The 72,089-nt window shown below is 27.6% G+C and overlaps 10 protein-coding genes and 1 pseudogene across 13 annotated transcripts in view; 8 read left to right on the top strand and 3 right to left on the bottom strand.

The window, feature by feature from the left end:
- LOC128962407 (uncharacterized) overlaps positions 1-17,139 on the top strand; it is a 25,015-nt gene extending 7,876 nt beyond the window's left edge. The window contains exons 5-21 of the mRNA XM_054308783.1: positions 485-645; positions 2,358-2,558; positions 3,103-3,204; positions 4,176-4,314; positions 5,538-5,822; positions 5,903-6,405; positions 8,262-8,807; positions 9,672-12,054; positions 12,174-12,386; positions 13,131-13,489; positions 13,601-13,705; positions 13,770-13,917; positions 14,104-14,682; positions 15,953-16,251; positions 16,318-16,521; positions 16,654-16,755; positions 17,056-17,139. Of these exons, the coding sequence (XP_054164758.1) occupies positions 485-645; positions 2,358-2,558; positions 3,103-3,204; positions 4,176-4,314; positions 5,538-5,822; positions 5,903-6,405; positions 8,262-8,807; positions 9,672-12,054; positions 12,174-12,386; positions 13,131-13,489; positions 13,601-13,705; positions 13,770-13,917; positions 14,104-14,682; positions 15,953-16,251; positions 16,318-16,521; positions 16,654-16,755; positions 17,056-17,139 (6,413 nt within the window). The remainder of the gene's footprint in view (positions 1-484; positions 646-2,357; positions 2,559-3,102; positions 3,205-4,175; positions 4,315-5,537; positions 5,823-5,902; positions 6,406-8,261; positions 8,808-9,671; positions 12,055-12,173; positions 12,387-13,130; positions 13,490-13,600; positions 13,706-13,769; positions 13,918-14,103; positions 14,683-15,952; positions 16,252-16,317; positions 16,522-16,653; positions 16,756-17,055) is intronic.
- A 1,588-nt stretch (positions 17,140-18,727) lies between these two features.
- Positions 18,728-21,380, top strand: LOC128962396 (probable ATP-dependent RNA helicase DDX31). The gene is made up of 2 exons (XM_054308771.1): positions 18,728-19,398; positions 19,472-21,380. The coding sequence occupies exons 1-2, from the start codon at positions 18,857-18,859 to the stop codon at positions 21,378-21,380; spliced, it is 2,451 nt and encodes an 816-aa protein (XP_054164746.1). The 5' UTR covers positions 18,728-18,856.
- Positions 21,381-22,646: 1,266 nt separating this feature from the next.
- LOC128962385 (endonuclease G, mitochondrial-like) lies at positions 22,647-23,630 on the top strand (annotated as a pseudogene).
- Positions 23,631-26,112: 2,482 nt separating this feature from the next.
- LOC128961819 (COP9 signalosome complex subunit 7b-like) lies at positions 26,113-27,418 on the bottom strand. Its single transcript, XM_054308105.1, has one exon. It carries the CDS (start codon positions 27,209-27,211, stop codon positions 26,162-26,164), a length of 1,050 nt encoding a protein of 349 aa, XP_054164080.1. The 5' UTR covers positions 27,212-27,418; the 3' UTR covers positions 26,113-26,161.
- A 2,107-nt stretch (positions 27,419-29,525) lies between these two features.
- Positions 29,526-32,851, top strand: LOC128961787 (cholinephosphotransferase 1-like). Of its 2 annotated transcripts, none has more exons than XM_054308069.1 (7): positions 29,526-30,074; positions 30,170-30,317; positions 30,426-30,652; positions 30,824-30,958; positions 31,796-31,954; positions 32,070-32,195; positions 32,338-32,851. In XM_054308069.1, the coding sequence occupies exons 1-7, from the start codon at positions 29,826-29,828 to the stop codon at positions 32,566-32,568; spliced, it is 1,275 nt and encodes a 424-aa protein (XP_054164044.1). In that variant the 5' UTR covers positions 29,526-29,825; the 3' UTR covers positions 32,569-32,851. The 2 variants fall into 2 exon arrangements, with proteins under 2 accessions (XP_054164044.1, XP_054164037.1); XM_054308062.1 differs by lacking the exon at positions 30,824-30,958 and adding an exon at positions 31,459-31,593 and having other exon boundaries at positions 32,338-32,848.
- Positions 32,852-40,740: 7,889 nt separating this feature from the next.
- On the top strand, positions 40,741-43,812 carry LOC128962374 (serine palmitoyltransferase 3-like). The gene is made up of 9 exons (XM_054308750.1): positions 40,741-40,788; positions 40,852-40,998; positions 41,400-41,702; positions 41,791-41,945; positions 42,070-42,215; positions 42,290-42,508; positions 42,767-43,219; positions 43,350-43,485; positions 43,575-43,812. The coding sequence occupies exons 1-9, from the start codon at positions 40,741-40,743 to the stop codon at positions 43,810-43,812; spliced, it is 1,845 nt and encodes a 614-aa protein (XP_054164725.1).
- A 1,026-nt stretch (positions 43,813-44,838) lies between these two features.
- Positions 44,839-50,219, bottom strand: LOC128961837 (rab3 GTPase-activating protein non-catalytic subunit-like). Of its 2 annotated transcripts, none has more exons than XM_054308130.1 (6): positions 49,935-50,219; positions 48,965-49,854; positions 45,631-48,877; positions 45,350-45,519; positions 45,115-45,267; positions 44,839-45,020 (listed from the first exon to the last, which is right to left on the bottom strand). In XM_054308130.1, the coding sequence occupies exons 1-6, from the start codon at positions 50,032-50,034 to the stop codon at positions 44,865-44,867; spliced, it is 4,716 nt and encodes a 1,571-aa protein (XP_054164105.1). In that variant the 5' UTR covers positions 50,035-50,219; the 3' UTR covers positions 44,839-44,864. The 2 variants fall into 2 exon arrangements, with proteins under 2 accessions (XP_054164105.1, XP_054164113.1); XM_054308138.1 differs by having other exon boundaries at positions 44,839-45,017.
- Positions 50,220-51,704: 1,485 nt separating this feature from the next.
- LOC128961221 (putative uncharacterized protein DDB_G0277255) lies at positions 51,705-54,091 on the top strand. The gene is made up of 2 exons (XM_054307438.1): positions 51,705-53,479; positions 53,572-54,091. Exons 1-2 carry the CDS (start codon positions 51,839-51,841, stop codon positions 53,935-53,937), a joined length of 2,007 nt encoding a protein of 668 aa, XP_054163413.1. The 5' UTR covers positions 51,705-51,838; the 3' UTR covers positions 53,938-54,091.
- A 3,080-nt stretch (positions 54,092-57,171) lies between these two features.
- On the top strand, positions 57,172-61,278 carry LOC128961252 (myosin-G heavy chain-like). 2 transcript variants are annotated; one of them, XM_054307481.1, is made up of 8 exons: positions 57,172-57,225; positions 57,282-57,631; positions 57,726-57,961; positions 59,740-59,811; positions 59,880-60,161; positions 60,250-60,478; positions 60,674-60,860; positions 60,994-61,278. In XM_054307481.1, the coding sequence occupies exons 2-8, from the start codon at positions 57,529-57,531 to the stop codon at positions 61,211-61,213; spliced, it is 1,329 nt and encodes a 442-aa protein (XP_054163456.1). In that variant the 5' UTR covers positions 57,172-57,225; positions 57,282-57,528; the 3' UTR covers positions 61,214-61,278. The 2 variants fall into 2 exon arrangements, with proteins under 2 accessions (XP_054163456.1, XP_054163448.1); XM_054307473.1 differs by having other exon boundaries at positions 57,173-57,631.
- Positions 61,279-64,715: 3,437 nt separating this feature from the next.
- Positions 64,716-66,091, bottom strand: LOC128961350 (uncharacterized). The gene is made up of 2 exons (XM_054307584.1): positions 65,585-66,091; positions 64,716-65,498 (listed from the first exon to the last, which is right to left on the bottom strand). Exons 1-2 carry the CDS (start codon positions 65,846-65,848, stop codon positions 65,184-65,186), a joined length of 579 nt encoding a protein of 192 aa, XP_054163559.1. The 5' UTR covers positions 65,849-66,091; the 3' UTR covers positions 64,716-65,183.
- A 662-nt stretch (positions 66,092-66,753) lies between these two features.
- Positions 66,754-68,221, top strand: LOC128961271 (uncharacterized). The gene is made up of 2 exons (XM_054307492.1): positions 66,754-67,487; positions 67,591-68,221. The coding sequence occupies exons 1-2, from the start codon at positions 66,882-66,884 to the stop codon at positions 68,026-68,028; spliced, it is 1,044 nt and encodes a 347-aa protein (XP_054163467.1). The 5' UTR covers positions 66,754-66,881; the 3' UTR covers positions 68,029-68,221.
- Positions 68,222-72,089: the final 3,868 nt, after the last annotated feature.

Genomic DNA, 72,089 nt, shown 5'->3' with positions numbered 1-72,089 from the left:
CTGTATATATATATATATATATATATATATATATAGTATATATAGTATATATAGTATATATAGTATATATGTATATAATATGTATATATATATCTAATGTAAGAATAATATTCTGGCGATTCCTATGCCAACAGACATGCAGTTTGTTTTTTGTGTGTAAACACACACACGATATATATATATATATACAGTATTTGTTTGGTTTGCTATGAAATAGTCTACAATAGTCTATAACCTATTGTTTAGATACTTTCTATGACACTATGATATGATGATAGCTAGACATACCTTAAAGTATACAACAATAACAACATAAATATGAAAAAAATGTTTTTGTTATTTTAGTATTTTGTAAATACAATATATCAGTTTTTTCCCGATATTTTTTTGCAACAACAAAAAATAGTAGTATATATTTGTAGACTGATTTGTTTGCTTACCACTCTCTCTCATACATACCGGTTCTCTCTATACATACATACAGGTTCACTAATGCATAGGAGTAACATAAAAGAGCTGATAAGACAGGGCAATCTGTCGACACTGGAGGAAGTGGTACTCCAAGGGTTCGGCGACCGGCTATTGGGCGAGACGTCTACAGCACCGTTAGTTCAAGAGTTTCTCGATAAGCTACCGGATTTTATTGTATGTAGTTTTTTTAATATTTATTTTTGTTGTATATATACTGTATATAACTTATATTTATATACAGTAACAAACATAAAATTGTTATACATCTACCCACCCTTACATAAACATACTATACTACACACACACACACACACACACATACACACACACATACACACACACACACACACACACACACACATACATACACATACATACACATACATACACATACATACACATACATACACATACACATACATATACATACATACATACACATACATACACATACATACACATACATACACATACATACACATACATACACATACATACACACACATACATACAAATACACACACATACTCACACACATACACACACACATACACACACATACATACACACACATACACTGTTATATAGTATATACCTGTATATAAACTTAAATGTCATATACTTAACGTACTGTACAAAAAAATGTTTAGTAATTAATGTATTAGGCATTTAGTACAATGTCACCTGAATGTATGGGTAGATAAAAAATAATTAAAATACACCTGCACCTAAATATTATATTATATTATGTTGTAATAATACGATAATTACAATAATAGTAATGTACTAAATAATAATTTATAATTTAAATAAATAAGCATAGTAGCTAAAAATTTAATTTTTTTTAAAATTTGTATGTTATGTTTAATTTAGTTTAGAAAATAATAATCAATAGTAATATATTGTAGATATTGTATGTTATTCTAAGAAACTAATGTTTTATTATTTTTTTCACTATTATTATTATTATTATTTCGAGGAAATTAATATATATATAATTTATATATATATATATTTTTTTTTACTAAAAATGTATATCAAATATAGACTTTTTGCATTTCATATACAGAGTATATTCAACATTATAATCAAATATACAATTATTATTATTATCGATAAGTTTTTTATTTTTGTCTGATACTCGATATTCATGTCATTAGTATTTATATTGTATTGTAATAATAATAATAATAATAATAATAATAATAATAATAATAATAATAATAATAATGAACACTATAAGAGATCAATAGAAAGTATATGTATTACTAATGATAAATATTCAACATATGTAGTCATATACAATACATACGGTACATAAAGTATATGTAGTTATTATTAATATTATTATTATTATTATTATACATTTTACTTATCATTTAAACAAAAATTATAAATACCATAATATATTTTAGAAAGTAATAAATCAATACAATTCATATTAAAATTGTATTTATATATAACATGATAGTATACTTTATTTATATAAATATATTTTCTCAGAAACTCATTTAGACATACATTGACACACACACTGTATATATATATATATATATATATATACAGTATATATATATATATACTTCTATATATATATATACATACCTTACTGTATATATAATAGATAGATACCCATACAGATACACGAGTGTGAAAGTTATACACAAAAAAAACAAATATGAAACTAATCAATCAAATGTCAAACTTGATTACATGCTATACTTAGTCTATGAAATTAATGTCTATTATCTATTATCACCCTTTTTTTCTATCAATGTTTTTAATCATCAATTACTATACTCTCTCTCTCTCTCTCTCTCTCTCTCTCTCTCTCTCTCTCTCTCTCTTTCTCTCTCTCTCTCTCTCTCTAATTGTTGGCTAAATAGGATCAAATCAATGAGTTACATCATGCGGCCATGAAGGGCAATCTTAGAGAGTTTCAGGGACTATTGGATAGGAAATCCATGATCACTGCCAGGGATCAGATCGGTGCCACACCGTTGCACAAGACTGTCCTCTACGGTCACTACGAGTTGGCCGAGTATATTGCAACCAACTTTCCCGTAACATTGGACGCCAGAGATAACGTTAGTGAATAATAATAATTAGATCAATAATTTTATAGATATAAAATCAAGAATATTCTGTGTATTTATAAATATACAGTATATTGGGAATAATTCTATATATTTAGTCAAATATAATGTCAATATAGATATAATAATTTTTTATTGAAATTAATTTAATAATAAGTTTTAAAAAATATATAAATATAATAAAAATTGATATCTATTATAAATTATTATTATTAGATGACATAATAAAATATGTCACAAATATATTCAATAGTATATATTTTTTGAAACTAAAATTTAAAAAAAACAAAATTATTATGTATTAACTGTCAATATATCTAAATATAGTATATATATATTGATTATGTTTACTATTTATTATGACATTTATTTTTATCAAAATAATAATAATAATGTCATGCAATTTTTGGGGGGATGATTGATGTGTGATATATATATATATATAAATATATTATAATATAATTTTTTTAAATATACACAAAAAATGTCTAATAATATACTATATTTTGTATGTGTGTTTGTTGTCAAACCATAGGATGGTCGGACAGCCCTACATTATGCCAGTGCTCTGGACGATGACCGACAGTTTTACAATATGCTGGTCAAAGCCGGAGCTTCTACACTATTACCTGATCTGGTAAGTCATACAGTTTTTTATGTGTGTTAAAAATATAAACTATAAAAAAATAAAATACAATTTTTTTTAAAAAAAAACATTGACATGTTTTTTGATAATAATTTATTAAATAGTTTTAATAAAACTACTGTATAATAAAAATTCTAGTTCAATAGTTAGTTAAAAAAAATGTTTAATATTTAAATAAAATATTAATATATAGTACAGTATTATTATTAATAGTTTAAATTTTTTTTATATTATTATATTACTAAATAGTTTTCTATTTTATTAGTAAATATTATCATTTTATAAACACTATAGAGGGGGGGGCGGGGGTTAAATCAATTTATATATATATACTGTATATATAAATAATATAATCATAATAGTAAAGTATAGTGAATTGGCTATTATAGCGATCCTCTACTCCCACCCAACCCTCCCCTATTAAATTACAGCCCATTTGTGTGTAAATTGTTGTAATAAATAAATACAATATTTAACAACAAAATTGCTTATATTATTATTTGCCACACAATTTGTTGCCTTTTTTACGTATTATTTGCTATTTTGTTTTTTGATGCTATTTAAGCCCCAGAATAAAATATGTCAATAATTTTTTTTATTGATTTGTATAAAAAAAAATCTTAATGTAATTTTTTTTTCTCTCTCTCTATCTCATCCCATCCCATCATATATTTAATGGCCTATATATTTGGCAATATTATGACACACACACAACAACAACAACACAACTGTTTCTAAAATAAACCCACAAAAAAATCTCTCAACAAATTGTAATGACATCTCTCTCTCTCTCTCTCTCTCTCTCTCTCTCTCTGTATCTATCTATCTATCTCTCCCTCCCATTATCTCTTTCAACCTCTTTTTTATGGATCCTATGGATGTGTTGGTGATGATACTCATGGATCAACTTATCTCTCTCTCTCTCTCTCTCTCTCTCTCTCTCTAAATGATGGGATCAATAGAAAGGCAAAAATGCAGATTTCTATCTTAGATTTCCTGAACAAATCAATTTACAGCAAATCATCAAACGATCGCAGCGTCTGAACGCCAACTATACCATCAATACTGCAAACCGTATTAAATCAAAGTCTCCGTCAAGAAGTAAGTGATTTGATTGTTGATAACAGACAACAATAATAAGCACTCTATTGTTAGCCATTACTTTCAATCACAATATATATATGATATATAATATATATATATATATATATTCAAAATATATAGATATAATATAAATACTTCACACACACACACATTATATGTGCTGTCCATATATAAAATTTATATACATATATATATACATGTATATATAGCTTATACTTTATTATGTAATATACTGTATATTTATATAAATTGTCACAAAAATAGCCTAGGATCATTATCATACAGTGCATTATTATAATTGAATTTTTTTCCACTGAGATTTCACATCAATTTCAAACATAATAATAACAATAAGCACCAAAAATATGTCTGATATTATAATATATAAAATTTACAGTACTTTTTTTGTATGATTATATTTTATAAATTTTCAGGTACTTTATATTTACTGTAAAATACATGTAAAGTAAATTTTTTGTATACTAATTTACAACAATATATATATATATATATATATATATATATATATATATATATATATATATATATATATATATATATATATATAATATATGAAAGTTTATTAATATTAATAATTAATATATAATGTAAATACTAAATATTAAACTAAATATTAGTAAACAATATTTTTTTTAATGCAACAAATAACAACAAAACATAAGCCTGGTACTTTTGTTTTTGCATATCTATGATATATATATATATATTATAGTATATATTATATGTATATATATATATTAGTATCATATGTTTATAAATTAATTACAAATTTATCGCACATTTTTGTTTTTATCTAAACATTTATCTGATTTTTAAAATATAATAGATTATACACTTTATAGCAGTATATACAGTATATACAAATTTATATATATATATATATCATATGTGGTTATATAACACAATATATATAGGATGGACACACACACACCAATATTTCTTAATAATAATAATAATATTATAAAACTATGTGTATAGAGTAGACATTGTTGGCCATCATTTATCATCTAATTTGTCATTAATTACGATATACACAATACACAATATACAGTATATACCACTATATATGTTATATATATAAATCATATAAACTTTTTTTATCATATGATTTGTATTCAATATCCGTTTTTTTGTATTTATTAGTACTGTATATATATATATATATTAATTTTTGTTTTGGTTTATCTTATATATCTCAGGAAAAGAGAGAAGTCTATCGCCGTCCTATAGATTAAAACGACCGTCGGATGCGGCGGCAAACGGGATCGGCATCACTAACGGTAGGTCAGCAGCAGCAGCAGGAGGTGGTGCTGGCGGCGCCGGCAGTAGTAGTAGTAATGGCGATAATACTAGTGAGGAAACACTGTCGGAAAAGTCTAGTACAGCAACAACCGGTGCTGATACTGGCGATACAATCGGCGGCGGCGGCGGCCAGAAAGGCTACGGCCGAAAAACTGGCGGCGTTTCGTCACCATCTGCGCCGCGTATGTGTTGTTGTTGAGGACATGTGTTTGACCACATAAATAAAACTAACTGTTCAAATCCCAATCAATCAATCCAATAGGACTGGACGTATCATCAGCTAATCTGAAACGTTGGATACAGGAAAACAATATCGAAATGCTTGAGGGAGTAGTACTCGAAGGTTATGGTAATCGTCTGAAAGAAAAAGCCGAATACTTTACCGATGATGACTCCGGCGACTCAATGATGTATATAACCGAAATGGTACCGAAAATGATGAATCAGATTCGGGTGGTTCATGCAGCCGTATCGTGCGGTGATCTGTCGGGATTTAGGGACACACTAGATGGTGGTGACAACCGGGACAACAACTATGTACTGGCCAAAGATCATCTGGGTATGGCACCCATACATAAGGCTACCATTATGGGCCATATGGATGTGGTTGACTATATATTGGATAAGTTTCCCGAAACGGTTAACTGTAGGGATAAAGAGGGCCGTACGGCACTGCACTATGCGGCCGCTACGACCAATCGAAACGGTAGTAAAATCTATAAAGTATTGGTCAAAGCCGGCGCCGACCCGAGGATTAGGGATTCCGTAAGTTTTTTGTTTGTTTGTTTTGTTTAAAACTTTTAAATATAATTTTTTTTTTAATTTTATTATAATTTCTTTAAATAAATCATATATATATATATATACAAACATATATACACACATATACATACATATATATATACACACATATACATACATATATATATATATACACACATATTTTCAAATGATTCATGTTTTGTGATAAAAAATTTTAAATGCATTTAAAAAACATATAAAATATTAAAATAGAGTATAAAATCCGTATATTTGGTAAAAACTAAACTATATATATATATATATATATTTAAATATATTTTATAATTTATTTTATATCATAAAATCATATCATATACAGTATATGATAGTAATATTTTTTTTAACTGTATTTATGTCTCTATACTATACTGTAATACATCGTAAATAAAAATAAATGTGTAAATACTGACAACATTTATAATAATAATTTTTATTTATTTATATATATATATATATATATATATATATATATAGATATAAATATAAAATTTTTATAATAATTTCTATAATAAATAAATATATAAAATATAAACGTCAAAATTTACACATATATATTTGACGTTTATATTGCCATATATATTATAAATATAAATAAATATATTTATATTTATAGTAGGTCATAACATTTAAATTTTAGTTAAAATCATATATTTTTTTAACAAAAACAACAACAAAAATTGTTTAAATTTCAAACATAATATTTTATAATATATTAAAAACAATATATTAAATATATTTTTAGAAAACAAATTTATGTCTAGTAATTGGTGTCAACTATTTTTTAATATCATATAATATATTATAATATACGATATTATAAATTATGATTTCATATATTTAATATTTGTAATATAAATATATATATATATATGGCATAACTTTTATAAATAATGGTGAGAGCAAAATAATAATAATAAGTCATAATAATAATCATAATAATATTTTACTAATAAAATTATTGTAAAAAACAATAAAATTTAATGAATGTATGTTTTTTGTTTTTCCCCTCAATTATAACTACACAATACTGTACAATACAATAATAATCTAATAACTTAAATGTTATGAAACAAATTGTTTATTATATTTAGAAATTTTCTAATATTTACTTTATTATACAATTTTATAATACAGTATATATATATATAATTAATTACCAGTAATTAAAAAATTTTCAAAAGATCCAAAACTATTTTTAGACTTTTTTCTATTTTATAGATATTATATTTAATATTATTAATATATTTTCTTTCATCCAATTTACTAATAATAATAATAATAATAATAATAGTTTCGCAATGTTTCGCAATCTTATCATTGGATTATTAATATCATATATATATAAACAACTTATATTTCAGAAATATTTTTCATCACTTATCTATATATAGTATATCCCTTCAAGTATTTTATTATATACAATACAATAAAATAATGATCATCACATACAAAATATGACTGTCCATTATATTATATAATAAATATTACACACACAAAACATTTAGCGCATATTGATTGCACAATACTATTGTATTATATAAATTATATACATATTCATAAATATATATATATATATTAGTAGTAGTAATAGTAGTGGTAAACACAATATATAAATCTTAATTATCGTGAATCCACACCAATAACAAAAAAAAATCACATCAACAATAAAAATAAAATCAATAAAAAAAATTAGTAGTCTATACCTAGAATATTCTATATATTTATTTCCCATCCCATCCCGGCCAACCCCACCCTCCCATTAAATTGCATAATACTATTTGCATATATTTTAATTATTATTATTATTATCGCCCAATTAGTCTGGCAAAACTGCTGAATACTATAGAGTACATCTGCTATCGTTGCCCAACGAATTATCCCGTATTAATAGCCGCAAAAAACTTAACCCACTGGCCAAATATACGGCCGACACATCATCGGCGGCCAACAACACTGGCTATCAGATGGCAACAGGAGCTATCGGACGCCGCCGACCAGTATTGTTGGCCAATACACAGGAACGTATTGCCGGCGCACTGAATGCTGGCGACATCAAACAACTACAGGAGCTGGTACTCGATGGCTACGGCGATTCGCTAATAGGTAGGACCTCCTGGGGCGAGGAGGCGCGTAAATTCCTGAAAGGATTGCCTCATCTGATGGATCAGATTAAGACATTGCACGCATCGGTTGGCAACAATGACATTGGTAATATTGATCGTATATTATCGGATGACTCGACATTGATTAGGGCCAAGGATGAGAATGGACTACTGGCCATACATATAGCTACTGCACATAACCGGCCAGAGGTTGTCGACTATCTTATTACTAATTATCCCCAATGTATTCAACTTAAGGACAGTGTAAGTGTGTCTATATATGTATGTATGTATTTATGTGTGTATGTATGTGTGTGTGTATGTGTGTGTGTGTGTATATATGTATATATATATATATATATATATATATGTGTGTGTGTGTGTGTGTATGCGTGTGTGTGTGTGTGTATGCGTGTGTGTGTGTGTGTGTGTGTGTGTGTGTGTGACCAACAAAACACAAATACACACACAACTTATTGAGATAGGCTATCATATCGGGTATACTACTAATAATACATTTAATTTTTATTTTTAGTGACAAAACAAAGTTAACACATCATTAAATGCCCGACAATTTACAGTTAATGATTGTGTGTAGTAGTAGTAGTAGTAGTAATAATTGGATTCAGTAGTGTATGTTTAATCTAATATACCGTATATTATGTTTATTTATTATTTATTATACAATTGTCGCACTAAATGTAATTAAGTGGTATGTGTTTGTTTGTGTGGCTAATCTCTTATATAAAATTTATATAATAAAAGCTTTATATATATATATATAGTATTAAAGCAGTATTTATATCATTATTAAGATAAGTAATGAATGAATGAATAAATGAATGAATGAATGATTTTCACTGAATCCCAAAAATTTATAATAAATGAATGAATTATAAATAAAATACACAATAATTTTGATAATACAATAAAATATAAAACAGTGTATAATGTTTACCTTAAATAATATACCCGTATTTTAATATACTATTTATATATATTATAGTAATAAATAGGATACTAATTGATAGTATATTACATAATAACTCTCTCTCTCTCTCTCTCTCTCTCTCTCTCTCTCTCTCTCTCTCTCTCTCTCTCTCTGAACTCTCCCATTTGAACTAACAGGTCGGACGGACAGCCTTACACATATCGGCCCAGAATAAGTCGATAGACATCTATAGAAAACTGGTCGACTCGGGCGGCGATCCCAAAGTAATGGACAAAAGTGGCAAAACGGCTGACCATTATTTTCGTCAGCAGACTATACAAAACTATGACTTTGTTTCGCCAATCAATGGCCGAAAAATGACTGAACAGGACATCAATATTATTAGTAATAATAATAATAATAATAATAGCAATGGATTTGTTGAACAACAAAATAGTATTAACCTAAGGAAGAATAGTAAGCCAAGAGCTGCTGTCCAAACAAAAGCCAATAACAACAACAATAAGACTAAGTCTTCAACAATCAGTGATCCAAACAACGATAACAAGACTACTACTGTAGATGCAGTGAATACCAATGATACAGACGATAATGACCTAATCGATGACAATAAAAGTGTTGTTAACACCACTAATAATAATAATAAATCAAAGAAAGTCGTTCCCAACAATCGACAATTGCCTCAATTACAACACCAACCATCACAACAACTACTACTGGAAGATCATCAGGGATTAGATGATAGCAATTCAGATAATACTACTAATAATATAAATACAGATATTAGTGAAACTACTAATACCATAACCACAGCAACAGCTAATAATAATAATAATACTTCCACTTCTGAGTTAAGTATAACCAGCAGTACATCCAATAGTAGTGATGTAATCACTGAAGTGTTTGTCGGCGGCAATCAATCCGTTGTCCAACAGGTCATCAATGATAGTACAACAGCAACAGCAACAACGACAACATCAGAGGCTACCGATGCGGACAACAGTAGCGAAGATAATGATGTCGTCAGCAATTCAGAGATGGATGGCGACGTCGTTACCGAACAAGTGGTAATCGATGGTCAAGTTATAGTCGACCAAGAAGTTGATGAGCAACCAGTGCCTATTGATAGTAGTAGTAGTGGTAGTGATAATAGTGAAGAAGTCAATAATGATTTAGTAATTCAATCATCAAATGACAATGAAATTCAAGAAGAAGAAGAAAATGAAGAAAAAGTTTCAACAATCAGTGATAATGAGATTTCACAGCCAGAAGAACAACAATCAGTAGTTATTAATGAAAACTCTGGAGAGTCGTCGTCGTCGTCGTCGACACTAATAGAGGGAGAGATCAAGACTGATGGGGGAGGAGAGGGGGAGACGACAGCAACAATTGATGAGACGACGACTATTATTGAGGCACAGAATGAAGAAGAAGAAGAAAAGGAGAATCAGATAATTACTGATAAAGAAAATAAAGATAAAGACAACAATACCGATGATAATGAAATACAAATGGATAGTCAGTCAGAGGTGGCAAATGAGGAGAAGGAGAAGGAGGAGGAGGACAGCAAGGATGAGGTTATAAATGATAGCCAACAACAACAAAGTGATGGTCAAAGTGTTGAACAACAACAACAACGAGAGGAAGAGGAGGACAATACTAATAGACAATCTATAGATAAGTCGGCGATGCTTTCATCAAGTGTTGTTGCAACAGATGGTGATAATGAAGTTAATGAACAAACAGTAGATCAAACAGAAGTTTCCGAAACAAATCCGTCCACCAATAGGAAGACTGACGACGGAAGGAGAAGATCGTCATCGAAGGTCGGCGGCAACACTTCCCGACGATCATCCAGTGGTGCCGACTCTAAACATAGTAGCGGCGGATCGCGGCGTTCGTCCGGTGGTGGTTCGCGTCCGTCCAGTCAAGTGCGGCGACAGTCGTCGAAAAGTTCAATCAAATTGGACAGACAGTCGTCGATTGCTGAACAGGTCGCAGATGCCGACGACGACAATAACAGTGGTGGTAATGGTCCACAACTACAGGAGCTAACAGAAAATCAGGAACAGATCATAGACAATGCTAACAACGATACGGATGACAAAAAAAGTGGTCAATCCATAGTCGATGAATCATTGGCACAACAACCGACAGAAGATAGTGGTGAGACTGTTGCCGCCAACGACGATACCGACACTACAGATACCGGTGCTGTTGCTGATGATCAACAGTCATCAGCTGTCGTCGATAATACTGAAACAACAACAACAGCTGAAGCAGTAGCTGATGAAGAATTAGTTGCAAATAATAATAATAACGAGACGACTATCGATCAAACAGAAGATCAAGAGAGAGAAGCTATTGATAGCAACGATGGAGAAGAAACACAACAGACCGTCACCACCACTACAGGTGATGGTATATCAGATGAAAACCAATTGATTATGAATGTCAACAACAATGACAACAACGACGATAATAATAATAATGAAGACGAAGAAGAAAACGAAGAAAAAACTAATCAAATCATTGATAATAATAATAATGACAGCAAAGGTATTATACAATTCATTCATTCATTCAATTTACTGGTAATTAATGACCCAATAAAACGGTTATTCATTTATTTTATTTTATTTCTATCATTTATATCGCTATCACTATCGGACTGGTAGTCAATGCTGATGATGACAACCAAAACACCGGTAATAATAATGGTGTGGACAATGACACCACCACAGCAACAACAACACAACAACAACAACAAATGAGATCAACTAGTGGTGATGGTGGTGGTGGTGGCAGCCGGTCGACTACCCCCGGGTTGGGTCGGGCTTATAGCAGACAGAGCACTACAACCATTGGTGGCACTATTAATCCACAATCAGGTGATTACTAAAAAAACTACTACTACTTACACACTATCGTCTAATTTTTTTTTGTTAAAAATTTTTAATTTAATCAGTAGTTTAATTTTTTAAATTAATTAAATAATGTATTAGTTGTGTTATTTTGTTTTGTGTTAATTTGTCTAATTGCTTGCAATATATATATATATATATATAAATATATAATATTGTTAATTATTTCTATAAAAAAATATGATATTAAATATCAATAATAAACTTTTTTTTTGTGTGTGTATTTAAATAATTTTTGAAATATGTTGAAATTATAATTGTTGTAACTTAGCTAGATACAATATATTATATTATTGAATATTATTATTATTATATAAATATTTAAAAAAAAATTAATTATATAAAATTTAGTAATTATAAAATCGATAATAATAATAATAAAGATTTTTATATTAAAAAAAATTATTAGCATAAATAGTTTGATAATTATAAATAATTTGAATTTAAATACAAAATATATATTAAATATATACTGTAATATTTTGTTTCAAAAAATAATTAAATAAAAAATAATTTTATCATATACTAAAAAAATTATTTAAATAAACTAAACTACTATTTTTTAAAACTATTTAATTATAATTATTTATTTATTACTATAAAAATTATTTTTTTTATTTTCAAAAAAAAAACATTATTCATTGGCACCCAACCTATACAACCCAATATTATTATACATATATATATATATTAATTATATATTAATATCAGATGATCGTCTCAATGAACTGATTAGCCACTGGCTTATGGATGCCGATCTGTTACGACTGGAACATGTAGTTATAGCCGGACAGGGAGATCGGCTAATTGGACGCAAATCAAACAACAATCGTGTACAGGATTTTCTAGATCTAGTACCCACTTATATGTCAAAAATTAGGACAGTTCACGATACAGTCATACGGGGTAATCTCAATGAAGTCAAACAAGTTTTGACTAGAAAACGGTTTGCCCTGAGCCGGGATCATCTGGGTTCAAGTCCACTACACTTGTCGGTATTGCACGGGCACCTGGATGTTATGCTATATATTATACAACAGTTTCCCGAAACAATCAATGGACCAGATAATGTATCGAAAAATTCTATAATTAATTAATTAATCTAGCTAAAAATTAATCTAGCTAAAATTGTTTACAAGTTTATTAGTTTATAAAATTAATTAATTTTTTTTCATTAATAGGAGGGCCGCATCCCTCTACACTATGCAGCTATAATGAGTGATCCAAACAAACAATTTTATAAACTATTGTCTAAAGCGGGAGCCGACGCCTCCCTAACCGATAAAGTGAGTCAACAAAAATATAATATATATATACGATTTTCTCTAATTAATAACAACCCCGAAATAGGCCGGTCATAACCCGGAATACTATTTGGAAACACCGGGAGTATTGACTATTAGGCAATTGTTGGAAAATTATATGCCGCCCGACGATGATAAAGCTAACGGTAGTGCCGAAGTATGGCACCGACCGCCCACTGCCGACATCGAGTCACGTGAGTAGACACATACACACACACACACAAACCCACCCACCTATACATACCCACCTACACCTACACATATACACTCACTTAACTATTTGTGGCTTAAGTATTGTGGATTAGTTTAATTAGTGATCAATGTTTTTACTAAAATTATTTACCAAACAAACAACCAAAACAACAACAAAAAAATATAAGGTCTGACCCCAACTCCAGACAACGGTACTGATGCCGACTCGGATACATCGGTTGTCTATAATGTCAATCGCGGTCAAGAAGTGGACGCCGAAGTTCATGTCGATGCCGACGATAATAATAATAATAATCGCCGATCGGTTAGCCGATCAGTATCGCAGTCGTCGATGACAAGTACTACTAACCGAGGAGGTGGTGGTGGCGGTGGTGAAGGAGAGGCTACTGAGTTGGCAGAGGAAGGGGATGAAGACTTCGAGACAATGTCTAACGAATACCGAAAGTCGCTGAAAGAGGAGAAAGAAAGACTACAGAAGAGCTACGAAAGGCAAATGTCTGGTTCGTCGACAACGTCATCGTCGGCGGCAACGACAGCCACTACGGCATCAGTGGTCAGTGTCAACGGTCGTGTCGTCGACAATATACAGAAGGCTCAGCCGCCCTACGATGGCTCTAATGGCGCTGCCGTTGGCGTAGCCATTGCTAACGGCGCCAATACGGCCGGCTATGACTTGACTGAGATTAAGGATGAAAACGGACAGACAATTATGCACTTATTGGCCGCTAAACCACATCAGAGAACCGGTTCTTAAAGAATATTCTGTTATTCTTATATATTATATATATATTATTACTTTTAATAATAATAATAATAAGTTTATATTTTAATCAGTCATATATGATATTATATTCTCATTTTAATATTAAATATAATTTTTTTAGTTTTTATATATATTTATTTTCTCTCTAAATAGTCTAAAGACTATATTATTTTCTTTAAATTAGATATCAAATCAATTAATTTTGAAAATAATTTATTAATTTCAATATTATGAAATTGAAATTAGTATCATATGATAATATATCTGAAAATTTGTTTAATTGGCTTTTTTTAGTATAATAATTATGTGATGAAATACAGTTCCTATTATATAATAGATTACTTAAATTATTATTTATTTTTTGAAAATAATTATCAATATAAATATATGATTTTTTATATAATATATTATTTTATGATTTTATCATCAATTTACTGTTAATATCAAAATTATATTAATTAATATAATTTTAAAAAACAATTAGTTTAGTTACAAACAAGTTAATTTTAAAATCTATAATATAATTTTTACAATTTATTTTTTAAAAGTTAAATATCAATAATTATGATTCTAGTAATAGTAATAATTATTTAATTTAAAACATAATAATAATTATTATTAATTCAGTGATATATTAAACTTTTAATTTAATAGATTAAATCTCTCTCTCTCTCTCTCTCTCTCTATTTAGTCTAAAAGATAGTATATTTCAATTGAGTTTTTTTTAAATTATTAATTTCAATATTAAAAATTAAAAAATTAGTAGTATATTAATATAATTTGAAAATTTGTTACTATCATCTATAATATAATAAGTATAATTATGTATTAAAATATTATAACCAATAGTTCCTATTAATTGATTGAATTATTTTTTTTTGTTATTAAAAAAAATAATTATCAATATTTGTGTGTATAATATAAATACCAATAATTTATCCAAAAAAATAATAATCGTGATATACAAAAAATTAGCTATCATTTCAAAAACAAATATATATTATATATAAAATTAATAATTTTATCACCAATACTGTAAACCTTGCTTTTAAAATAAATTTACTGTATCTTTATATTAAATATATATATATATATTTATATTTTAATCTATATATAAATATAATGTTAACGATTCAATAATAATAATAATAATAATTTTTGCTTTTTTCATATTTAATAAATATATATATTTATAAATTATTATTATTTTTAAAAAACAAAAAAAAATTATATATATGATTGTTTCGGTCCAGTATTTTACAAAATGCTATCGCAAGCCGAGTATCTGATACCGGAAAGGGATGCCAAATATAGGACAATGCGTGACATAACTGTGGAAAACGGTATCAAAGATAATCTGCGGGCCATCGACTTGTATATACTCGACTCGTTTGTCAATGAAAACCGACAATTCATTAGATCCCTAGCACTGGAAGGCTATGATAGCCTATTGACTGTTGTCGATGGCGAAGGACACGATGTTATGGCTATACTTAAGAGACTACATAAGCAGCGAATGCAGGAAATGGTCAAAGATTTGGCACAATTTCAGGTTTTTTTTTAAAACTTGTATTTTATAAGAAAAAAAAACATTTTAATTAAAAAAAACATTTAACAGAAAAATCGCGACGAATTGCATACATTCATACGGCACGGGTATGTCGAAGGAGTGGACCAATTGATACAATTGGACAGCAATCTAGTGGTGGCTAAGAGTCAGCGGGGCAGACATGCGCTGCACATATCGGTGCTGTTCGCCAATCTGGACATCATTAGCTCGCTTATCGAGTCAAACCCGCGGGCAGTCAACACACCCGATCATGTAATACCCCCTACCCTACCCTCTCTTAGCTAACCCTCCCCCTGTATATCATATTGTTTGCAATCGCAGCGCTAATTATAGTAATAGATAAATAAAAAAATTGTTTTTTCATTACCTTTCAAACACATACAGATGGGTCGCACACCACTTCATTACGCAATGGCCAGCAGTCTAGTCGAAGATATTGGTCGAGTGCTGATACGTGCCGGTGCTAATAGACAGCTCCGGGATGTGGTTAGTAGTGTATTGTTGTTGCACAATATGTTTGTTGGTTTTTTTGTTTAAAATACACTATAATTAGTTTTATTACACACACAATAAGTTTTATTATTATATAAGTTTCCTATAATAATAATAAATAAATACTGTAATTATTAGTATTATTAATAATAATAATATTGTATATAAATAATAAAATGCTAATTAAACATTATTAAAATTAATTATCTAAATTTTAAATAATTATTTATATATATATATATTTTTAAAATTATTAAAATTAAAAATATTATTTTTTTTTAATTAAATATCTAGAAAATGAGAACACCTAGCTACTATTTTGTCTATAAAAATGATATTAAAGAGATCAAATTGGAGGAACAAAATCTAACAATTTGATCCCAAATTATTATCAATTATTATTACCATCGATGACAATCATCATCATCATTATCATCAGCATCACTGCTAAACACCTATTCAATCATTTTTATAATTAAATGCAATAAAAAAAAATTATTTAATTAATATCTAATTTAATTTCTATAAATTTTCACACACTAAATAAAATTATTATAAAAATAATTGTTTATTTAAAATTTAAAAGTTTTTAATAGTTGAAAACTAAAAATTAAAAAAAAATAATAATTCTATAATAGATTTATTTAGTTTTTTTTTTTAAATAATTATACTATTAATGATTAAAAAAATTAATTATTTATTAATTGCACCAAAAAAAAAAATCAATCAAATTGTGAATAACTAAATAATTTAGATATAGTTGTGATAAAATTAAAATTAAATTAAATGCAAAAAAAATATTTTTTCATAATTAATTACAATAATAAATAAATTTTAATAAAATTTAAACACATATTTTTGATGTAATATTATTTTAAAATTATTAAAAAAAATTGTTAATCACACACACATTAAATTAATAAATTTAAAAATTAATTAAAAAAAGGATAATTTGTAAAAAAAATTAAAAATTGATAATTAAATAAATCATTTATTAAAAAAAAACTTACACTAATTAATTTTGGCGGCAAAAAAAATTATTTAAATAAAACGGTTAAATCACATAACAGTTTTTAACGTATTTTTTACACACATTTTTTTTAATTAAATAAATAAAACTAAAATTAAAAACTAAAATTTAGGATTAATTAAAAATATTTAAAAAATTGCACATAATAATAATGTCATTGAATATACTATATTAAAAAAATAAAATTTTAATTTAATTTAGATTAATTAATAAATTATTATATATTTTTTTTTTAAATTATATTAAATAAAAATGTCGTTTAAAAAATCACGTAGACACTTTTTTTTAATATTAAATATATATATATGATATAATTAATTAAACTTGATAACTTATTGACTAATAGATTATTTATAGAAAAGGGGAAAAATTAAATAAAAATTAAAGTTTATTATATATAATACATGGTATTAACAGTTACTTAACTATTATTATTTTTTGGCGCCAATTATTTAAACAAAAAATAAAAGGCTTACTAATAATATTAATAGTAGGGTTGTTAAACATACATACATACAAACATAATAAAATTATGCTAATTAATTAATTAATTAACAAATTTAAAGTTATTAAAAATTAGCATGGTAATATTTTTATTTAAAAAAAAATACTAGGGATAATTTAGTTACAAAACATTGGCTTAATTTTAATTTAATTATTTATTTTCAATATATATAATAATATAAACTATAATAAACTTTTATTTTTATATATAAATTATTTAGCAATCATACTATACTATACTATCTATTATTTTATATATAAATTAATTGACATTTTAATAGTATAGAGTAATAGTTGAAAAGTTTATTAGCCAATAGAAAAACGTTATTTATTCAAAAAAAATATATATTCAACTATTAATATATATTAAAATTTTTTAACAAAAATTATTTTATTAAATAAAATATATATTTGTTTACTATTAATACCAGTAGAGGTCTATACCAGTAGTTTCTACACGTGTTTTACAAAAAAAAAATAAACACACGTTTTGTTGACATTTAATAATATTATTATTATTATTAATTGTTGGCCAATAAATTTGATCGACAGACAAAAAAAATGACATTAAATCAGTCATCGATGGACACGACGACGACAGCCGACGATAATCTTATTTTGAATATATTTCAGTCGTCGGACGACATCGGCAGCCGCGGCGGTGGAAATAAGTCGGCCAATAAAAATAGCCGTAAAAGATCGGCAGCACCGCAGCCACTATCGGGAAAGATTGGCCCGAAAAATGATAACAAATCACTGACAACGACGACAATAACAACCGATAGGTCATCGAAAGGTCCGACGGAGAGGTCTTCTCCATCACCGCAAAGATCGGCGACGACGATGACTTCGTCACCGCCGAAATGGCCCAGAAAGCAGCCGTCAACTGATGATCGGTTTGACGATAGACAACAACATCGGGAAGCAGCGGATAACAACGTCGTCCCGATGGGTCGCGGCGCCGGTGGTGGAGATAATAGACGCGAAAACAAGGGTTTTGCTACTCGTTTTTCGGGTCCAAACCAACGACGACAACAACAACAGCCACACTATATGTCGCGACTCTTTGACGGCGCGTCTAATGATTTGCCATCAGTTGATCTGTAAGAACGTCTTCTTCATTAGGAAAGTTATAACCAATTTTATTGATAATTTTTTTGTATTATATATCCATAGAATTGATGCCAAAACACGAGTGGAACCGGTCTTCTCGAGCCATAAATACTCAGAACTACCAATAGATCCCGTATTAGTCAAGTGTCTGAAAGAACGATTCAAGATTGAAACGACAACTGCTGTCCAACAGCAGGCAATACCGGTACTGATGTCGGGTAGCGATGCCCTAATCAAATCGATGACCGGTTCGGGTAAAACTCTAGCTTTTGCCGTACCAATTATACAACGTTTACAATCAATCGTACCGCACATTACCCGTGCGGACGGTATTCACGCACTGGTTGTTGTACCGACTCGTGAACTGGCTCTACAGTGTTACGAATGTTTTTTTACATTATGTCAGTACTATCGGCGACTGGTTCCCGGCTATCTGTGTGGCGGCGAAAAGAAAAAATCGGAAAAATCCAGAATACGTAAAGGTATTAACATTTTGGTTACAACACCGGGTCGTCTGTTGGATCACTTACAGAGTACACAAACACTTCATCTGAGACGTGTTAAGTGGTTTGTTATCGACGAAGCCGATCGTCTACTGGAACAAGGATTCGAAGATTCAATCAAACAAATTACCGATCAGTTGCATAATGAATGCTACGATAGGCCGCAAACTGTACTATTGTCAGCTACGTTGACCGAACCGGTACAAAAATTGGCCGGAATTAGTTTAACACAACCGAAAACTGTCGACATTGGCGATGAGGTCAACCTTAACAACAATAATCTGCAAACATATGTATTGCCCGATAATCTGACCAATCATTATGTAATAGTAGCGCCAAAACTACGTTTGGTTACACTGTCGGCACTATTGCTTGAAAAGTGTTCGCTCGTCGAGTCATCCAAAGCACTGGTATTTATGTCGGGTCAGGACGTTGTCGACTATTATTGTATACTATTTAATACTGTATTCAACAAACTGTTGATTGCAAGCAATCATCGGCCGATTAATTTCTGTCAACTGCACGGATCAATGGATCAATCAAAAAGACAACAAGTATTCCGAGAGTTTCGTCAAACGAGAAACGGTGTCCTATTTTGTACGGATGTCGCTGCCAGAGGTATTGATGTACCCGAAGTCGATTGGATCATACAATACAACTGTGCACCGAAACCCGAAGATTTTGTCCATCGAGTCGGACGTACGGCACGTATCGGTAAACTCGGTAATGCCGTACAGTTTGTTTTGCCCACTGAAACCCGTTTTCTTGAATTACTACAAAAAGAGTTGAATATAAATCTGAAAGAATTGAATGCAAAACAATTGTTGAAATCATTGATGTTATTGACATTTCAACGGAAAGTCTTTACCGATGAAGAATACGCTACAGAACTACAGTCTAGCTATGAATCGGCATTGACTGCTGACCAGGATCTCCAATCATTGGCTAAGAAAGCCTATCTGTCGTACATTAGATCCTATGCTACGTATCCGAAACAGATTAGCGAACAGTTACCGTTCAAATCCATACATTTGGGACATTTGGCCAAAAGTTTTGCATTACAAGAATCGCCGAAAGCGTTGGGCGCTTACGGCTATCGACTGAAACAACAGAGTATTGATTTACAACAAAAATATAATAGTTATAATCGACGGGTACAGTACAGTGCTGAACATACTACCGGTGCTTATCAACCGACTGATGGTGATGTTGGTTACGGTAGTGATGTTGGCGATAATGACAACGATTATAGTATACCATCAGCTGATGGTAGTGTTAATGGTGTCGATCGACTGCAACTACAACAGCCGGCCATTAAACGACCGAAACTTACTAACGGCGGCAATCCGTTGCCCAATGAGATGAGAAACAGTGAGTTTGGCGGACAACTGATTACTAAACCCATACATAAAAAGAAGAAGTCTTCGGCGGCACCGAAAAAGAAACATTACTTTTCAGTTAATAAATGATTTTTAGTTTAAATTTTTTTTGTTTTTTGACATTAATTGTACAGTTTTTTTCTTTCTGGTGTTTTTTATTAAATTTTATTAATCTGTAATTAAATTAATTAATTATATTTTGAAATCTATAAAATAAATTAATTATGAAATTGTTGACCGATTGACTTAAATAATCAATTATTAAAACTAGCTCTAGTAAACTGAAAAACTAATTATCCAGGTAGTTTTTGTCCACTAACAATACTAGAGTATTATTTGGTCGCACATTGAAATAGTGGCCAAAAATTTTATTTTCTTAAGTCATAAAATTAATTAATAAATAATTATAAAATTAATTGATTTATATTTATACCGGTAATGTATTGTTATTATTATTATTATATATTTTCCGGATGTCAAAGATTGCATTGCGTTTATCAATTGCATTTGTAATATAATATAAAGTAGTGAAACATTTTTTTTATCAAAAAAAATTAAGTTTTATATAAATTCAAAAAAATATGACTTTTTTTAGGTATTTTTATATTGTTAAATAAATTGATTAAATTATATATACTGTATATAACACTTAACTAAACATTATAATCAAATTTTTAATAGTTTAGTAATAATAATAGATTATTGAATTATAAGTTTTAATATATATATATATATATATATAAAGTTTTTAAGGTTAATATAAAATAAATGCTTAATTAATGTGAGATCAGTGCAATAAAAAAGTCATCTATTTTCACATATATTAAGGTAATTGTAAGATAACTGTAACCAATAGTAACACCCTTTATGTAGAAGTTTTATGTAAATACTTTGAATACCAATATACTAAATATATATAATATATATATATATATATATATATAATTTTGATGAACACAAAACTATATTTCAATTTAAAAAAAACACAAATATTTTTTATTGCACTAGAGATTGAATAATTGGAAAAACAATATAATTTACTTAATTATGTAAAAAAAATATTATTCATTGTTCCTCTGAAGCTAAACTTAGTGAGACATTAAGTGTATATTATTAGTGTAGTATTTTATATTAATTTAGTATTTTTATAAAGTAAAAAACTAACATAAATTTATACAAACATATTATTTATATATTACTATATATATATAAAACTTTTTGTGTTATATTTAATATATATTAATTTTATATTTTACATATATATATATATATTTACAAGTATTTGTAATATTATATTAATTTTTTTTTTAAATACAATTAGCAGTAAATAAAAAAAAACTATAACCGTTGTTAAATATGTACCCAAAACACAACATTCCCGTCAACAACAACTGTCTACCCATGGATGCTATAAATTATGGCCACAGCAATCATCAGCCGCCGCCACCACCACCGACGGCACCAATAAATACCGCTAATAATAATAATAATAATGTTGTAGCAATACTAACATTGCCAATTAATTTAAAGCCTATATATGAACTAGGCTTACCATCTATGGATAATATTATATGTTATAACGATTTTATAATATCATATAATAAAAAAAACAAGATCACCAAATTGGTCGTTAGAATATTTGACTAAATATTCATTTAACAAAACTATTGATACGAAAATAAATTTTAAAAATAAAAAAAATTATTTTTCACCAAGATATTTCAAATATTGAACAAAAATGGCTATCGTCTAACAATGACTATCGTAATAGCGGCCTGAGTCGTGGTCATTTAGCAGCGGCTAGTTTTTTATAAATACAATATATAAATAGCTATTATCAAACTTATGCTTTAACAAATTGTTGTCCACAAGTCATTGAATTTAATCAGGGTCTATGGAAACAATTGGAAAATTATACAAGACAATGTGTTCAACATTATGAAAGCGTACGGGTTTGTACGGGACCATTGTATTTGCCGGAGCATAATAATAATAATAATAATAATAATAATAATAATAATAATAATAATAATAATAATAATAATAATAAAAATAATAATAATAATAATAATAATAATAATAAAAATAATAATAATAATAATAATAAAAATAATAATAATAATAATATCAACTATAATGTTATTGGCAAAAATCAAGTTGCAGTACCAACACACTTTTTCAAAGTACTGCTTAAGGAAACAAAATATGATAAATATGAAATGGACAGTTTTATCATGTCAAATAACAATTTAATTGATAAAAAACTGACCATCAATGATTTTAAATTTAACATTGATTATTTAGAACAAATATCTGGTTGGCAATTTTATAGAAACTTAAATTAAAATAAAAACCCAAAAATGTTACAAATGATAATAAATTAATATTTTATAAATTTTAATTAAATTTTTAAATAATGTTATTTAAAATTATATATTTTATTAATTAAATTTTATATATATATATATAGTATTTTATTGTAATGTTTTTAATTTAATATCTATATTTTATATATCTAATGTTATTTAAATAATTTTTATATTGAAAATGATTTATAAGAAATAAAACTAAAATTACTTTTCTCATTATTTGCTAATATGACATTAATAAAGATAAGTATTATAAAATAATAGTAAAACTAATAATTATAATAATAATTTTATAATTTAGACTAATTGCAGATAAAACTATTTTTTATATCAATACATTCAATTTTAGTCATAAATTTTAATAAAATGTTAAATAAATAGATTTATCAATAACAAAAATATTAGAGATTTATAACTATAATAAATATTTTCATAGATTTTTTTTAATAATATGATTTGATGTAATTTTTAAGATTTAATTATAATATTATTTTTTTAAATAAATCTAAAATAAACTTTTAATTTTATTAAATATAATTAACTTTCATGAGATGAAATTAATAATAATAATAATAATAAATATAAAACAGTTAAATAGTTATTAATAATTTATAAGATTTTTTGTTTGTTTAGTATATTTTATTTTTTTTAAATATTAGTATTATTATTAAAAATATTTGTATTCATTATTATAATAATTTGTATTTATTATATAATTATAATATAATTTATACTAAAAATATATCAGAAATATAATTAATTTGTAAATTTATTAATTTATATTATAATTAATAATAATGTATTGAAATTTGATATATTTAAAAATTAAAATAAATGATAAAAAATACAATAACTTAATAACTTATATTTAAAATATTTTAGTAAATTTTTATCTAATAGTGTTTAACTTTATATTTATTGTTTGTTAAAAACTATAATTATAAACTATAATCATTATTTAGTACTACTGTATAATCTAATAAAAAAATTATTTTACTATATTTAATATTTACTTTAAAAACGTAAAAATATTATTAATTATAATATTTTAATTAAATATTTAGTGAAATATTTATTTAATTATATGTAAATTAAAATAAACATTTTTTTAATTTAATTAAAAACATTTTTTTTTTAAGTTATTGGTAATGACATTTTTCAATTTATTATAATTTTCTATTTTATTCCTATTAAAATTTGATTTTTTTAATATATGATATGATATTATATTATATTATATTATATAAAATAATAATAATAAATTTTTTACTAATTGGTAAATAAACAGTATTATAAAAAAAGCGTGTGAAAATAAAAGCAATAAAAATATAAATGTATATATTATTGGATAAAGTTTTTTAATTATGATAATATGATAACATATTATTATTATTATATAAAGGATTTTAATAGATAAGTATAGAAAATGAAATTATATAACACTTTATATATATATAACAATTATAAATATTATAAAATAATAAATACATAATTTATTAATAATAAAAAATAATACATTTTTGCTTTAGTAGTGACACTAATGTAGATTTTTTTTTAAAAAAAAACTCAAGTTTTTTTTATTGAAAATTATAGTAATTTTTGCTTTATTTTTTGTTTTTTTTTTGTTTTTGTTTTTTAAATTAACAGTATTTAACAATTGTTTGTTTCTGTATTTAAAAAAAAAATCATATTTAACTACTGTATTGTAAAGTCGCTATTATAAAGTTATCAATGATTTTTTAGAATTTGATTTTTTTTTTAATAAATAAAATACTTTTCAGTTAATAAAAATGATTTTTTAAAATTAATGTATTATTTTTAGTAATTTTCATTAATTGTAAATTTTTTTTCCGATCGTTTTGTTTTTTGAATTTTATTTTATCTGTAATTAATTAATTTTGTTGTTGTTGTTGTTGAAAGTTATGAAATAATTATAAATTTATTTTTTACCGATACTTAATATTAATCAGATTATTAATACTATTACCGATAAATTATAATTGATTACCCGGGGGGTAGTTATTATACAATATATTAATTAGTCCGACACAGGGATTTATTAATTTTTTTAAAAATTATTATTATTTATTAATTATTACAGTATTAATCAAAATTAAATCAATCAATTGTACAATAGGTTTGTGTCGTTTTTTATGTTTGTTTGTTAAAAATTTTCGTATATAAATTTTTTTTTTAAATATACCGGTAATTGTAAAACAAAAATTATAAATGATAATTACCGGTAATTTACAATCAGATATACTGTATTTTTTATTAGTCTAAATAATATTATATTTATATAATAATAATAATAATACAAATTATTTATTAATAAATACAAATATTTAATAATAATATAAAAAACAAACAAAAAAATTAAATAAAACACGTTTAGTATTAAACAAACAAAAAAATCTAATGAGTTATTAATAACTTTTTTTTTTGTTTTGTTTTATTATTATTATTATCATCTCAACTGATCCCTCAACTCATCTCATCGCATCAGTTGTTGTCTCTCTTCCAGAACTTAGTACCCGAACCGCGTAGACCCGAACCCTTGCCTTTACCACCGCCAGTAATATTCGACCGTTTAATCTTTTCAAAGTTTAGAGCGGCTTCTCGATGGTCGCGCGGCGACGAATTAACCAAATCGGTAGTCATCGGATCGTCCATATCGGCACCGCCGCCGCCGCCAGACGAAGACGACGATTTGATTGTCTTCTTAATAGTGGACACCTGTTGGTCCAATTGTTGTCGTTGTTTATGATTATCCTCTTTCAGCCGATTGGCGTTCAGAATCTGTTGTTCAATATTACGCAATACATTGTCACAGTTTCGGCACCATTCGGCCAGTATGTTGGCCACTACTTTCAGATCGTCGCCGCGGCGTATATCGCGTCCGATTGTCTGTTCGACTTCCAGCCGATTGTTCAGTTGATCCATTTTGCCGGTAACAACACCCGCATAGATAACATCGATAATCAGGTCTTCGAGTTCGCGCAGGTTTTTCATATCGAGTTCTTCGAGTAGTCGGCCGTACGGAATGTGTTTGGATTTCGTGGCCATCGATACGATTGTCAAATGACGCAACTTTTGGCGCATCTGAGCCGATAGTTCGGGCAATGTCTGAACATTGGCTAAATAGTCCGAGTATTGGCCGAATGCAAACAAAACGAGTAGATCGTAGTAGGGTTTATGATCGCAATTGTTGGCCAGATCGCCGATGTTGGGTATGTCTAGAAATTCGCCGAATACGTAGATATGTGGCGACTCGACCACCTGTCGGATCAGTTCGACAGCCGACAGGCCTTTGCATGTTTTGGCCAGAATCAGAAACTGCTCCATCGCTGCCGAACCGGTACCACCACTGCTGGCGCCGCCGCCACCACTGCCTAAATCAGTACCGACGGCGACGGCTGCGGCGACTCCACTGCCGTTAGCGACAGTATTGGCGACAACCGACGGGACGGTAGCCGTTGTTGTTGTTGTTGTTGTCATTACCGTTGCCGCGGCGGCCGCCGGCGGCGCGCTGTCCGTAATCATTGACTCCATGAGAGTGAGAGAGAGAGAGAGTATTGGTGGCCACACAACACAAAATTATTCGGCAAACTATTTGTTGTTTGAGACCCGAAACACACAAAACAATTAATTAATTAATTAATTGTTTTTTTATTTAATTACTATTTAATAAACAATTAGTAAATAAAACGTGAGTTTTATTATTGAAATAAAAAATACAATAAATAAATAATTTAATTGCAATTCACTGTCAATACAGTACTGTAGTGTCAATGTGTTTGAGTACAGTACAGACTACATATAATATACAATAAACTAATATTAATTATATAATAAATATTAAACATTTTATTTTAATTCAATTATTTTTTTAAAAAATAATAATTACATATACTTTTATTTATTAAAGTTTTTTTTTGAATAAATTTAATTAAATTTTAGTTTTGTTGTAAATATTTTTTTTTTAAGTACAGTTACTAAACTGTATGTATTATTTTGTTGTCGTCTCTATTGTGTGTTTGACTGACTGTAGAGACCTCTAGGAGTTTATTTTATATTCAATAAAAATATATAATATTTTATACAAATTGATAACATTTCAAACACACATATGTTAGCCATTGATTCTATGAATATATTTATTTAATAATATAATTTAAACTGTACTTATTATGTATTAATATGTTGACGTGTATAGGAACGCGTACAATGTCTGACATATGTGTGATTTCAATAGACATATACACTGTAGTTATACAGTGTGTGTGTGTGTGTGTATAATATATAAGGGATTAATACATAGTTTCAACTAAAAAAAAAACGATTAAAAACATATATAAAGTTATTAATTGTTTATTTATTTTTATTGATAATAAATAAATCGTTATTATCTCTCTTTCTTTCTCTCTCTCTCTCTTACTATTGATTTGAATTGATATGAAAAAACATACGATTTATTAGACACACACACACACTATAGCAGTAAATATTCCCGGATTATTATCCGAATAATTCCCGCTGCAGTTTTCCCGGACGGGATTAGTTCGGGATTTTTTTTTTAAGTAAAACTAAAACATAAGTATATAAAATATTGTTTATTAATTAATCAATTTTAATTAATTAATTAATCATATATACTGCATGTGCTATTATAATAAAAAATATCATTTTTTTGTGTGGAAAAAATATTCAACAATTATTATTATATATTTTCAAATATATTAATAATTTTATTTAGTTGATAAAAATATATGATATTTATTATTATTGTAATTTAAACAAAAAAAATATTTTTTTGTTTTTTGAAAATTCATATATAAATATTTTAAGCATTTTCGATAAATATTTGTTTTACTGTATTTAAACATTTTACAATATAATAGTAATTTAAAAAATTATTTTATTTCTACATTAAATTTATAATATTATAATATTATTATTTTTTTTAATACATTATTATTAAACACGTATTGTCAACTGTATGTTAAATGTGAGCATGCTAAATAATATACTAATAAATTTTATATTGATAAACCATTAAAACATACACATACACATACACATACACATACACATACACATACACATACACATACACATACACATACACATACACATACACATACACATACACATACACATACACATACACATACACATACACATACACATACACATACACATACACATACACATACACATACACATACACATACACATACACATACACATACACATACACATACACATACACATACACATACACATACACATACACATACACATACACATACACATACACATACACATACACATACACATACACATACACATACACATACACATACACATACACATTTACATACATACATATACACACATACATATACACACACATACATACATACAATACATATACATTTGTAATTAAGTTGCATCTAATGTATATAATAGCCATAGGGGTTGCATAGTATGTATACAATATATTTTTTTCATATTATACACGTCTAGTTTGTTGTACACTACCATACACTGTACATACATTTAATATACATATACAGTACAATCAATGTATTAATATTATCATATGTACAGTGTGTGTAAAAGTATACATACACATAAATTTTTTTTTTCAATGTTCAATGTACACACAGTTTTAATAAATAATAATAATAATTTAGCAATCACATATTTGTTTAATTAATAATAATAATAATAATAATGATAATAGTATTAAATTAAATACATATATGATATATGCATTTATTATTATTATTATCAATCATATAGTTTGCATTGACTCTAATCATAGATAATAATAATATATTAATTAATTAATTAATTGAAACAATTGATTGATTGATTGAAACGATCAATGGATTCATAACACTATAGAGAGTGAGGCCATTGACCGACAACTATAACAAACCGATAATTGTGTGGACACAACACAACACAATCAGCCGATAAAATATTTTACCGATTCATTGATCAACAGATTGATTCGGGTGTCCACTCTCTATCTCAGTGCATACCTATCCAATCGATCGGTAAGTTAGTGGTCAGTCAACACAACAAACACTGCCCGACGCCGCTATCAGTTTGTTTGTTTGTCACCCCCGACGAGGACTACCTTACGGCCCCGTAAATGGCAGTCATGTTGTCGGCAATATGCGAAAAACTATCGGACAGAAAACTGTTGCGTCTATCGCAACACAAGTATTCGGCTTCCGGGTCGACACTATTGGATCCGCTGATGCAACCGTTTTGGCGATGGTTTGTCGATCGTGTTGTACCCATATGGTGGTCACCGAATGCTATGACATTGGTCGGACTGGCCAGCAATATTGTTACCGCTTGTATATTAGTACACTATAGTCCCGATGCCAAACAGGGCGTAAGTCTTAATCAATCAATCAAATAGCCTAACAGTTATTATCGCTAACCTCTCTCTCTTTCTACCGATTGACTGACCACTCCGCCCGTGAATAGATACCGTGGTGGCCGCTACTGTTTTGCGCTATCGGCTTATTTGTCTATCAGACACTTGATGCCTGCGATGGCAAACAAGCTAGACGTACAAAAACGTCCACTTGTTTGGGAGAGCTTTTCGATCACGGCTGCGATGCCGTGTCCACCAGTCAGTGACCAAAATTCAATCCAATCATTATTTTTTAACCCATCCATCAATCAAATCTGATCCCAAACTAACTGTTTGTTTGTTATTATTGTTCACACATACACACAGTATTTGTCTCGTTATCCGTTTGTCTGGCCGTAGATTTAGGCCATTTACCGGCACTGATGGTTATGCTACAGGTAATGGCCGTCGCCCTGTTCTATATGGCCCACTGGCAAACCTATGTTACCGGTGAGCTAAGGTTTGCCAAATTTGATGTTACCGAAGCCCAGATGACCATCATTATCATATTATTGGTATCATCAATGTTTGGCACATCTATCTGGACCTATGAGGTACGGTATCCATGATCTTATGATTGGATATATCTTTCTAATCAATTTTAATTTGAATGAGTGGTTAATATTGTTTTGATTTATACATATAATTTATTTAATTTATTGAATAATAATAATTTACGGTAATTATTAATTATCACCAAAAAAAACAACATTACACACAATAAGATTGTTCCGTCAATTGGTCTCGACTTAAGATATATAGTAATGTTCATAACGGCCTTCAATGCCGTCATCATTGGCTGCAGATATTTCAATGCAATCCTAACGCAAGGTATCGGCAAAAATGGTTCATCAGTTGCTGTAAGTTGAGAGTTGTAGTCGTCTTCACACAAAACCACACACAGACACACACACACATACACGACAATACCCTACCGGTGCTATCCATCGGCGGGAAACTCCTATTGCCATTATAACAAATTGCACGCATCTATATATCACCATATAATTTGATTCCATCATCATTAGCATCATATGTTTGAATGGTATTTAAAATTAATGGTTATCTTATTATTTGGTATAAAAAACCGGTGCATGACTTGGACGGGGAGGAGGAACGGGTGGTTGACTTTTTTAAAAAAAAAATAATGCAATAATTTGTGATTAATTATAAAAACTATTGGATTTATATGATATAATTTTTATTTTTGGTGATTGGTTTTTTATTTAAAAATTATCTAATATTTATTACCTACTGTAATACCTCTAATTTGATTGTTGTTTGTTTCATATATTTTATTTTTAATTTTAATTTTTCGGTGACGGTATACAAATACTAAACTAAACACTACTACTACCAGATCCCATGGCTAATGCATGTTAAGCTTCAAATGATTCCCACATTTTTCTCGCTATGCAATGAATGTCTTATATTTGCCACGAATGCCAAAATTATATTTACGGGAGGGGTGGGCAAAAACGGCTCAACTGTTGCCGTAAGTTTTATTTTTTTTGTTGGTGCCATCAATTTAATCTAACTGTCCTAGATTTATAACATTTCACATAACAAAACAATTTTCAACAACAAAAATACAATATTAATATTTTTTTTAAATAATTTATTTTATCATATTTTTGTATTTGCTATCCGTATGGCATATTCACTACCCATACATCGATACAATGAAATTTTTTTAGGACACATCAATATTATCACCGTTTATACCGATATTTTTGGCGGTAGTATCGGCACTGACCATCTATTTTAAGTCACCGTCGACAGTGTTTGAGGATCACATTGCTCTCTATTTGATAACATTTGGTTTGGTTACTGCCAAGATTACCTGCAAATTAGTGGTATAACTATTATTATTATTTTTTCGTAGTGGGTGGGGTGGGTTGGGGTTGTATCACTGATATTGTCTCTAAAATTATGTGTTTTTTTTTTTGGTTATCCATTGTCTACAAAAAGGTGGCACAAATGAGCAAAAGTGAGATAACCAAATTGGATACCGTTTTTATTGGTCCATTGCTACTGTTTCTGAATCAATACTTTAATGAGACAATCGATGAATATATACTCCTATGGATTGCTTATGTAAGTGTATAAGCAGTTTATCGGTACTGTGTATTAGTGTACCGGTGCAGACACACTAATAATAATAGATTTTTTTTTTTGATTTACCGGTTAATAAAAAAATTAACATTTTTTTTAAATTATATTTTTTTCTTTCGGCTAGTTTTACACAATACTAGACTTTTTGTACTACTCGTACAGTACGTGCACACAGATTGCCACTTACCTGAAAATACGTGTCCTATCCATACAATATGATCGCAACAACAAACTGATGACCCATTCGCGCCAGAATTCGCTGTCAAATACGCCGTCACAGACATCGGAGACGTCGACAAATGGTAGGGATGGCCGGGGGAGCCGGCCCTACAACTTAAGACATGAGAAACGCTAGGATTTTCTCTATATTATCTTTATCTATCTTTCTCTCTCTCTAACCCTCCCTCTCAATCTCCATCCTCTCTCTCTCTCTCTCTCTTTCCCATAAAAAATATATATATTTGAATGAAATTTTTTTTATGAAACCCTAGTCTTTTATTTTTTAATTATTATTATTATTGTTAATAATTAGAGACCCAATGCATTCGGCAGATTGAATGCAATGATAATGAATATATGATAATATAAAATATGATTTTTTTCTCGTCTATCACTTACTACTACTACTACTACTACTAAAAGTAATAATAATTTTGGAGAAAAACAAACAAAAACCAAATGAATTTTTTTTTGTAAAATCATTTTGTTTTGTTTTTTAATTTTTGAAAAACAAATAACTGTTTGTTGAATATTATTATTATTATATTTATCTATTGATTAATATATATATATATTTAAATTATATATATACTAATAACTTTGACATTCATTATAATTAAATAAATTAAGATAATAGATATCATTTTATTATAATTATTATATTATTATAGCCTACCTGTAATTTTAGTCAACAATTAATTTTTACTTATGATAATAATAATTATAATTATTATGTAAAGTTGTTATTTATAAATATTATAATATAAAAAATGCAATTTATTGGGCAAACAACCAATTGATTTACTCATATGTTTAGGTTTTTTATATATATATATATATATATATATCAATTAGACTTTAAATTTATTATTATAATTATTAAGAAATAACATATTTATATTTATATAACAAATAAATATATATATATTTATATTTTTGTTTTCATTATTTGTAACTGTTATGTTGGGAAAACTTTTATCAATTTATTAATTAATTATTATTTAGTAAATTATTAATAATAATAATAATATTTATAAGTTGTTATTAAAAAAAAATTTATTTCTATAAATTGTTTATTAATTTCTCTAAACTTTAATTATATCATATTATTATTATTATTATTGTAAATATTTATTGATTTTATACAAAAAAAACTTAATTATAAATTAATTAAATATTTCTTTAAATATTTTTTTCTCGTTTATTTGAATTTTTAAAAATTTAATGATTAAGGTATTGAAACAAAATATATTCATTTAAAAAAAATAAATAATATTTTTAAAAAAAATTCTTAATTTAAATGAGTTGTTTTATATACACTATATATTGTCAAAAAAAATTATTATTAAATTTTAACTTTTATTAAGTTTTTGTTTTTATATTTTCTAAAATTTATTTAATATTATATTTATTATATATATAATATCTGAATGTTGTGCCAAATTGTGTCCTAATTTTTGTGTTTTTTTTCTTTCTTTTTTTTTGGATTATCTTTCTTTCACCGAAAATCAAACGACACTTTTCAATATTATTATTAATTTAGATGAGAAACCATTGAAACGTGAGTTCGAGTCCCTACTAATGGAAAGCGATTCCGAGGAATCAAGAATTGAAAACAATTGAAAACACAAAAAAAAACAATTTGTTTTATAATTTTATTTATATATATATATATATATATATATATATTTTACGTTTAGTTTTGTGTCTATATATATGTATGTATGTGTGTGTGTGTGTGTGTGTTTGGAAATCATCAACAAAAATATTTTTACTCATTAATTAAATTATTATTATTATAAGTATTATTTATTATTATTTTACAACATTTGTATGATTTTTTTTTTGAAAAAAATGTATATAGAATTTAATAGTTATTATATTGTTTTTTTTTGAGTTTAATTTATCATATTTATCACATGAATAGGTTTATTAGTATTATATACTGTATATATATATATATATATATATACTCTAATAATATTATATTATAATATAATTTTTTTTTTTTAAAAAAGATTATAAATTATGTGTTATTGAAATTTGTTATTTAAATATTTCAACTAAAAATATTTAAATTATTTTTATTATTTAACACAAAAATGTTAGTAACATTTTTTTCGTTGTTGTTTAAATATATCTAAGAGAGAGAGAGAGAGAGAGAGAGAGAGAGAGAGAGAAAATAATTTTAATGAAAACACAAAAACATATTTATTTATGATATTATTTAACTTTGCAATTAAAATTTAGTAACAAAATAATTAACATTTATTTTTTTGAAATTAATAATTATGATTACACTGTGATAACATTTATTAAACATTTAAATGTGCCTTAATTTTTATCTCAAATAATAATCTTAATTTTTTTCATCTAAATAATGTATTTCTATATATTTACAAACAAACAAAATATGATTGGTATTTAATTTATGCATTTTTATTATCTAAAAAAAAAATTATGAACATATTGTGAGCTTATTTTTTTATTACTTAATTTAATATTTAATAATTAAATGATTTTTTTAATTATAAATAATAAATATTATTATTATTACAAAAATATCAAAAATTGTGAAATCAAATGTGAGTCACTTTGATATTTAATATCCTTTTTTTTAATAAAAATAAAAATTATTTGTAATTTTAATTATATTTTTTTTTTAAAAATATTTATTTAAAACAACACACACATACACACAATAATTAATATTTAATTTGTGTCAAAAATTCAAATAATAATAAAATTATAAAAAAATATCTGATATTTTCAATTGAAATTTTTTGTTTTTTTTTTGTTTAAAAAGTTAGTAATTTTATTAAATATTTCGCAAATATTAACTAAAAAAAATTAAAATCAATTAAATTATATATATATATAAAAATGGCTAATAAATCAATTACTAGACTTCAACTAATCAACTATTTGTTGGCATTTTTTACTGGTCTATACTTTACAAGTTACGTACTATCGGTACAGTATATTAGCCAACCGGTTGACCACTACTGTCGGCCACCGGCTTCGGTACCCAGTGGCCAATGGTCGCCAAAAGAGTGGAAAAATTCTGGTATACCCTATTGGGATCAGGTACCAGTTGGACTAAGATATCGGCGGCATATTGCGGCCAATACACACTCGCATTGTCACCAATATATGGCTAATTATACTACCGATGGCCAACACCACCAACACAATCATCAACAAAAAATTGTTGTCGACTATTCAATCGGTGCCATCACTTGGTGTCAAAATGGCTGGTATTTTTCAGATCATAAATCGTCAATCATTTATCAGGTAATCAATCAATAAAATAATTAATTAATAAAAAACTAAACAAACAAACAAAAAATAATGATAATTTCAAAATTAAAAATTATTGAATAATTTAACAATAATTATATAATATTAGTAATAATTATATTTATTTTTCAAATAAAAAAAATCAGTTACAATTGATATGCGATAATCAATGGATACTTAATTGGCTGCCATTGATAACAAGCATCGGATTTCTAGTGTCGGCAGTGTTTCTATGTTTTTCGGAGATAAACTATTTGCTAATAATATTGATAGTATCGGGCGTACTGATGGTCGGCACCAATTTGTCAGCTACACTGGCCACCGATATCGGTATCTTTATGGGTTTAATATTTACGGCAACAGTTAGTTTTGGTATCAATTTTTATCTGATTGTACTAATGATGGCTAAGCTTAAACTCAGTGATGATGATGATAATGATGATGATGATGATGATGATTGTGATAATCATCATTATCATCATCAGTCCAACAATAAGTTTGTCTATCTATCGGCAATATTGGGATCAATTGCTGGTAAATGGTTGAACTTATATTTCATATCCATTATCAATAACTGGAAGATTATACAGATATTTAATAGTTTTTCATTTTTGCCACTACTATGTTTGGGGTAATATTTTTTTGTTTGTTTAAATAATTTTTTTAAGATATTAATTAATATTTATTTTTTTTTTAAATATTAGATTTGTTTTATTTAAATTATATGTCATCGATTTGAACGATACTATCATTACTACTACTACTACTACTAATAATAATGTAAATTATATTATCAATGATAATGATGATAATGATGTCGATGATCATAATGATAATAATAATAATAATGAGACAACAATTAAATCAAAACAATCATTATTATTAAGCGATTATACATTAACTAAACTAAATAATCAATTATTTATGTATGTTATCTCTCTTTCTCTCTCTCTCTCTCTCTCTCTTTCTCTCTCTCTCTTTCTCTCTCTTTCTCTCTCTTTCTCTCTCTCTCTCTCTCTCTCTCTCTCTAACTAAATATAATTAATTTTATTATTATATATATATATATATATTTGTAGATTACTATTGACATCATTTATATTTTTTGGTGAAGAATATTCCCAATACTTGAAACTTGATATCAATTCAAACGGTCATTATTATGACTATTCGTTTATTATAATTCAAGCCATCGTTGCGATTGTGATTTATTTAATTATTATTCATAATAATAATACAATTGATTTCAATATTAATAATTATAATCTAAAAGTTTCATCAAAATCTATTATATTTATGGCATTTATTATTATAACAATCAGTACATTATGTTTATCATTGTCTGGTAAGTACTGTATTTATTAATAATGTATAACAAAGTAATATTTAATATACAATATATATATTAATATATCAATAATTTATTAAAATTATCTTAAAATAAGATAATTTAATATATTTATTAATTATTGTAATGTTAATACAATTTATTATTATTATTATTATTTATGAATATTATTTTATTAGAAAAATGTATTATTAATTTTATATTTATTAATATCATCTAATATTATCATATCTATTATCATGTTTTTAATTTAATTTAATTATTTTGTTGTTATTACTTATATCCAGAAATATTTGAATCCATAAAATATATTAGCAATGGTTTGTTTGGCAAAATTGTTTGCCAATTGATTAGGATCTCGGTTTCAATAGTTTTCTATACAAATATTTGCATAATTTTCAAATTTATATCAATGAGATCAACAAAATTCAATATCTTATTAATCAATATTATTATCCTATCGTATGGTTTGTCGCCATTCATATGCAAAATTGTAATTAATTATTTTTATAGTTATTTTTTTTTAATAATAATAATAATATATTTTATTTATAATATTTTCAAATTTTAAATACTAATAATTATTATTATTATTTTCTAGAGTGAAATTAACCAATGGCTGTTAAATATGACATTTTCAATAATGTCTATCATAGCAATTATTTTGATTATAGTAGACATATTTAAAAATAATACAATTAATAATAATAATAATAATAATAAAATTATCGAAATTGATGATGATTATGATAATAAAAATAATAATAATTGTATTGATATTGTAGGCAAAATTATTATTGTTTAGCTATGTCAAATATGTTTTTTGTTGTCAAAATTAACTTGTATAACTTTTTAAACAAATTTAATTAAATTATAATATTAGTTATTAAAAAAATAAACTATATTTATAATTAATACTGTTTATTTTTTCATGCACTTTTTTACAATATATTAAATATATTTAAAATTATATATTTAAAAAAATTAAATTTAAAAAAAACTTACAATAAGCGCTTACTAAATAAATTTACATTTATAAAAAAATATAATAACTTATTAAAAACATAATTTTGACTATCATTTAATATTTTTAAATAGATAATCATTATTATTAATAATTTATGTTGTTTTTTAATCAATATATTATTCAATTATATTTTTTTGTTTGTTTAAAAACTTTAGTTTATATATATTGCAAGTTTTTATTTTGTAAATTTGTGTTTTGCGTAAATTTTAGGAAAAAAAATAATTTTTTAAATGATTTAACATTTATTTAGTTATTAGATCATAATATTATTTTACAATTTTTATAAGTTAGAAATTAATAATTAGTAATTGCTATATTTTTTTATGAATTATCATTATCAAAATATTAATAAATATATTTTCTTTAAGTAAAGTTTTAAATCATATTTAATTAATTAATTAACTAAAAATTTTTAACTAGTATTTGTATAATTATTTTAAATATATTTTTTAAAATTAATTTTTAAGTAATTTTTGTGTAAATAATATATTTGTTTTAAATGTTTAAATATAACTAATATTTTTATATACTATATAATAGTTAATAAAAATTGTGAATTTTATACAATTTCATAATAATTATTTAATAATAGGTAAGTTATTAATAGTATAATTTTTAATTATTATTATTATTAAAAAATTTTACTAGACATACAGTAAATTTTAATAAATATAAATATTATTTTGATTAATGATTTAGTATTTACTGTAGTATAGTATATATATATATATAAATAATTAATAATAATAAAAATAGTGATAATAAATATTAAGATTAAGATAAAATTTATTTTCAACAAAAAATAATTTAATAATAATAAATTTTATAATTTATTTCTTTTAAAAAAAATTATTGACCTTTTTTTAAACATGTTATTTCCTAAATAACAAATACTTATATATATATAGTATACATACGTAAAATAAAAATTATTGTTTTAAATGCTTAAATAGAGAGAGAGAGAGAGAGAGAGAGAGAGAGAGAGAGAGAGAGATTTCCTTTAAAAAAAACATTACATAATAATAACTCATTGCTAATTGTTTTTAAGTGTAATGTCTTCATAAATATTTTTTTGGCTGTAAATTGCTTTAAGATTTTTTTATTTTTTTTAAAATAAAAAGATAATAATAAAAATTGTGTTTATTTTAACAATATTATGTAATATTATGTGGATAATGAACCTAAACAATATATATATATAGTAGACACTCTTGAAAAACATTATTATTATTATTAGTGATATTGTTAATAATGATAACTATCAAAAAATAAAATGTATTTGAAATATAAATTTTAAAAGATATACAGTGTGTGTATGTGTGTGATATACAAAATAAAAGTTTCAAAAAAAAATAAATTATCATAATTGTCGGCAGCAAACACACTAAAAACATATACATATAATATATATAAGTTATATATTCTGTATATAATATACAGTATATATATATATATATAAGTAAAGTAAATGATGTGATGAGCACTTTCACAGAGATTTTTTTTCGGAAATTTTTTAAATATACAGCAATAATAATAATAATAATAATAATAATAATACAGAGATTTTTTTTGGCTGCTCTTATCTTAAGCTATGATCTCTTTTTTTCTGAGTGTGTGGTAATACCTACACTCTTGAGTAAATGCCGGTTCTCTCTCTCTCTCTCTCACTATAAGTAGATATATGTATGAGTGTGTGTGTGTGTGTGTGTGTGTGTGTGTGTGTGTGTAGGTCTGGCCTTTAATACACCTGAGAACTACTACTAGAGTACTACTCACTCACTTGAAAGATAAATACCTGTAATGTCTTTGCCCTCAACTCTGTCTTCTCTCAGTATTTTTTTAAGAGTTCAATAACAGGTTTTTCACTTCTCTCTCTCTCTCTCTCTCTCTCTCTCTCTTTCTCTATGGTCTCCTCTCTGATCTTCATTCATGAACTAACTTTAAAAAACATGACTCGAGAGAGAGAGAGAGAGAGAGAGAGAGAGAGAGAGAGAGAGAGAGAGATGTTATGTTTTTTTAAAAACCTTATATTCAATGCCCACCAAAAAAAGTCAAGTGATTGCTCAAGCATTTCATTTACGTGTTTTTTCACTGGTGTCGACACCAAAAAATTGAAATAATACTTATAATAATAATAATAATAATAATTTTTCTAAAATGCACCTGTGAGAAAAATCAATTTTCAAAATTTTATTTATTTATTTTTTTAGTAGTTTTGTTTTAAATAAATTAATAAAAAAAACAAATATATTATTTGTACACTTTATATATATATATAGTATATATATATTTATTGAATATATATTTTGTTCAGCGATTCAAGTGAATCGATGAATAAATATTATAATTAAAATGTTTGTTTTTTTTTGAATGAATAATAAATAGTTTGCATAAATGTTTAAATAATAATAATTATTATTATTTAAAAAAAAATGAAAACTTTGTTTTTATCGCAATTATTATTATTATTACTTTTATACTATTATTTTCTCATCTAATACATCATCAACAATAATCATCAGTTTTTTATTTTAAAAATACAATATATATATATATAATATAATTAATAAACAGTATATATATATATATATAATTTTTTTGTCAGTTTTTTTTGCTACTACTACTGGATAATCATGGGTCCGGACGGTAATTACTGTCCGATTGTCGACACTGTTAACGCAGTGACTCTAATCAATGATAATACTATTATTACTAATGGAGTTGTTATTAATAATAATAGTAGTGATGGTGTTGTTGTTAATAATAGTAGCGGTAATAATAAATGTGTCCAACGATTGACTACTACTACTACTACTACCAATACTACTAAAACTAATGGATATCATTGGAAATGCCAGCAAAAGGATAGGCCGGCTATCGATTCCGTGTCTGTGAGTACACTAGTAGTAGTCGTATATTATTTATTTAACACATACACACACACACACACACACACACAGACACACACACACACACACACACACACACACACACACCTAAGCCATGTATTTAATCTACCGGTGCTTTCTCAATCATAAATTTAAAAAAAAAATTATTTAGTTATCAATTATAAATGTTATAATAATAATATATATGCAGATTATATAAATTTTATTTAAAAAAAAATAATTAAATCAATGAATGAGAATAAGCACTGGTAGACTACTACTACTACTACTGTATACCGCTTAGGTAGGTAGGTGTGTATGGTTTGGTGTGTTCAACTAACTAATTAATTAATTTATTATATATATAATATTAATTTATTTTATTTAAATTATGCGATCAACAGCTAATAAAAATTAGTCAACAACAACAACAACACGAACAGTCAGATGATGGTAGTGGTGGTGGTGTTGTTGTAGACAACAATCTATCAAATGGTGGTATTATTAGTAGTCATCAACATCATAATCATCTACATAAGCCACCGCGACAGCCACCGGTGCCCAACGGAAAGGAAGAGCCGCCCATTCATATACAACTACTCTGTTGTCTAAGTTATTTAATACTTATATTGTTTGGCTATTTAAGAGATTTTTTGCGAAACATTGGCATCGAAAAGACAAGATCGGCCAAAGAGGCGAACCGGGAGGTCAGTCAGTCATAAATTTAGTTTTTGTTGGGGTTCAGTACTCTATCATTATTAAACTAAAAACTTTTTTAATTATTTTTATCACTAGAATTACGTTCCGTTATATCAGAGTTTTGAAAGTTTTTTTACCCGCAATATCTATCGGCGGGTATGCGATGGCTGCAATCGGCCCATTACTTGCGTGCCCGGAGCCTACATCGATGTCATGGACCGTAAAACCGATGATTTTAATTGGACATTTGAGTGGGTTTTTTTTGTTGTTGTTATGTTTTGTTTAACCCAACCCCTGCCCCCACCCACACCCATGACCCACCACCAAATATACAGAATATTAATATATATATTATATAATAATTTTGTTGACCAGATTTCCCGGTACAACCACACGCGCTATAAATATGGGTTCATATAATTATTTGGGTTTTGCCGAAAATAGCGGTCCAAATGTCGATAGAGTCGAAACAGTTATCGATAGATACGGTGTTGGGATGGGCTCTACCCGACATGAAATCGGTAAATAGTAATTATTAACTAATAATACTAAACAGATATATATATATATATATATATATGTTTTTTTTTAATAGGCACTACCGCTATTCATAGGGAACTGGAGTCACTATTGGCCCGTTTTTTAGGTGTCGAATCTAGTATTGTGTTCGGTATGGGCTTTGCCACCAATTCGACTAATATACCGACACTGGCGGGAAAGGGAGCCCTAATATTGAGCGATGAATACAATCACGCGTCCATTATATTGGGCTCAAAGAAATCGGGATCCACTATATCACTGTTCAAACATAATGGTTAGTATAATCGGTCTCTCTCTCTCTCTCTCTCTCTCTCTCTCTCTCTCTCTCTCTCACACACACACACACACACACTCACTCACTCACTCAATCGATCAATCACTCACTTAATCATATACTTACACACTATACTTACCCGCCCTCTAAAAATCTATTAGCATCACACACACACACACACACATAACTGTTTCATTTTAAATAATACCTGTCTATACTACTTAACTACTACTACTACTACTACTATATGTGATACAGATATGAAAGATTTGGAGGAAAAATTGCGTAAACATATAGTCGATGGCCAGTACAAAACGCACCGACCCTGGAAAAAGATAATCATAATTGTCGAGGGCATCTACAGTATGGAGGGTACCATAATCAACTTACCCGAAATTATCAAATTGAAACGCAAATACAAGTGCTACGTCTATCTGGATGAAGCCCATAGTATCGGTGCCATTGGCCAGAGGGGCGGCGGTGTGGCCGACTATTTTGGTTGCGATCCGAAAGACATCGACCTATTGATGGGAACGTTTACCAAAAGTTTTGGTGCCGCCGGCGGCTATATTGCTGGCAGAAAATCCATTATCGACTATATTGCTGTCCGATCGCAAGGGGCAACCTATGGATCGTCGATAGCTCCCTGTATTGTCCAGCAAATTATTTCGGTAATCAATGTTATTATGGGCAACGTTGGCACCGATGATGGTAAGAGCAATGAGAAAGAGAGAGAGAGAGAGTATGGGTGGGTGGGTGTGTGTGTGTGTGGGAAGGGATGGCATATTATGTTTTTATCAAAACTATTAATATAAGAAAATTAATTATATTTTTTTTAAAGGTAAAAACCGAATCGCAAAACTGTCCCGAAATGCCCGATACTTTCGCCAGCGGCTCAAACAAATGGGTTTTGTTGTCTACGGCAACAATGATTCGCCAGTTGTTCCCATTATGATATGTTTTTGCTCAAAGATAGCGTATGTGTATATATATAATATCCACCCTTTCCTCACAAAAAAAATCTAATTATTATTATTAATAATAACCGATAATTATTACTAATTAGTGCTGTCGTCAGGCAAGCCTTTGTCAACGGTATCGGTACAGTCGGTGCCGCCTTTCCGGCCACTCCGCTGACCACCGGTCGGGTCAGGTTTTGTGTGTCCGCATCGCACACTAAAGAAATGCTGGACAAAGCACTGGACGTAATGGATAGTATTGGCGATGAAGTGGCCATCAAGTATTCAAAACAAAACAGATCCAATAGATCCCAATCAACAGATCAACAATTAATTGTCTATTAAAATTAAATTTAATTAAATTTATTAATTAATTTATAGATAAATAAATAGACAGATAATAGTAATTTTAAAAAAAAATATTATTAATAATATATTTTTCTAATTAATAATAATAATTAATATTTGAAAAACATACAATAATTATTTATTTATTTATAATAATATATATATTATATACAGTAGTAGATTATAAATTATATTATTAATAAATAATTAATTAATATGAAAAATTAAACAGCAATTTGTAAATAGTTGGAAAATAATCAATTTTTAAATATATATATATATATATTATATGTAAATTTTATTTGATTAAATTAATGATAATTAATAATTTTTTTTGTTTATGTATAATATGATTGAATTGATTAATATTAAACAAAATTTTTTTTAGAGAGATAAACTTATTCAATGATAAATTTGTATATTTATTTATTTTTTTAATTTATTATAATTAATAATATATTTTTTAATTAAATTTACATAATAATAATTACTATTATATTTTATTATATTTAGTTTTATAATCTTTTTTTTATTTTTTTAAAAAATATTAACTTAAAAACTGCATAAATTAATTTTGATTATTTATAATTTATTTTATAACAATTTTTAAACCCAACAAATTAAACAATTTATTTATTTATTATTATTATATAAAGTAATATTAATATTAATTTTTAAACTATAAAATATTTTATCAAAATTTATAAATTTATATAAAAAAAATCGATATCAAATATATTATATAATATAATTCAAATTATTTTTTTCAATATTTTTTTAAATAAATTTAATTTATATAACTTTATATATAAATATTAATATATCATTAAAAAAAATTAATTACCATGTTCAATTATTGTTTACAAAAACTATTATCAGTAGTAGTTTTTCTCAAATAAAATAAATATCATAAATACAGTACAACAACAACAACAACAACAATAACAACAACAAATAACTTATAAATTATTATTTAAATATATAATTATAAAATTCATTATAATTTCAATAACTAAATAACATTATATTTAAATTATTTTAAATTATTATCACTGTTTGCGGTCCAATATCTTAATTGTTTCCAATAGTGTATCGCTTATACGGCTATAATGTTTATCACTGTTAACATAATTGTTGATATGTTGTAACAGTGCTATTGTCAACCGTACCGGTGATGCCGTATAGCAATTGGTATCAGTGCTCTGCTAGGAGAGAGAGAGAGAGAGAGACAAAAAAAATTAATAAATTGTTTAACAAAATCAACAAAATTAATAAAAATACAACAAAAAAAACTTTTACCAAATTTTTCAACCAAAACAATATGTTTGTCGGCAATGTGTGCATCTGATCCACAGAACCGTAACGTTGGTTAATAGCGGCCAATACCCGAATACCGGCTACTGTTGCTAATTGTTGTCCCAAACTCATTACATCCACTACTGATGTTACCGCCTAAAGACAACAATAACAACAGTTATTTTATATATTAAAAAACAACTTTTAAAAGACAACAACAATAATAACAAACAAATACCTCTTCAGCCAATTGATCGCAACCATAATAGTAGAGATCGTAAACAAATTTACGCCGAATTTCGTCGATATTTAGATCCCATTCACGACTTATTGTCAATATCTTACCGAACCATTTGTTTGCCAGTGAATAGTGTTTCGATTGGTTAACAATATAATCGGAATCTGACTCTAATTAGATATAAAAAATCATAGACAGACAGACAGACAGTTAGACAAATAGATTTCATTAAATAAAAACTTAATATCAAAATATTATATAAATAATAACTGATTGTAAACCTGATTCCGAATAGACGGGTATAGTCTGGACAATGGCTGAGATGGCAGTTAAGGCAAATTTTGTACGATTTGTGTTGAGTACAGTGTCGGCTACATTGCCGCCGCCGCTGGCGGCTGCCGTAGTTCCACCCGTACCGCCGACAACCGGATACGTATGAAACTCTTTGAACAAGTATTGCTGAACAACTACCGGAAATAGTGACAATGGTCGGGAACTTTTCAATTGAAATGCGACAATCAATTGGACAATAGTGGCCACTCGGGAATGTTCCAGTACTAGTGCACCGTTAGCCAGCTTCTGGTGGACGGCCAGTACGACTAATGGCATTACCGATGCAGATGATGGCGATGACTGCTGTTGTTGTTGCAGCGATGTGTTGGCTATCAATGGTATCGATGACTGCTGCGGTCGCCACCAGTCGTCGGTAGAAAACAGTGGCAACGGTTCGATTTCGGCCAACATATTCGTATTGAGTATCAGTTCGAGTAAATGATTGGCAAAGTCGACAAACGCTTCCAATTGATTCTCAGTGATAGCCAACTCTTTACGACAGATTCGATCTTTCGGTGTTCGACCCATTTTTTCGATCAGTTGACACAAACATTCAAAACGTTTCATAACAAATGTCTTCCATATCAGACACGAAACATTGTGTTTGAGTACAGCACTCGAAACATATGATAGATATCGGAGACAATTGTCTAACGATTGATTCACCAATTGTGTTGTCGGGTCACGATTCCATCGAACCATTAGTTCCCAACTACAGTTGACAAGTAGTACATCTGATTCGACACAATTGGGAAAACATCGGCGAACGTGATCAATGAGTTGGACAGTTGTCTTTAAATCGAAACTATCGATTTCGATGGCTTCTTGACCAATGGCGATCCTATCTGAAGTAATCGTTACTTTTTCATCATCATCATCTCTACTATCGCTAGTCTGATCCATTTGTTCCACTTGAGCAGTGTTTGTCTCTATCAGTGTATTGAATATATCGGGCGATAAATCCGAATTGATTGCCCATTTAGCTACTAATTCGCTGACAATACCCGGACCACTGCCCAATAGGAAGGCTAACGATATATTGGGAACAGTATACTTGTGATCGTTATCCCCTAAATCACCATCATTGTCATCATCATCATCATCATCATCATTAGTTGCTGCTATTTTCATACGATTTGAATGCAACAGCATATCCAATAGGAAGACATCTTCTAATTGTTTAATCATTAGATTAAGACTTTCGTTGTCAATGTGTAGTGTTTCCCATTCGGAATCATCGGATCCATAATCGCCAACAACCGCTAGTTGTTGTTGTTGTGGTTGTTTAGCGGCGTTGGCGTCACTCCTATCTTTCGAATTGATTGACCGAATCACTTGTACGGCAGTCAAGGCGGCCATAATGTTCGGCGATTCGCTAATAATTACCAGTATATCCCGCCAATCGTTGGACAATCGGTCTTCTTCTTCTACTTCATCGTCGATACGTTCGACAGTGATGTTTGCGTCCTGTTGTTTGATAATATCCATCAATACTGTTAACGATTGATGAAAATATTGCCAACACTTCCAATAGTAACAAGTATTGGATGATAGCCAACAAATAAAAAATAAATGTAATAAATTTGTTGGTAAAATACAACTGGATTTAAGCAACGATTGTAATTGAAGACAACCATCTGTTTGTTGATAAGTTTGAAACAAAAAATGACTTAATGGTAACAATTGATTACTACTACCGATACTAATACTATTGGTGTCTATACCACCAATAGTTAGATCGACATTTAGTTCAACAGGAATATCACTGTAGAGTACTAGTTCTTGATTACCATCACTGGTGTTAGAAGTATTAGTAGTAGTAGTAGTGGTCACCAAATGATTGGAGTATAAAACAAAATGCGATAACAGATCAGCAATGGTGATAGTAGTAGTAGTAGTAGTAGGAGTATTGGTGGTACCGGTAGTTGCTTTAGGAAGTGATTGACTATTGTCTACATTGTTTTGGTGGTCAAAAAAGCCGCCGCCACCACCACCAGTGAGGCCATCCTTAAAGGCAATGTATGATAAAATTCTTGCAATATCACTACCTTTCCAGCCAAGTGTTTCGATAAGCAACTGGATATCGGGCGGCTGACAGCTATCGGTAATATAATTTGTTTCTAAACCTGTTGGCATGTGTTGATGATGACCATCATCACTACTACTACTACTACCGATACTATCGGTACTTAATTCATATAATCGACACAATTGCAGTACTCGTGCACACATTTGGATAACCAATTTATTTTCAAAATCCAGTTCATTCTTTTCCAAACTAGCCATCAATTGATCCCTTAATCTGGTGGTAACCAACTTAATCACATTCAACTGTTTCAGTTGACAAATCTCTTGGATGATAGCGTTTCGGCGCATTTCTGCTGTCTTCAACATACCGACCAATTCGGACACTTTGTCGACAACACTACTACTACTACTACTACTACTACTGGTTGTTGTCTCAGATTTTAATAGTTGCTGTAATTCGCGAAACAAATGCAAATCACGAGTACGTTTGCTATTGGGATCAGTTAGGGCACAGAGGAATGGTATATCAATGTGATAGACAATGCCGGTATTATAGTCGAACAGATAGCACCGGCATTTGTCGTCCAAATCTTGTTGTTTGCGACTTTTGTTGAACTGATCGACTATGAGTGCATTTAAGCCCATTATCGAGTGCTGACATTGAATTAGTCGACACGATTTGCCGACATTGAAGGCACCGACACGCGGACCCAATTGTGTACACCAGACCTCTAGTATACCGCGTTTAGGTGCGTATATCACAATAAATGTTACCCGTTTGGGCAATGAATCGGCGGCGGCAGTCTTGTTGTTGTTGTCGGCCATCACTCCTTCCTCTTGAACCTCAATCCAGCCGACCTGTGCGTCGCGATAGCCTTTCCACATTCGTACGGCCAGCCGGTCGGCAATGTCGATAAGCGTTACTCTACCGAAATCGTCGACAACGGCGGCCAACTGTTTGTTTGGCGACACACTGACTGATAGGCCAATCTTTTTATCGAACATTCCCAGTTTGAGTGGTATGGGAATCGGTGGTAAATTTTTAGGACTATCTTCTAGCGATTTGTTTCCGCTGCCGCCGCCGCCAAACAATCCGCCAAATGGTATCATATTTTTTACTTTACTAACCATAGCGTTGGTTAATTCGTTGAGTATAGGAGTAGTCGGCTATTTTTGGAGAGAGAGAGAGAGAGAAACATACGGGTAAATCATTTACGGTATACCATCGATGGCCACGACATCATGAAATCATACCTCAATTGGCGTATAAAACCCGACAAACGGATTTTGGCCACAAGTTATCAGTAGATCGGATGTGGGAACTGGAGTTGGCTGAGCATTTGGACCCTTGTTCAGCGATATGGTCATCAAATTATCTAAATAGGTGTGCGTATTGGATCCGCACGATTGACAATCGTTGATCACTTTGCCGTCGTCTAATCGCCACTTTTTGTAGTTGAAAGTCAATGTTGGATCACTGTTCCAGCCGTCGACGGCTACTACAAGAGACTGATTCTTTGCCAATCGGGTCCGACACAAACGCAATGTCTGATAGAGACTGAAGCCATCAATGATGACCACCGATGTCTTGTAGACGACAAGCAATTGGTCGCTATCTGATGGACTGTTTGGCCGAAATGTCTGACATTTGATGTCCATAACAGGTTCGTCGTGGAAACACTGACTCAACAATAGTTTACCGTTTTCGGTATAGACCCGAAAATAGCCGGACGAAAATCCAATGACAATGGCTGTCCAGTCGTAGAGAGCAACCGATGATTTCTGTTGCGATACTATGGGTACCAATAGTAGACTAGTGATGGTTTCGGAAAAATTTTGTCCGTCGGTAAGCTGTGTCTCAAAATAGAGATGTAATTCGGGCGCCGATTGATTATCACTGGTTGTGGCGGCGTCGGTTGTGGCCATTGGTTGTAGCGTTTGTGGTTGTGGTGGCGACTTGAGTCGGTAAACGGCCAGATAACTGCTTTTGGCAAATGCCATCAGATCCGAGTACGGACTTATAGTTACCGACGACGACATCAGACGTTGCATCCAATCGGCCGATCCATCTGTAGTTGCGGACGACGACGACTCGGCCAACACATCGGTGGTCTCCCAGTCCCAGCGGTTGTCGTAATCGTCATCTATACGGGTGGTCGGAAAAAGAGACTAAGACTAAGGGACCGATCGGGAGTGAGGGTCGGGTCGGGTCTCGTAGACAAACCTCGGTTTCTCTCCTGAATGGTCTGGTAGTCGGGAACCAGTATTTGACGCAATCCTTTCAGATCGGATACAACGGAAAACGTCTTGAGCTGAGCGGTCATGTCGTGCGGTCAGTCAGTCGGTCGATCGGTTAGTTTGGTCGGCAAACAATCGGTCGTTTGATTACCGAAACAGTCAACTCATTAATCAATCAATCAATCAATCAATCAATCAATCAATCAATCAATCAATCAATCAATCAATTAGTTTATTATTATTATTACAATTGAATGGCAACTGATGTGATATTAATGACGTCATATGTTATGATATTTATATTTATTTATTTAGAGTACTATATAGTCTATTATAGAGTGACCGAAACTTTTGTTTTTTAAATAAAAAATTGTTTAAAAATATATATATATATAATAATTAAACCTAAACTAAACATAACCTAAACCTAAACCTAAACCTAAACCTAAACCTAAACATAACTTAAACCTATTGTAAACATAACTTAAAACTATTCTAAACATAACTTAAAACTATTGTAAACATAACTTAAAACTATTCTAAACATAACTTAAAACTATTCTAAACATAACTTAAAACTATTCTAAACATAACTTAAAACTATTCTAAACATAACTTAAAACTATTCTAAACATAACTTAAAACTATTCTAAACATAACTTAAAACTATTCTAAACATAACTTAAAACTATTCTAAACATAACTTAAAACTATTCTAAACATAACTTAAAACTATTCTAAACATAACTTAAAACTATTCTAAACATAACTTAAAACTATTCTAAACATAACTTAAAACTATTCTAAACATAACTTAAAACTATTCTAAACATAAATTTTTGGTTACACAGTTTAAAATATATTAAAATTTAAAAATTACTTATAATAAATTTTTAACCTTTGACCCCAAGCCATGTAATATTTTACATACATATAAATATTAAAATTTTTGGTCACTCTATAAATTATACAGTAGTATGTAGTAGTATGTATTTGGTACAATAATTTTTTTAATACATTTAACAACTAATAAATAACGTCAACAACAACAACAATATACAGTATTTAATATGTAATACAATGAAAATACGTATTATATTTACGGATACCATCCCAACCCCCCCCCTCAACCAACCCCCGCACCTGAGAGTCATCAACAAATAGCGTTACACATTACTTGACCTTTTTATCTAAAAAAAATAAAATAAAATAAATAAGTTTACAACTATATGTGGTGTGTGTGTGTGTGTGTGGGGGGGATGGGGGGCAACAATGGGTCTAACATTATTGGGCGTACGTTATCAATGAGCGGGGGAGGGGGGGGTTGTCATCAATGTATTTATTTTAGCGCTCAATTGCATACATATTAATACAGTATTACATGTACTGTAAAAATATAATAATAATATAATACACATAAACTTTGGCATTAAATGTGTGTTTCAGTAAAACGTTAAGCTATTACTTATATGTGTGTGTATTGTAAACATAAAATATATATATAATAAATGTATTGATATTTACATACACTCTCTCTCTCTCTATCTCTATGTGTGTATAACTAACTAAACTTATAAAAAAAAAATAAAATACATTAATATTTATGATATTTAATAATACACTCACATATCATATATATATATAAAGCCATTAAAAACATTTGACATTAAAAATATATTTAATAATAATAATAATAGACAACAAAAAAATCATATATTAATTAATAAAACAATTTAATTGTGTTTTTTTAAATACCACTCAAAATATAAATAATAATAAGTTTTTTTTATTGTTGTTTTTGTTGTGTTTTTCTGTACAAAACATACAAATTGTGGCCAAAAATTTTGTTGTTGTCTAAACACTCCCGAAGAATAATAATAAGAAGAAGTGATGATCTGTTTGAATTCAGCCGTCATTGCCGTCGTTACCACCGATAGTACAGTATCGACAACACCGTCATCGGCTGCTGCTGTGGCCGCAGCCGCTGCCGATACACTATCGACAACATCGTTGGCCATCAAACAGCTACTTGAAAGTCCGATAATAAATAAGTCGCAAACAATGACAACGACAATGTCGACCACTGCCGCAGCCGTCGGTCGGCCACCAATGATGGCCAGTTCGTCGACGTCGTCGTCGGTATCGTCGCAATCGTCGGCCGAATCCGATACAGATTTGGACACAAATCCCGAATTGGACGAAGTAATGGTTGCCGAATCGTCGCCCGAAGCAACACCTGAACCGTCGCAAGAGTTTATCGATATGGCCGTCGAAGAAGTGGCCGACAGTCAGATGTCTGCCGTCGCCGACGACGAATCAATGGACACTATGATGTCGAGTACTATGACAAACGGCGGCGGCAATCGTCTCCGTAGACAAACATCAATGTGTGTGACCACCACTACATCGTCGCCGCGAGCGATGGCCATATTCAAGAAGGCTATGAAGACTAGTAGTAGTAATAATAATAATACTAATAATAATAGTATTTGTGATAGACTTGCGGTCAACAACAGCAACAGTAATAGCAACGATGATTGGTTAGCATCGTCTTCGTCGTCATCGGCGACGCAATCGTCACCAGTAATGGCCATTAAAAGTCTTAGCGATATTAAAGACGATAATAAAGACGTTTTGTTCAATAGTCCGCCAAATCATAAGCGTATACGTAATTCGCCGTTTAGTCGGGGATCGGCTTTTCTACGGGCGGCCAAACAACGATTCGAAACCAACAGACAAGAAACGGAAAGAAGTCCACAGATTTTGGCCGCCAATTCTTCATCTTCTTCGGCATCGTTTGATTCGAGTAGTTTGCGTCAATTGACTAGTATTTTGCGTAAACATGCCCTACAATCGTCGCCGACCAGTGAACCGAAATCGAAAAAAAAGAAAGTATTGTTTGCCGAACCAGTGGTCAGCTCTAAGCTAGAGTTTCGGCTGTCGCCGTCACCCATTGGCGGCGGCGGACATTCCTATGGCGTTCAGCCGTTAACTGATTTGATTCAGTCATCCGATGACATTATAAACAATAATAATAAGACTAATAATAATATTAATAATGATAACAAAATTGATAGCAGTATTAGTAGTAATGAGAATAATAGTAATAATAATGTCAACGATATTATCAATGGTAACGACAACAACGATAATGATAATGTTGTTGTTGTGCCGACAGATATTAACGATAAACGACGCAACCATTTGGTCCATCAAAATAGTACTTTCGATAATAAAGAGTTTAACTCATCCATTGACGACTCGTGCGACTCCCAGAGCAGTGATACTGTATTTTATACTCAAAAAATACCACAATTTGCTGTTGTGGATGACATTACTGATAACAACAATACTACTACTACTACAACTACTAGCAGCAGCACCACCACCACCACTACCAACAACAATAGCAACATAACCACCGATGACTATCGGCACTCAAAGTCAATGGATGTCGACAACGATGACAACAATCACCACTACGACGACCAGCTTCTCACTCAAAAGTTTACAAACAATTCATATGCAACGGTATATCTTTATATGATTTTTTTTCGAGGGATTATTTCCCGGTAATTATATATATATTTATTATTTAATTTTTTTTGTTGTACCGCCGGTAGGCCTGTGCTATCACATCATCGAACGACGAATTGTCGTCATCTTCACGACGACGTCAAGAGGACATTGAAGAGGAGGAGGACGACGACAATGACTGTCCATCGGAGCCATTGCCATCGTTTGAAGATATTCCCTGTTCGCAGGAAATGCCCGAATCGTCGCACATTTTGGAGACTAGAGAAACAGGTATCCAAACAGTACCCATGGATGCCATCGACGACATTGAATCGTACGACGATCCAGTGGTCAACGTACCCATGCGTCTCAGTCTAATCAAAGAGCTATACAATATGTTTGGCACTATTATTGACCAATACTTGTCATCATCATCATCATCATCAGCATCGTTATCATCGCAACAATCATAACAAACTCACACACTGTTACACACACACACACACACACCAATCTAGAGGTGATATGAGTTGTAGTAGTGTTGTTGTTGTAGTAGCTGTAGTAGTAGTAGTACCGTAGTTGTTGTAATTTTTTTTATTTAGTATTTAACATAATTACCGTAATAGTACCGTATTTTTCAATTTTTTTAAAAATTTAATTTAATTATAATTTATATAAAACAAAATAATGAAATGTTTGCTCTTTTATTATTATTATTATTATTATTATTATTATTATTGATACAATAGATACTTGTGTTGTTTTTTTTCGTGAAAAAAATAATATCATAAAATTTTTTAATTTGTTTTTTTTAAATGAAATAATTTTGTTAAACAAATAATTGTTTGTTTGTTTTTTTACCGCTTACTGTAGTTTTTTTATCATAAAAAATTGATTTAATGATTTTGAATACACACATATTTTACTATTATTTTTTTAGTGATAGTAATTATTGTACATCGGTATACATAGAAAATTGTTATCATTAAACTAATAATAATTATTATTATTATTATCGTAATTAATAAATAAATAAAACAAATTTAATAATAAGTACAATATATATATATATATATATATTATTAATAGAGATAATGATTAAATGTTTTAAAAAAAATTAAATGTTATTTTTGTTAAACACACATATATATATATACAGTACACACATTGATATATATATTATATATAAATTGACGTCAATATACACTTGTATATATCGATATATAAATTACCATTTATTTTAATTACAATTTATATATCATATATACTTTTTTTAAAAAAAATAATGATAATATGCTAATGATGCTAATGATGCTAATGATGCTAATAATAATAATAATAATAGTGATAATCATGTTTTTTAACAAAAAAAAAATAATTATTACTATTATTATTATTATTATCAATAATATTAAATTGTAAGCTAAAATAGTTCAAAAAAATACTACTAATTTTATTTTAATTTTGATATAACTCAACAACAAAAAAAAGTTATAACACTTTCAATATAAATATTTTTTTTCAAAAAAATGCTGTGATTATAATCTCTATTATATATATATATATATATTTTTGTTATTGTTGATTTAGTTAATATTTTTTTTTATATATATAAAACAATTTAGTTTCTCTCAATTTATTCACACACACACACACACACACACACTGTATTCACAATCAATTATTTAGTTTGTAATATTAATTATATTAATTAATTAATAATTTAATTAAAATTTCAATTTTAATCGATTACGCTATATATAACTTTATATATATACTGTATATGAAAAAATGTTGCAATTTATGTCTCAAATTATAAATTAAAAAAAAATTGATAAAATATTTATGATATATATATATATTGAAAAAATGGTTATTATAATTAATTAAATAAATTTATCAAACAAACAATTAACAAAAAGTTAAAAAATTATGAATATATATACATATGTAAGATTTAATTTAATAATAATAATAATAATAAATGTAAATTTATTTTATTGAATTAAATGATCAATAAAAAAATTTTGAAAAAAATAAATAAATACTATTATACACAGTATATCACAAAATAATTATAAAAAAATACCTATTATTTTGAAAAATTTATTCAAAATATCAAATAATATATCATATATTATATAATATACTGGTATTATATAAACTGTTTTTTTTAAAAAGTTTTAACTATAAATAGGAGTTTATACTCTTTAAAAAATTATTGTCACTTTATTATAAGTTATAGAGTGTATAATAATTATATTCAAAAACAATAGACCCAGTACAGTTTAGTGACACACACACACACACAATATATATATATATATATACCGTATAATTTATACTAAATTATTATATACTCGTTATTTTTTATACACAAAAAAATAAAATTATTAATATTTTCATTAATAACAACAAATAAACGTATTATTGATAAATTATTAAAGTGTCATGTATAATATATATATATATATTATATGATCAGGGTAATAAAAAACAAAATAACATCACATTTATCTAGGTGCTAGTCTCAAAAATAATTTATTGTCTATATTATAAAGTCTATAGAATAATAATAATAATAACAATAAACTAATAATTTGTTAAATTTTGGTGCTTGCTAAATTTTATTAATTTTTTGTTGTTATTGTTGTTATTTTATTTTATATATTAAAGGTGGTGGGGTGGGGGTGGGAGTGGGTGAATGAGTTGGTTAATAATGGGGTAGTATATGTATATATTAAGGGGTAAAAAAATAATTTTTCAAATGTTGGCGCCAATAGTTAACATAGATATAAACACGTGGACATATTTTTCAATAGACGACTCATGATTGGCTATCGATTGATGGCTGGTGGGTGTGGTCTCAATCGATGATTGGCTATAAATTAATATTTCATTGCCAAAGTCACTGTACAGTATAGCTCATAATACTGTACATACAGTACAGTACAGTAAAGCCTATATAAAAATTAAATAACTCCTCATTTGATATATAAGTATTTCAACACTCACTGTACACTACATAATATCTAAGCTAGGATAATGGGTTAAAATTTAAATATATAACTTTTATTATTTTTTTTAAATAAAAATAACATACACACAAAGTTGTTGATCAAATTTATAAAAAAAAAATTTATTTAGATATTAGTTTTAACATTATACAATATAAAATATATTTTAAAAAGCATAATAATAATAAAAATAATAACAATCTTATATTTATGCATTGAATGCATTAAAAATTAGAAAGTTTTATCCCAAAAGTTATGATTCATTTAAATGTATGTATATGTGTGTATGTGTATGTATGTATGTATGTGTGTATGTATATGTGTATGTATGTATATGTATGTGTGTGTATGTATGTATGTATGTGTGTATGTATATGTGTATGTATGTATATGTATGTGTGTGTATGTATGTATGTGTGTGTGTATATATATGTATGTTATATATCTATGTGTGTGTATATGTGTGTGTATGTATGTATGTTGTCTTATTATTTAAAAAAATAATAATATTTTATATAAACATTATTATTGCTAAGAACAACACCTAATTTTTGTGTGTGTATATATATATCCGAGCTGTGGTACATCACATCATATGTTTTTTTTTGCTGTATGTGTACTGTATTTTAGTTTTTTACTTCTAACCGATTATATACTGTATATTTAAATAATAATAATAATAATTGTGTTGCCATTTAGTCTCTACACTGTGTATACAATACATTATAAACACTATACTAAACAGTATATCATATAAAACACTACAATATTTTTTAATAACATTTTTTATATACCATTAGATCATTCAATCAATAAGTGTCGACAAAACTTAACCGTCGGTAACCGTCTCATCATTTCAGAGGTCAAGACTATCGGATCGGAGGTCACATACGGCTAGTATTCAGAGGACACACACACACACACACAACGAGATTGTCATCCAAATCACACAAATAACTAGAAGTAGTAGTAGTTGTTGTTGTAGTAGTAGTAGTAGTACTTCCATCAGTGACATCAATCAATCAATCAATAAGACATAACAATAGTATGATTGAGACAAACAAAACAACGGCTGCTGACCAACAACAACAACAATCCCGATATAATCAGCGTACGGCAGCCGATGGCCAGTGTAATGGCTATAATGACGGTAATTGACTGATAGAGACCTCTTTGTCTATACTATATAGACATGACATCAACTGTTTAACTGTTTGTTTGTTTGTCTAAACATCATTGTATAGCACGACAAACGACGGCATCGACAACAACACCAATGATGATCAGTGGCGGCTATGGTCGTCCTCTATCGGCGACGGCTGCATTGTTAAGACGGTCGACCAGTGCCGAGTCGGTACTGATGACAGATGCATATCACAGCAGCGGCGGCGGCAGCGGAACAACGTCGCCGATCGGCCTGTCACTAATGGTGGCGACCGCCAATCACGGACTACTACCGAGAAGCGATCGATACACTCAAGTTAGTAGTAGTAGTAGTAGTAGTAATAGTAGCGATACACTCACTCTTTATCTATCGGGACGGGTGTGTATGTGTTGGCCAAACTAGGATTAGCTCATTATCTATCATCTATTCAATCAATCAGTCCGTGTTTAATACCCTCGGATAGTATTTCCCCTACCAATCATGTCGCTTGACTGTTGTGTGGCCATATCGGGTGGCCATATAATCATCAGCGATCTCTCTATCTTAGATCTCTATACTATTAATAATTAGATTAGCTATTTATCAATAAATGTTTTCAATTAATTAGTAGTCGAGAGTTAGTTAGTTTTTTTTGTGTGTGTTTAGTTGGCTTATGGATTAGTAGCCGATTGAGTCGGGCGACTATCTATATGTACGTATCTATGTATGTGTACGTGTGTGTGTGTGTGTGTATGTGTTTTCTCATTTTACTTTTAATAGACATACCATTCCCTAAGATTAGGTATACTGAAATATACAATATTTTATTACATGACTACTGTAGGGGTAGTATATATCTCTATCATCAACAAAATGAAATGTCTATTGCATAACACACACAGTATATACGTTATATATATATATATATATATATATATATATATATATATACTACTTATATGGCATATATGTTATATAATATAATAATGGGTGATATTATATAAATACAATATATATATATACCGGTATATATATGGTGTGATATGTCATATGTGTTATTATTATTATACATTATATCATACATTAAGTTATTTTTTGTTATATAAGTGGATAAGATATTTATAGGGCTTTAATGAAATAACATTATTATTAATACAGTATTATGTTATTAGGATAAGAATATAATAATAATAATAATAATAATAATAATAATAATAATAATAATAATAATAATAATAATAATATTAATAATAATAGACTGACTAAATAAGTAATATTTTATTTTCTTTATATTTTATATTTTTTGCTATTTAACAGCTGTTTTTGATTTTTGTGTTTTGTTTACAATTATTATTATTATAAATTTATTATTATTATTATGAAATAATTATATTAAACAACTTTTTTTTCATTTAATTTATACAATTATTTTATACACAGACACACATACATACAGTACAGTACATGCATACGTAAACAGTATTTAATCGCTAATAATTCATATGAAACAAAAATATTTATATTGAAAAATAAATTGATAATATATATCTATTAATTGATACTATTATGAGTTATATTATATATATTTTATATATATATATTAAATTGAATATCGATTAAACTTTGATTTTATTGCCTATAATATAGCAGTAAAATATTATTTGGCAATAAATTCCAAGTTTAATCCAATGTTATTATTATTATTATAAAATCATAGTTTATATTTAAAAAATGTATTTAATTATAATATTATAGTATTATATATACTGTATATATATAGTATTACTATATATTTATATAACGTTGATTAACTTGGTAATTATTTTTTATAATGTTGATAATATAGCACAAACATTACTACATAGTATCCCCCCATATCTATTATTGATTTTTCCCCCTAAATATATCCAGGATAAACCTGGATATTTATGTACAAATTATACTGTATAAAATATTTATTTTTAAAAACAAATTAAATTGAGTTATCAAGGTTGTTGATGTTTTATCCAGATTAAAATTACTACCGTTAAACATATTAAATTGTTTACCATATAGTTTATTATTAATATAATAATAATAATTATTATTATTATTATCTTAATTTTTAAAACTAGACTCCCGATGAATGGCAAGAATCTGAGAAATTATTAGCCGACGACCCGACAAACAAATGGCATAAATCTGAGGTTTTTGTTAATTATATTTTTTTAATTTATTTATTTATTATTATTAATATCTATTTATGGGAGGACAGTCAGTACAAAAATGTCGACTACATGAGCAGCAACAACAACAACAACACCATCACCACCAACGGGCCGTTGTTGTTGTGGCCGATCAGAGTACACAATCGATTACGAAATTTGCCGATAATTCATTGAAAAAACGTCAATTGTTGATAGCTTCGGGTGTCAGTCCGACCAAATGTTTGACAGCCGCCAACACTACTACTACTATATCCGGTCCCATAGCTATACCGACTAAGCTATGCATAGACAGTAGCCGTTCAGCTAACAGTGTCGAAGAGCTTAATCTCGTAATTGTTTTTTATATATTTATAGTTTCCAATGGTTTAATTGATTTACAATTTTTTTAAAATAATAATTATTATTATTTTTTTAAAGGAAATCGAGAACCTAGTGCTTAAAGGTATGGTCGATGGTGGCGGCGGCGGAGGCGGTGGCTCATTGGACAGCCAATTGGGTCAATTGATGTGCGATAAAATACCCGAAGGACATCGGGCACCGGTATTTGAATTGTTGGCAATTAAGACTAGAAAAGCTAATTGCGTTCCAAGTAGTGGCGATGATAGCAGCGATATCAGTCAATCGGAGTCACCTATTTTTAACACTGGTATGCAATACACACACACACACACACACACACTGGCACTGGTATAGTGTGTGTCTATCAATGATAATGTCTTTTTTAAAAAACTATTTTTGTTATTTCTATAAAAAAAATTGTTTTTCAAACTTTTTTTTTTAACTGCTTAATTAATAATACGAAAATAAATAATAATTTTATTTTTATATTTTTAAAACACAGAACTGATATCATCGACTAACGATACAAACGATTTGCAAAACCATCAAAATAATTATTATAATAATAATCATAATAATAATAATAATAGCAGTAATTACTCGATGAGTCCGAAAATAAATAAGTTTTTGACCCGCGAGCCGCCCGACGGCTGCGAAAAGATTAAAATTGTCAACGAATCGGATGATAGGTATGTATGTTCTCGGAGAAGGAAATGGATGTGTGTGTGTGTGTGTGTGGATCGACTGCAGTATTATTATACAATTATCTATTGATTGATTGATTGATACTATTTTGTTGTTGTTGTTGTTGTTGTTGATCAGATACTACAATCCAATGATGATGATGATGATGAACAACAGTGATCACCCGTCGTCGGCCGCCACAGCCAACAACTGTCGTCCTCAACAGCCGTCATCATCGGCCGGTTTTGTATTGCTTCCGAGCAGGAGTTCGGCATTTTTGCCGATTTTAAAGCCCAATAACAACGATCTAACGATTGCCGATTACCATAAGAATCGGATTAATTACCGAAAAAGTTAAAAAAAACAAAACAATAACACACAGACAACAAATAAAATATCAATATATATGATAAATATATATATGATTTATACGTCTATATATATATATAAAATAAAAAGTTGTTAGTGTTTCATATATATATATATATATATATATATATATATATATATATATTTATATGATATAAATGTATTGTATATTTAGATAAACACACAATATATTGATAAAAATTTGATAAAAACAAACAGAGAGAGAGAGAGAGAGATAATATTTAACCCACAAATTTATATTTAAATTTATATATATAAAGAGAGAGATAAAAAAAATAGGACACATTCATACACAACAATTTTTTTTTTAAAACAAACAAATCAATCATTTTATTATTGTTTTATAATATAAATTTATTGTGTCCTTTAGATATTTATTTTTTATTATTAGTGATTATATTTAGTCTTTTTTTTGGAGATATATATATGAGTAGTGAATATACCGGTATTTTTTGATGAATGGTTATAATTAACAACAAAATAAAAACACACCCAAAAACAACACATCCATTAAAAAAATCTCTCGATTGATAAACAAACAACAAAAAAATGATAATAATTACCGGTATATACTTGAAAATTGAATGCCTAATCAAACAAAGTCATTGAAAATAATAACAAACAAACAAAAAACTATTTGAAAAAACACACCCAAAAAAAACTTTATTTTCAAACATGATAGTCGCACTGTCATAATCGCACCGTTTTTTTTATTTAAAAAAAAAATTCAATATATAAGTATATATATATTATATCTATGATGATGATAATAATAATAATAATAATGAACGGGTAGGTTTTTTACTAAAATTTTTTGTATATATAATACTAAAATTTTTACTTATTTGACAAAAACAAACAAACAAACAAAACAAGTGGTATATATTTATAATGTGATGTTAAACTGATTATCAGTCAGTGATTATTATTACTGGTATTGTTGTTGTTGTTGTGATTTTGATGAATTTCCCTTAAAGAGAGAGAGAGAGAGAGAGAGAAAGAGAGTAACTTTGATATATATATATATATACTTATATTATTATTTTTTTTATTATCATTATTTTCAATTGATTTAGAATTGTGACTATTTTTTTATTATCAACTTTTTATACTCAAAAAATAACAAACAAACAAATAATTTAATAATCGCACAAACAATTGCTTAATTGCTTCATTAAGTGAGTGAGTGATAAAGTTAGTTATCATTGAGTGAGTGAGTGAGAGAGAGAGAGAGAGAGAGTCATAAATAACTGATCATATAATCAATCAATCATTAAAACAACTAAAAAATGAGATAAATATATATATATATATATATCTAATAAACTATTATCAATATTATCGGTTAAGATATATATATAAACAGTATATCTGATTGATTGGAAAACATAATTATAAAAAAAATCTTATATAAAATTAATATAAATATATTATTATTAATAATAGATTAGCGTTAATAGTAGATTTATAAAAATTATTATTATTATTAAAATTTATAAATAAATAATTAATTAATTACTTTGTAGATCTCAAATATATATATATATATATATATATATATATATACAGGTACTGACAGTATTTATTTCTATATAAAAAAAACTTAATTTTCATATCATTATAGAAAGAGAAATTTTTTATTAAAAAAAAATCTATTATAAAAATTATTAAAAAAATATTATTATATAATAGTTATTAAGTAATACACAATTATTAGTAATGTTATTTTATATATATTGTATATCTATATAAATATATATAAAAATACAGTACATTCCCACTACAGTCATTAGGTTTTATTATATTATAATAATTAAAAAATATATGAAAAATTATAAATTTATTTCACACAACAACAAATAAAGCAAAACAAAACTATATATATTTTTTAACAATAATAATATTATTAAAATATATGTATTTATAATACAAATTTTTTTTTGTATCTATTTGTTTGTTTGTTAATCAATTAATTTAGATTTATGATAGAAATATAATATAATAGAATATATTGTATTGTAATTATAATTATATAATTTTTTTACTAAAAAAAATTATAAAATTAAAAACTATTTGTTAAATTTAATATTTTCAACAACAACAAATTGTAAATGTAAATGTAATTGATAATAATAATAATAATAATAATGTTGAACATTGAAAAAATAAAACAAATAAAAAATCAGCAATAAAATAAATTTATCGAAACAAAAATATTAATTAAAACCAAATAATTTTTAAAAATTACTTTTTTATATAAAAAAAATTTAGTAATATTTAATAAAAAAAATATCTTTTTTCTTTATCTATAAAAGTGTTGGATTTTTTTGTAAGTATTATTATTTATTAATCATTTAAACATTTATTACCTTTAATTTATGAGACTTTTGTTTTAAATGATAACTCATTTATTATTATTTTTTATTAATTATTTATTTTTATTGTAATACAGTATTATAGTATATAATGTTTATATCTTATATGAAATACTTGTTAATGATATGAAAAATATATATATAATGTGTTTTTTTTTATCAAATGTTATGTAATTTTTTTTTAGTAAATACATATATAGTAGTAGTTTTAAAGTGTATTAAACAGATAGCAATACATTAGTGAATCATTGTTTGAATTTTATTTTTTAAGTACATTATTATTAGTACATCATTTCCCATACGTTTTGTAATATTAAATAATAATAATAATAATACTGGTTTTTTTTTAAAAATAATAATAATAATATATTTATAATTATAAAATTTAAATAACATTAACTATTATTATAATTATCAAGGAAAAATTTAGGATAAATAAATAAATAAATATATATATAGAAATAAATTTTATTAATAATTTATTAGTTAGTTATAATTTATTATTATCATTATTATTATCCAATCATCTAAATTTATTTATGATATTCAAACATTATTAATCAATCAGTGAAATACATTATATATTTTGTTTTTTTTTAATTTAAATTAAAATGATAATTATATTGTACAGGGTAAATAAAGTAAAACAATTTTATATTATTAGCGAAATTAATTAATTTTATATATAAATTTAAAGCTAGAAATCTCATATCATATTTACAGTATTTAATATATATATATATATATATATATATATATATATAAATATTAGAGATACCGGTATATCATATAAAACTTAAAACTTGATATGAATTTTGAATCATAAGAGAAAAACACACACAAAAATCAAATGAAAAACAAACATAAAAAAAATTATAAGATATACAGTATATATCATATATATATATATATATTAATATTTATAATCATAAATAATAATCAATTGATTGTCTGTTAAATATTGAAGTCTACGGTAATAATTAGTTTCATTCAATTATTCAAACCAACAAACAAACAAACAAAAACATATTATACCAGTAAATATAATATCATGAATCAAAGTGGGGTAATCAAATAATAATAATATTAATATATTAATAATTTTCAATTTATAATTAAATTATGAAATAAATAGTGAAAATAATTATATAATAATCGTAAAACTTGTAAAATAACTTTCTGTTTTGTTTTTGTAATTCAAATTCAAACTAAACTCATTAATAGTAGAGTAGAGTAGAGTAGTCGACACTACACTATAGATAGACATAATGTTTAATGAATTGTTAACTATATAACTCTTGGATGAAAAAAAATCAATCAAAACACAAAATTGTCTGAAAAAATGACAAACAATATCATATATATATGACACAAAAAAAATCGTTGGCGTAAAACATATTAAAATTTAATTCAATATATAATTGTCTTTTAAATCGTTTTGTTATTCTTCTTATTCTTCCTATTCTTCAACCGTCGATGAATTGAATGAGTGGGTGAACAACACATCCACACAAAACACCGACACATCTGAAGAAGAAGAATCTGTCTCTCGTCTCTCTCTCTCTACGGCTGCTGTAGAAGCGATTCGCTTAAGATATTGTTCTCCAAATGAAAACTATACTCCGATTGGCTCGAAGTGGACAAGTATTGTTGAATACGGTCGATAGTGGCAAACGATTTGGCCAGCGATCGCCAGTTTTGCGGATCATAAACGCCGCCGACACTTTCAAAACCACAGGAGCCGCCGTAGGTTGTGGTAAACGGTATGTTATCAATTGGCGAAATATACGATGATTGATGGCCACTGGCGATCGGCGTTGTTGTCGTCGCCGACGAGGACGACGACGGATGAAATGAGTTGTTATTTGGCACAAACATCTAAAAGTAAAGATCAGAGATTAATAAAAAACTATTTATCAATCAATCAGATGATAATAAAGACATCAACAACAACAACAACAAACCTCTTGTGTCAGTAGTGTCCCGCCGACGGTCGGGTAAAGCGATCTCCTGGCGGCTGTCGGGTCTTCTACGCCGCCGCCAAAGGTATCATTGAATCCGCTGCCGACCATAATAAAGTCATCGCTACCGTAGTTGCCGTTATTGGCCATTGCGTGCGTAGTGGTCCCTGTTGTTGCCGCCGTTGCTGTCGTCGTCGCCGTCGCCGATACATTGGTCGACGATTTTTTGCTTCGGCCAAAAACGTTGCCCAAAAAGTTGTCCAACATTTGTGTCTAACTGATTGTTGTCGCCCACAGTCGTCGGTAATGTTGTTTGGTTTGTTTGTTTGACCACCAATTGAACCGACACTTTACCGATGAAACCAAACAAACAAAAAAAATCTTCAAAATTGTGGCCAAAAAAAATCGGTTTCAATTGTTTTGATTCAAAATTCAATTTAATTTTTTTGTGTTATAATTATAATAACATTCAACAAAAAAAAAACTAAAAGTGAAATCCCATTGAAATTATAATATAATAAAATAAATTAAATAAACAATTAATATGTCATTCAATATATTCAATGTGTAATAATAACAACTATTAAAGTATTATAAAATAAATGTACAGTAAAAGTGATTTACAGTAAACATTTAGATTACGTTTTAAAACTGTAATAGAAATTTAATGCTTAAAAATATATGATATTATTATTAATAATACAATAATACGTTGTTTTTTGGATATAATATAATGCCATATATGACGACATATTTATGTATTTGATTTAATGTACAAAAATAGATTTTGAAATAATAGTTTTGTTGTTGTTGTTGAAAATAAAACCAAACCGAAATTTATGTATTATTTTTTAAATAGATTTTATTTTAATTATTTTTTCTAGAAATATATACATGTATTCCTAATTAATTCAATTGTATGAATTTAATTAATAAAAAAAATAAAATAAAATAATAATATTTATGTTATTAATTAATTTTTAAAAATAAAAAATAAAAACTTTTTTTTTGGCGGTTTGGTTACGGGTTTTTTTTAAATACTACTGTTTACTCTACTTTCTATTTTTTTTTTGGTGTTATTGTTGACGTTATTTATTACTAATACTGTATTAATACTAATAATAATAAACATATTATTGAATTGAATTTTATTATTATTTTGATTTCTATTTTCATTAATACAGTAATAATAATAACTATTAGCTATAGTATTACACAACTGTATAAGTATTGCGTTATTATTATTATTATTACTGTAATAATAGTAACAAATATTTAGCCGAAAGTCATCTACCATTGAATGGACACAATCAGCGGCGACAACAACACCAACACCAACACCGCCGCCGCCGAAGACAACAACAACGATAATAATAGACGTTATTCGTCGATATCGGCGCTAATGACCACCACTGGTTGTCACAAGTGTTGTTGCGGACCAACTGGCCCGACCTCGCAAGTGATCATCGCTGCTGGCCATCAAAAGGACGGCAGCGGCGGCAACAGTATCGGTGGTGACCACCACTACAACAATAGCAACAACTACTCGCCACCGCTGACTACGATCGACGGCATGACTGCGGCTATGGCTGCGGCTACGATTGGCGGTGACAATAACAGCGGTACTAACGACAAGAGTGCCGTTTCCTTATTGCAAGAGCTGTGCGCCAAACACGGCCTACCGATGCCCACCTACGATGAAATGGCCCGAATGGGTTCGTGTCACGACCCGATATTTACGTTCAGATGTCAGATATTGTTGACAGCCGGCTCTGAACCGATTGCTGCCAATGCTATCGGCAAAACCAAACAGATGGCCAAACGTCGGGCGGCCGAAGAGGTGACCAAACTGTTGCAACAGAGAGACTATTCGCTAATACCGACCAACAATTCCCAGCAGAAGAAAGTAATTATTTATTTTTTTTTATTATTATTTTTTTGGCACTAATTCTTGTATTATTTGTTTCCCCGGTTGTCGTCGTCGACGTTGTCGTTGTTGTGGTTGAAAGAAATGCAAACACATCTCACAGCAGACAATTGATCCGAATATTGATCAACAAAAAGAGTGCAAAGAGTACATTGATTTTGTCGAAAGTCTTGAATTACAATCACTGGAAAAACTATTTGAAGCCAAAGATACTGATTATTGTCTCCGATTGAATCTGATTGCCGAAAAACTTAACTGTTTTGCCAATTATATAACAATTACCGACGACTCGACACAGTCATCGTCGACTACATCGTCGGCAAACACTAACAACAACAACAACAAACTAACCAATCGGTTCAAGTGTCTGTTGCAAGTGAAACGAAACTCAGCGGCACTGACCCGCCGGTTGCCAGTGTTTGTCTCGTGGGGTAACAGTTCTGTTAGTACCGAACAGGCCATGCAAATTGCCGCCCAACGAGCTATTGTTATGGTCAAAGTGCTTAAGTGTCAAATGTGAGGACAATATTGAGAGAGAGAGACAGAGGAACGGTATGAATGTGTGTATGTATAGGGTATGTAGGTGTGCACTACCTTTAGTATAGGTATTGTTTATGCATCGATAATATGTCGACGACTCCTATGAGTGTGTGTTAATTACTGACAATTTTTTTGATACTATACAAACTGTTTACGACATTATTATTATATAATATATTAATTTTTTTTTTAAATTAATAATTATTTGATTTGATTTTGTTTTGTTTTTTTTCTGACATTAATTAGTTAATAGTGTTATTATTAATACGATTTATTAATATATATAATATCGTAAACAATTTATACTGTAATAATGCTAATACTAATACTAATAATATTACTATTATTAATGCTACTAATGTTTTAAACACTATTAAAAAAACATAAAATAATTTTTTAAACATAGTTTAATAATTACTTACCGTTTAATAAATTAGTTATAAATAATAATAATTATATATAATATATATATATTTATATATTTGTTAAAACTGTTTTTTTTTCATTCATACAATTGTACACTAATTCACACACACATTTTTATTATAGTTTAGTATAGTATAGACTTTATTTGTTTGTTTATTTGCTATTTTGTTGACTTATTTTGATATTATTATTAATATTATTATATAAAAATTATAAATATATTTAACATTTTTTATTTACTCCTCGTCATCATTATTTATAAGTTATAAATTTATAGCTATTATTATTATTATTAAATATTCATCTTTGTAATATTTGTGTTTCAATATTTTAATTATTGTTTTTTATAATTTATTTATATCATTATTATAAAAGACAAAAACAAAAAAAATCAATAATTTAAAAAAATGATTAATAATAATCTAATTTTTAAAAAAAAATTAATTTAGAGGACAATTATATAATAATTAATAATTAATATTTGTTTGTTAATTATGTTAAACAGTTTGATTATTATTTGGATATTAAATTTATGTCTATTTATTATAATTATAATCAACAAAAAAAGATTAATGTTTATAATGGTATCTAATAATAGTAATAATAATAATAATAATACCTAAATCTTTACATAATTTAGTATTATTATTATTATTATTACTATTAAATATTATTATTATTATTGTTAATTAATTAATTGTATAATTGTTAAAAACAAATCATCTAATTTATTAATCAATAATAAAAATGTGTGTGTGTTAATATTTGCATTTAATAAAAATTGAAAATTATTTTTTAAAAAAAATTATAAATAACTATTTATTTATTTTATTAATTTTTATCATCATAATAAAAAAATATATATTATGATGGTAATTTTATTGTTTAATATATATATATATTATATATATATAATTATGGATAATATAATTATATATACATTTAATACATAAACATATTGCATAACAACAATACACTATATATACAAAAATGATATTTTTGTATATATTTGCATATTATTAGATATTATTGTTGTTATTATTATTATTAAGATATATTGTCAAATATATGTATTATTAGTTAGTAATAAATAATAATAATTGTTAATAATAATAATAATAATAATTACTAGTAGTATAATAATGATTAAGCTTTACATAAATTTACTGTATATCAGATATACTGTAACTGATTTATATAAGATAAATATTTAAGATATAATAAACTATTATTAATAATTTTTTTCTGTTATAATAATAATTACTATATTACTAATTAAATTATGATAATTTATCGAAGATATTATTATTATTATAAAATATTAATTCGTTTAAAATTAATTAAATATAATACCTAAGTTGTTTATACTAATTTATTTTTTATACTGTTATAAATGTTTTTTTTAATATTAATATTTAAAAACAATTTTCAACAAATTTGGCTTAACTAATACAATATAAAATAAAATAATTTCTTTAAAAATAATTAAATTATTATTTAAATATAATATTGCATATATAATAAAAATTAAAATCCAAATTAAAACAATGCATGTATTGTATTGAAAAATAATTATTGTTAATACATTTTAAAAAATAGATTAATTAATGTTTTTAATACTTTTAATATTTATGTAAACATTATTACAGTATTATAATTATAATAATAATTAATATTATAATAATAAAATTATATTCTTGGTAACTATAACTATAAATTATGTACACATTAACTGTACTGTATATATCAATAAAATAAAAATTGCAATTTATTTATTTAGTAATTATTGAAATTATTAAATTTTTAGTATAATAATAATAATTATTATTAAATTATTATTTATTCATACAGTATAAATCTTATTTACTTTTCTAAATTAACTAGGTACAATATATAACAATAATTATAATACTAATAATAATAATGTTATTCTAGTGTATTTATAGTTAATTGATTATTAATACACCCAATGGTCATATAATTTTACTAAACAAATTCAATAATTAATATCTCTCACAAATATTTTTACTACAATAAGCCTATATATGTATACTATGAATCCCATACATTGAAATCCATTATCAACTATAATAATAATAATAATAATAATGACATTTTATTTTATGCTAATACACTGGTATTAACTGGTATTAACACTTATGTATCTCATTATTATAATTATTATTAATAAAATTTTTGGTGGTCAGATATTGAGCACTACTCAATTTAAGATACTTAACAGTATAGGTATTTAAAAATATAGGTATACAGGTGCTTAAAATGTCAATGTGCTATTATTATATTATGATTATGATGGTAGTGGTGGTAGGGTAGGTTGGGATGGCAGCAAATATTTTTGGACTACTATTATAAAAGTGTTTCAAAAGTTATAAAAGCTCTACATACCATTATGGACAGGTAGATTGTTGAGTGGCCCATAAAATTTTAGTTTATTATTATTATCTTATATATATATGCTCAGGTATTTAATATTAACGAGAGAGAGAGAGAGAGAGAGAGAGAGAGAGAGAGAGAGAGAGAGAGAGAGAGAGACTAACCATTGTGAGTGACTGACAGTTGGTTTTATCATTTGGTGTCTGGGACCACCTTTTGTGAAATAATTGAAAAGGCATTGGGATTAGTAATACCCTTTTTTCAATACCAGTCCCAGAACCCATAGATTATATATATATATATATACTGTCTATTAAACATTGACTTATTGACACTTTTTAGATAGGATATAAATATATATATATATATATATTGTTCACAAATTATGTGTAAGTGTCTATTATCTTAATTTGCCATCAAAATCAATCTAAACTAGTGTCAAGGGTATCTATATATGTATGTATGTGTGTATGTATGTGTGTGAATGTATGTGTGTGTATGTATGTATGTATGTATGTATGTATGTATGTATGTATGTATGTATGTATGTATGTATGTATGTATGTATGTATGTATGTATGTATGTATGTATGTATGTATGTATTTGTGTGTGTGTGTATGTATGTGTGTATGTATGTATGTATGTGTGTATGTATGTGTGTATGTATGTATGTGTGTATGTATGTGTGTATGTATGTATGCGTGTATGTATGTGTGTATGTATGTATGTGTGTATGTATGTGTGTATGTATGTATGCGTGTATGTATGTATGTATGTGTCCAGAGCACCTGTAATTACAATTATATAGTGAATCCCAAAAGTGAGCCTAGACTCTATCACTCACTCACTCACTCTCTTACTAAGTGACATTAACTAACCCAGACTCTTTTTAATTTTATCATTAAAACTAATCTAGCACCTTTTACTTTAAATAATAATAATCATAATAACAACAATAGAAATTGACTGAACAATGATAAACATAATGATAATACAGTAATAATGGCAGTGAATAACCAAACAAACAAACAAACAAATAAAAATAAAATAAATAATTAATTAATTAAATCTATATTTATCTCTACTTTAACTGTATTATATGTTTTTCTAGTTAAGCCACTCTCTCTCTCTCTCTCTCTCTCTCTCTCTCTCTCTCTCTCTCTCTCTCTCTCTCTCTCTCTCTCTCTCTCTAATCTTTAGTCCCAAACAATTTGTAAATG

The sequence above is a fragment of the Oppia nitens genome, unplaced genomic scaffold (assembly GCF_028296485.1).
Source record: "Oppia nitens isolate AA-2021 unplaced genomic scaffold, nextdenovo-longstitch-racon4-pilon3 scaffold14_pilon_pilon_pilon, whole genome shotgun sequence".
In the NCBI taxonomy this organism is placed as follows: Eukaryota; Metazoa; Arthropoda; class Arachnida; order Sarcoptiformes; family Oppiidae; genus Oppia; species Oppia nitens.
The sequence above is the reverse complement of the archived record's forward strand: the minus strand, read 5'-3'. Positions and strand labels throughout refer to the sequence as shown.

Excerpts from the sequence above, each read along its gene's own strand:
- LOC128962396 (XM_054308771.1), top strand. The coding sequence starts at position 18,857 with ATGACATTAAATCAGTCATCGATGGACACGACGACGACAGCCGACGAT. Across the intron at positions 19,399-19,471 it reads GATTTGCCATCAGTTGATCT|AATTGATGCCAAAACACGAG; the intron begins GTAAGAACGTCT and ends ATATATCCATAG.
- LOC128961819 (XM_054308105.1), bottom strand. The coding sequence starts at position 27,211 with ATGGAGTCAATGATTACGGACAGCGCGCCGCCGGCGGCCGCCGCGGCA.
- LOC128961787 (XM_054308069.1), top strand. The coding sequence starts at position 29,826 with ATGGCAGTCATGTTGTCGGCAATATGCGAAAAACTATCGGACAGAAAA. Across the intron at positions 30,318-30,425 it reads CTGCGATGCCGTGTCCACCA|TATTTGTCTCGTTATCCGTT; the intron begins GTCAGTGACCAA and ends ACATACACACAG. Across the intron at positions 31,955-32,069 it reads AGATTACCTGCAAATTAGTG|GTGGCACAAATGAGCAAAAG; the intron begins GTATAACTATTA and ends GTCTACAAAAAG.
- LOC128962374 (XM_054308750.1), top strand. The coding sequence starts at position 40,741 with ATGGGTCCGGACGGTAATTACTGTCCGATTGTCGACACTGTTAACGCA. Across the intron at positions 42,216-42,289 it reads CTCTACCCGACATGAAATCG|GCACTACCGCTATTCATAGG; the intron begins GTAAATAGTAAT and ends TTTTTTTAATAG. Across the intron at positions 43,486-43,574 it reads TGTTTTTGCTCAAAGATAGC|TGCTGTCGTCAGGCAAGCCT; the intron begins GTATGTGTATAT and ends ATTACTAATTAG.
- LOC128961837 (XM_054308130.1), bottom strand. The coding sequence starts at position 50,034 with ATGACCGCTCAGCTCAAGACGTTTTCCGTTGTATCCGATCTGAAAGGA. Across the intron at positions 48,878-48,964 it reads GGTTTTATACGCCAATTGAG|CCGACTACTCCTATACTCAA; the intron begins GTATGATTTCAT and ends CTCCAAAAATAG. Across the intron at positions 45,268-45,349 it reads GCGATCAATTGGCTGAAGAG|GCGGTAACATCAGTAGTGGA; the intron begins GTATTTGTTTGT and ends TGTTGTCTTTAG.
- LOC128961221 (XM_054307438.1), top strand. The coding sequence starts at position 51,839 with ATGATCTGTTTGAATTCAGCCGTCATTGCCGTCGTTACCACCGATAGT. Across the intron at positions 53,480-53,571 it reads CAAACAATTCATATGCAACG|GCCTGTGCTATCACATCATC; the intron begins GTATATCTTTAT and ends TACCGCCGGTAG.
- LOC128961252 (XM_054307481.1), top strand. The coding sequence starts at position 57,529 with ATGATTGAGACAAACAAAACAACGGCTGCTGACCAACAACAACAACAA. Across the intron at positions 57,632-57,725 it reads GTGTAATGGCTATAATGACG|CACGACAAACGACGGCATCG; the intron begins GTAATTGACTGA and ends ATCATTGTATAG. Across the intron at positions 60,479-60,673 it reads GTCACCTATTTTTAACACTG|AACTGATATCATCGACTAAC; the intron begins GTATGCAATACA and ends TTTAAAACACAG.
- LOC128961350 (XM_054307584.1), bottom strand. The coding sequence starts at position 65,848 with ATGTTGGACAACTTTTTGGGCAACGTTTTTGGCCGAAGCAAAAAATCG. Across the intron at positions 65,499-65,584 it reads GGACACTACTGACACAAGAG|ATGTTTGTGCCAAATAACAA; the intron begins GTTTGTTGTTGT and ends CTTTACTTTTAG.
- LOC128961271 (XM_054307492.1), top strand. The coding sequence starts at position 66,882 with ATGGACACAATCAGCGGCGACAACAACACCAACACCAACACCGCCGCC. Across the intron at positions 67,488-67,590 it reads ACAATTCCCAGCAGAAGAAA|AAATGCAAACACATCTCACA; the intron begins GTAATTATTTAT and ends TGTGGTTGAAAG.